Source organism: Artemia sp. Qi Xiang Cuo, chromosome 2 (assembly GCF_049724085.1).
Source record: "Artemia sp. Qi Xiang Cuo chromosome 2, ASM4972408v1, whole genome shotgun sequence".
NCBI lineage: Eukaryota > Metazoa > Arthropoda > Branchiopoda > Anostraca > Artemiidae > Artemia > Artemia sp. Qi Xiang Cuo.
Genome location: NC_142795.1, coordinates 55,406,801 through 55,478,889, shown reverse-complemented (window position 1 = coordinate 55,478,889; position 72,089 = coordinate 55,406,801). Strand labels below are relative to the sequence as shown.

General features: G+C 35.0%; 2 protein-coding genes and 1 long non-coding RNA gene across 3 annotated transcripts; 1 reads left to right on the top strand and 2 right to left on the bottom strand.

The window, feature by feature from the left end:
• Positions 1-22,534: 22,534 nt before the first annotated feature.
• Positions 22,535-26,176, bottom strand: LOC148955392 (uncharacterized). Its single transcript, XM_089108178.1, has 2 exons — positions 24,695-26,176; positions 22,535-23,408 (listed from the first exon to the last, which is right to left on the bottom strand). The coding sequence occupies exons 1-2, from the start codon at positions 24,754-24,756 to the stop codon at positions 22,715-22,717; spliced, it is 756 nt and encodes a 251-aa protein (XP_088964304.1). The 5' UTR covers positions 24,757-26,176; the 3' UTR covers positions 22,535-22,714.
• Positions 26,177-33,649: 7,473 nt separating this feature from the next.
• On the top strand, positions 33,650-36,245 carry LOC148955391 (uncharacterized). The gene is made up of 2 exons (XM_089108177.1): positions 33,650-33,913; positions 35,887-36,245. The coding sequence occupies exons 1-2, from the start codon at positions 33,659-33,661 to the stop codon at positions 35,968-35,970; spliced, it is 339 nt and encodes a 112-aa protein (XP_088964303.1). The 5' UTR covers positions 33,650-33,658; the 3' UTR covers positions 35,971-36,245.
• A 3,027-nt stretch (positions 36,246-39,272) lies between these two features.
• LOC148955390 (uncharacterized) lies at positions 39,273-70,604 on the bottom strand. Its single transcript, XR_016143022.1, has 3 exons — positions 70,569-70,604; positions 43,855-44,117; positions 39,273-39,870 (listed from the first exon to the last, which is right to left on the bottom strand). It is a non-coding gene; the product is annotated as an uncharacterized LOC148955390 (long non-coding RNA).
• Between the last annotated feature and the right edge of the window lie 1,485 nt (positions 70,605-72,089).

Genomic DNA, 72,089 nt, shown 5'->3' with positions numbered 1-72,089 from the left:
TAAAACCATTTAGAAATTGAAGTACCCATCCATTTTACACACAACTTTACTTTACAGCTTTTTGAATGCTCCGACACCAAGCAATACTTTTCAAAAGACATTTCAGAACAAGTTCTTTTCATAATGTCCATCCTAAACCCATTTTACAAGTCGAAGTTCCCATCCTTTTCACCCACAACCTTACTATACAGCTTTTTGAATGTCCAACATCAAGCAATACTTTTCAAAAGGCATTTCAGAACAAGTTCTTTTCTTAATGTCCCTTCTAAACCCACTTTACAAATTGAAGTACCCATCCTTTTCACCCACACCTTAGTTATAGGTAGGATTTTTAAGTTTTACCTTAAAGACTTAGCTTAGAGTTTTAGTTTGGTTTAGTTTTAGTTAAAAGTTTAGAGTTTTTCAACTTAGAGTCTTAGCTTAGAGTTTTTTTTTAGAGTTCTAGTTTAGTTTAGTTTTAGTTAAGAATTTAGAGTTTTTAGATTATAGTCTTAGCTTAGAGCTTTATTCAGAGTTCTAGTTTAGTTTAGTTTAGATACAGTTCAGAATTTAGAGTTTTAGCTGAGAGTCTTAGCTTAGAGTTTTTGTTGAAGTTCTAGTTTAGTTTAGTTTTAGTTAAGAGTTTCGAGTTTTAGCTTAGAGTATTAGCTTAGAGTTTTTGTTAGAGTTCTAGTTTAGTTTAGTTTTAGTTAAGAGTTTATTTTTTTAGCTTAGAGTCTTAAATTAGAGTTTTTGTTAGAGTTCTAGTTTAGTTTAGTTTTAGTTAAGAGTTTAGTGTTTTACCTTAGAGTCTTAGCATAGAGTTTTAGATAGAGTTCTAATTTAGTTTATTTTTACTTTTGACTTTGACATTTTATGTTTGTTTTTCAGTTAGGGTTATTGTTTCTTTTAGTTTTAGTTAAGGGTTTAAATTTTTAGTTTAGTATTAGCTTAGAGTTTTTTTTAGAGTTCTAGTTTATTTTAGATAAAGTTAATAGTTTGGAGTTTTACCTTAGAGACTTAGCTTACAGTTTTATATTAGTTTAGTTTTAGTTAAGAGTTAGAGTTTTTTACCTTAGAATCTCAGTTTAAAGTTTTTGTTAAGAGTTCTAGTTTAGTTTAATTTTAGTTAAGAGTTTGATTTTTCACCTTTGAGTTTCAGTTAGAGTTCTAGTTTAGTTTAGTTTTAGTTAAGAGTTTGGTGTTTTACCTTAGAGTCTTAGCTTAGAGTTTTAGTTAGAGTTCTAGTTTAGTTTAGTTTTAGTTAAGAGTCTGGAATTTTACCTTAGAGTCTTAGCTTAAAGCTTTTCTTACAGCCCTAGTTTTTTTTATTTTTAGTTAAGAGTTTAGAGATTTTAGCTTAGAGTTTTAGCTTAGAGTTTTTGTTGAAGTTCTAGTTTAGTTCAGTTTTAGTTAATAGTTTAGAGTTTTAGCGTAGAGTCTTAGCTTAAAGTTTTTGTTAGAGTTGAAGTTTAGTTTAGTAATAGTTGAGAGATTGGTGTTTTAGCTTAGAGTTTTTGTTAGAGTTCTACTTTAGTTTAGATATAGTTAAGAGTTTGGATTTTTACCTTAGAGACTTAGCTTAGAGTTTTAGTTTAGTTTAGATTTAGTTAAGAGTATAGAGTTTTTTAGCTTAGAGTCTTAGCTTAGAGTTTTTTTTAGAGTTCTAGTCTGGTTTAGTTTTAGTTAAGAGTATGGTGTTTTACCTTAGAGTCATAGCTTAGAGTTTTAGTTAGAGTTCTAGTTTAGTTTAGGTTTAGTTAAGAGTTTACATTTTTAGCTTAGAGTCTCAGCCAAGAGTGTTTGTTAGAGTTCTATGTTCGTGTATATACATTTAACAGATCGTATCTCTACCTTAGAAAATTAGCTTACCGGTTCATATTAGTTTCATTTAAGAGTTTAGAGTTTTTTAGATTAGAATTTTAGATTAGAGTTTTTGCTAGAGTTTTAGTTTTGTTTAATTCTATTTTATAGTTTGGTTTTTAACCTTTGGTTTTCAGTTAGAGTTCTAGTTTAGTTTAGTTTTAGTTAAGAGTTTGGTATTTTACCTTAAAGTCTTAGCTTAGAGTTTTAGTTAGAGTTCTAGTTTAGTTTAGTTTTAGTTAAGAGTTGAGAATTTTAGCTTAGAGTCTTAGCTTAAGAGTTTTTGTTAGACCTCTAGTTTATTTTAGTTTTAGTTAAGAGTTTAGAGTTTTTAGCTTAGAGTCTTAGCTTAGAGTTTTTGTCAAAGATCTAGTTTAGTTTAGTTTTAGTTAATAGTTTAGAGTTTTAGCGTAGAGTCTTAGCTTAAATTTTTTGTTAGAGTTGAAGTTTAGTTTAGTAATAGTTGAGAGTTTGATGTTTTAGCTTAGAGTTTTTGTTAGAGTTCTACTTTAGTTTAGATATAGTTAAGAGTTTGGAGTTTTACCTTAGAGACTTAGCTTAGAGTTGTAGTTTAGTTTAGTTTTAATTCAGAGTTGAGAGTGTTTTATCCTAGAGTCTTAGCTTAGGGTTTTTTTTTAGAGTTATAGTTAGGTATAGTTTTAGTTAAGAGCTTGGTTTTTTACCTTAGAGTCATAGCTTAGAGTTTTAGTTAGAGTTCTAGCTTAGCTTAGTTTTAATTAAGAGTTTAGAATTTTAGCTTAGAGTCTTGGCTTAGAGTTTTTGTTGAAGTTCTAGTTTAGTTTAGATATAGTTAAGAGTTTGGAGTTTTAACTTAGAGACTTAGATTAGAGTTTTAGCTTAGTTTTAGGTAAGAGTCTTAGCTTAGAGTTTTTGTTGAAGTTTTAGTTTAGTTTAGTTTTAGTTAAGAGTTTCGAGTTTTAGCTTAGAGTATTAGCTTAGAGGTTTTGTTAGAGTTCTAGTTTAGTTTAGTTTTAGTTAAGAGTTTTTTTTTTAGCTTAGAGTCTTAGATTAGAGTTTTTGTTAGAGTTCTAGTTTAGTTTAGTTTTAGTTAAGAATTTGGTGTTTTACCTTAGAGTCTTAGCTTAGAAATTTAGTTAGAGTTCTAGTTTAGTTTAATTTTAGTTAAGAGTTTGACGTTTTATCTTTGAGTTTCTGTTAGAGTTCTAGTTTATTTTAGTTTTAGTTAATAGTTTAGAGTTTTAGCTTAGAGTCTCAGCTTAGAGTTTTTGTTAGAGTTCTAGTTTAGTTTAGATAAAGTTAAGAGTTTGGAGTTTTACCTTAGAGACTTAGCTTAGAGTTTTAGTTTAGTTTTAGTTAAGAGTTAGAGTTTTTTACCTTAGAATCTTAGCTTAGAGTTTTTGTTAGAGTTCTAGATTAGTTTAATTTTAGTTAAGATTTTGATTTTTCACCTTTGAGTTTCAGTTAGAGTTCTAGTTTCGTTAAGTTTTAGTTAAGAGTTTGGTGTTTTACCTTAGAGTCTTAGCTTAGAGTTTTAGTTAGAGTTCTATTTTATTTTAGTTTTAGTCAAGAGTTTAGAGTTTTTAGCTTAGAGTCTTAGCTTAGAGTTTTTGTTGAAGTTCTAGTTTAGTTTAGTTTTAGTTAAGAGTTTAGAGTTTTAGCTTAGAGTCTTATCTTAAAGTTTTTTTTAGAGTTGAACTTTAGTTTAGTAATAGTTGAGAGTTTGGTGTTTTAGCTTAGAGTTTTTGTTAGAGTTCTACTTTAGTTTAGATATAGTTAAGAGTTTGGAGTTTTACCTTAGAGACTTAACTTAGAGTTTAAGTTTAGTTTAGATTTAGTTAAGGGTTTAGAGTTTTTTAGCTTAGAGTCTTAGCTTAGACTTTTTGTTAGAGTTCTAGTTTAGTTTAGTTTTAGTTAAGAGTTTGGTGTTTTATCTTAGAGTCATAGCTTAGAGTTTTAGTTAGAGTTCTAGTCTAGCTTAGAGTTTTTGTTAGAGTTCTAGTTTAGTTTAGTTTTAGTTAAGAGTTTAGAGTTTTACCTTAAAGTCTTAGCCACGTTTAAGTTTCTCCACGTTTAAGTTAGGTTAGATTAGGTTAGCTTATCATGAGCTCTCATGATAAGCTAACCTAATCTAACCTAACTTAAACCTGGAGAAAACTAACCTATGACCTAACCTAGTCGAGCCTATGGTAATGGTATTTCTATGCAATTTTGTAGAATTTGTAGTTATGCTAGTTCATACTAAACTTCAACTCTAAATCTCTAAGCTAAGATTCTAAGCTATAACTCTTAACTAAAACTAAACTAAACAATAACTCTAACTAAAACTCTAAGCTAAGACTCTAAACTAAAACTATAAACTCTTAACTATAATTAAACTATACGAAACTTCAACCCTAACTAAAACTCTAATCTAAAACTTTATGGTAAAATTCAAAAATCTTAACTAAAACTAAACTAGAACTCTAACTAAACTCTAAGCTATGACTTTAAGGTAAAACTCTAAACTCTTAACTAAAACTAAACCAAGCTAGAACTCTAACTAAAACTCTAAGCTAAGACTCCAAGCTAAAACTCTAAACCCTTAACTATAACTAAACTAAACTTAAACTCTAAGTAAAACTGTAAGCTAAGACTCTATTGTAGAACTCTAAACTCTTAACTAAACTAAATTAGAACTTCAACAAAAACTCTAAGCTAAGACTCTAACATAAAACTCTAAACTCTTAACTAAAACTAGACTATACTAGAACTCTAATTAAAACTCTAAGCTAAGACTCTGAGCTAAAAACTCTAAATTCTTAACTATGACTAAACTAAACTTCAACTTCAACAAAAACTATAATCTAAGACTCTATGATAAACCTGTAAACTCTTAACTAAACTAAACTAAAACACTAACAAAAACTCTAAACTACGACTCTAAGCTAAAAACTCTAAATTCTTAACTATAACTAAACTAAACTTCAACTCTACCTATAACTCTAAGCTAAGACTCTAAGCTAAAACTCTAAACTCTTAACTAAAACGAAACTAGACTAAAACTCTAACAAAAACTCTAAGCTAAGACTCTATGCTAAAGCTAAAAACTCTTAACTAAAACTAAACTAGACTAGAGCTTCAACAAAAGATCTAAGCTAAGACTCTAAGCTAAAAACTCTAAACTCTTAACTAAAACTTAACTAAACTAGAACTCTAACAAAAACTCTAAGCTAAGACTCTAAGCTAAAATTCTAAACTCTTAACTAAAACTAAACTAAACTAAAACTCTATGCCATGACTCTAAGGTAAAACACCAACCTCTTAACTAAACTAAACTAAACTAGAACTCTAACAAAAACTCTAATCTAGAGCTTTAATCTAGAAAACTCTAAACTCTAAACTAAAACTTAACTGAACTAAACCTCTAAGATAAGTTTCTAGTTTAAGACTCCAAACGCTTATCTATCTAAACTAAACTAGAAATCTAATTAAAACTCTAAGCTAAAACTCTAAAATAAAACTCTAAACTATGAACTATTAATTAACTAAGGTTCAACTCTAACAAAAACTCTAAGCTAAGACTCTAAGCTAAAACTCTAAACTATTAACTAAAACTAAACTAAACTAGAACTTCAACAAAAACTCTAAGCTAAGACTCTAAGCTAAAAACTCTAAACTCTTAACTAAAACTAAAATAAACTAGAACTCTAACAAAAACTCTAGGCTAAGAGTCTAAGCTAAATTTCTAAACTCTTAACTAAAACTAAACTAAACTAGAACTCTAACTAAAACTCTAAGCTAAGACTCTATGGTAAAACACCAAACTCTTAACTAAAAGTAAACTAAACTAGAACTCTAACTGAAACTCAAATGTAAAACATCAAACTCTTAACTAAAATTAAACTAAACTAGAATTCTAACAAAAACTCTAAGCTATGCCTCTAAGGTAAAACTTTAAACTTTTAACTAAAACTAAACTAAACTAGGACTCTAACAAAAACTCTAAGCTAAGACTCAGCTAAAACTCGAAACTCTTAAATAAACCTTAACCAAACTATAACTTTAAGTAAAACTCTAAGCTATGACTCTAAGCTAAAACTCTAAATTCTTAACTTTAACTAAAATATACTTTAACTCTAAATAAACCTCTAAGCTAAGAATGTGCGGTAGAACTATAAACTCTTAACTAAAACTAAATTAAACTAGAACTCTAAATAAAAATAAACTGTGACTCTAAGCTAAAAACTCTAAACTCTTAACTAAAACTAAACTAAACTAGAACTCTAATTAAAACTCTAAGTCTAAGCTAAATTTCTAAACTAAAACTAAACTAAACTAGAACTTCAACAAAAACTCTAAACTAAGACTCTAAGCTAAAAACTCTAAACTCTTAACTAAAACTAAACAAAACTAGAACTCGAACAAAAGCTCTAAGATAAGACTATAAGATAAAACTCTAAACTCTTAACTAAAACTAAAGAAAAACTCTGAGCTAACTCTCTAAGGTAAAACACCAAACTCTTAACTGTAACTAAACTAAACCAGAACTCTAACAAAAACTGTAAGCTAAGACTCTAAAGCTAAAACTCCAAACTCCTAACTATTACTAAACTAAACTAGAACTCTAGGACAAACTATAAGCTAAGAATCTAAGCTAAAACTCTAAACTCTTAACTAGAAGTTAACTAAACTAGAACTCTAGCAGAAACTCTAAGCTAAGACTCTAAGCTAAAACTCAAAACTCTTAACTAAAACTAAACTAAACTAGAACTCTAACACAAACTATAAGCTAGGACTCCTAGCTAAAACTCTAAACTCTTAACTAAAACTAAACTGAACCAGAACTCTAACTAAAACTCTAAGCTATGACTCTAAGGTAAAACTCTAAACTCTTTACTATAACTTTACTAAACTATAACTTTAACTAAAACTCTAAGCTGCGATTATAATATAAAACTCTAAATTCTTAACTATAACTAAACTAAACTAGAACTCTTACTAAAACTTTAGCTAAGACTTTAAGGTAAAACTCTAAACTCTTAACTAAAACTAAACTAAACTAGAACTCTAACAAAAACTCTAAGCTAGACTAGAACTCTAACTAAAACTCTAAGCTATGACTCTAAGATAAAACACCAAACTCTTAAATAAAACTAAACTAAACTATAACTCTAACAAAAAGTCTAAGCTAAGACTCTAATCTAAAAACTCTAAACTCTTAAATAAAACTAAACAAACACTCTAATCTAAGTCTCTAATTTAAAACTCCAAACTCTTAACTATATCTAAACTAAACTCGAACTTCAACAAAAACTCTAAGCCAAGACTCTAAGCTAAAATTATAAACTCTTAATTAAAACTAAGCTAAGCTAGAACTCTAACTAAAACTCTAAGCTATGACTCTAAGGTAAAACACCATACTATTTACTAAAACTAAACCAAACTAGAACCATAAAAAAACTCTTATCTAAGACTCTATGCTTAAAAACTCCCAACTCTGAACCAAATAAAAACAAAACTAAAACTGTAAGCTAATTCTCTCATGTAAAATTCCAAACTCTTATATATGTCTAAACTAAAATATAACTCGAACAAAATCTCTAAGCTAAAACATCAAACTCTCAACTATTACTAAACTAAACTTCAACTCTAACAAAAAATTTAAGCTAAGACTCTACGCTAAGACTCTAAACTATTAACTAAAACTAAACTAAACTAGAACTTCGACAAAAACTCTAAGCTAAGACTATAATCTAAAAACTCTAAACTCTTAACTAAAACTAAAATAAACTAGAGGTCTAACAAAAACTCTTAAACTAAGACTCTAACCTAAAATTCTAAACTCTTAACTGAAAATAAACTAAACTAAAACTCTATCTAAAACTCTAAGCTAAGACTCTAAGGTAAAACACCAAACTCTTAACTAAAACTAAACTAAACTAGAACTCTAACTGAAACTCAAAGGTGAAAAATCAAACTCTTAACTAAAATTAAACTAAACTAGAACTCTAGCAAAAACTCTAAGCTAAGATTCTAAGGTAAAAACCTCTAACTCTTAACTAAAATTAAACTAAAACTCTAAGCTAAGTCTCTAAGGTAAAACTCCAAACTCTTAACTATATCTAAACTAAACTAGAACTCTAACAAAATCTCTAAGCTAAGACTCTAAGCTAAAACTCTAAACTCTTAACTAACACTAAACTAAACTAGAACTCTAACTAAAACTCTAAGCTATGACTCTAAGGTAAAACACCATACTCTTGACTATAACTAAACCAAACTAGAACCATAAAAAAACTCTAAGCTAAGACTCTAAGCTAAAAAACTCTAAACTCTTAACCAAATCTAAACTAAACTAAAAATTCTAAGCCAAGTCTCTAATGTAAAACTCCAAACTCTTAACTATATCTAAACTAAAGTAGAACTCTAACAAAAACTCTAAGCTAAAACACAAAACTCTCAACTATTACTAAACTAAACTTCAACTCTAACAAAAACTTTAAGCTAAGACTCTACGCTAAAACTCTAAACTATTAACTAAAACTATACTAAACTAGAACTTCAACAAAAACTCTAAGCTAAGACTCTAAGCTAAAAACTCTAAACTCTTAACTAAAAGTAAACTAAAGTAGAACTCTAACAAAAACTCTAAGCTAAGACTCTACGCTAAAATTCTAAACTCTTAACTAAAACTAAACTAAACTAGAACTCTAACTAAAACTCTAAGCTAAGACTCTAAGGTAAAACACCAAACTCTTAGTTAAAAATAAACTAAACTAAAACTCTAACTAAAACTCAAAGGTTAAAAATCAAACTCTTAACTAAAATTAAACTAAACTAGAACTCTAACAAAAACTCTAAGCTAAGATTCTAAGGTAAAAAAACTCTAACTCTTAACTAAAACTAAACTAAAACTCTAAGCTAAGTCTCTAAGGTAAAACTCCAAACTCTTAACTTTATCTAAACTAAACTAGAACTCTAACAAAAACTCAAAGCTGAGACTCTAAGCTAAAACTCTAAAATATTAACTGAAACTAAAATAAACAAGAACCCTAACAAAAACTCAAAGATAAAACGTCAAACTATTAACTAAAACTAAACTAAATTAGAACTCTAACTAAAACTCTAAGCTAAGACTCTAAGGTAAAACACAAAACTCTTAACTAAAACTAAACTAAACTAGAACTCTAACAAAAACTCTAATTTAAGACTCTAAGCTAAAAAAATATACTCTTAACTAAAACTAAACTAAACTAAAACTCTAACAAAACCTCTAAGCTAATACTCTAAGCTAAAACTCGAAACTCTTAACTAAAACTAAACTAAACTAATACTTCAACAAAAACTCTAAGCTAAGACTCTCAGCCAAAACTCTAAATTCTGAACTGTATCTAAACTAAACTAAACTAGAACTCTGAATAAAACTCTAAGCTAAGACTCTAAGCTAAAAAATCTAAACACTTAACTAAAACTAAACTAAACTAGAACTCTAAAAAAACTCTAAGCTAAGACTCTAAGCTAAAAAACTCTAAACTTTTAACTAAAACTAAACCAAACTAAAACTCTAAGCTAAGTCTTTAAGGTAAAACTTAAAACTCCTACCTATAACTAAGGTGTGGGTGAAAAGGATGGGTACTTCAATTTGTAAAGTGGGTTTAGAAGGGACATTAAGAAAAGAACTGTTCTGAAATGCCTTTTTAAAAGTATTGCTTGATGTTGGACATTCAAAAAGCTGTATAGTAAGGTTGTGGGTGAAAAGGATGGGAACTTCGACTTGTAAAATGGGTTTAGGATGGACATTATGAAAAGAACTTGTTCTGAAATGTCTTTTGAAAAGTATTGCTTGCTGTTGGAGCATTCAAAAAGCTGTAATGTAAAGTAGTGTGTAAAATGAATGGGTACTTCAATTTCTAAAATGGGTTTAGGAGGGACATTAAGAAAAAAAACTTGTTCTGAAATGTCTTTGAAAAGTATTGCTTGGTAATGGAGCATTCAAAAAAGCAGTATAGTAAAGTTGCGGGTGAAAAGGGTGGGTACTTCAACTTGTAAAATGGGTTTAGGATGGACATTAAGAAAATAACTTGTTCTGAAAAGATAAAATAAAGCCATAAAAAATTATTAAAAAAATGGAGGCTCAGGGGCCTTTGGGGCACCGGAGAGGGCCTTTGGGGGTCTGGGGGGGCCCTTGAGGGCTGGGTGGTCCTTTGGGAGCCCGGGGGACCTTTGGGGATCGGAGGAGGGCCTTTGGGAGGCCGGGGAGGGCCTTTGGGGGTCTGGGGGGCCCTTGAGGGCCGATTGGTCCTTTGGGAGCCCGGTAGACCTTTGGGGACGGGGGGCGGGCCTTTGGGGGTCCGGGGGCCCTTTGGGAGCCTGGGGGACCTTTGAGGACCGGGGGAGGGCCTTTGGGGGCCCGGGGAGGGCCTTTGGGGGCGGGCCTTTGGGGGTCTGGGGGCCCTTGAGCGCCGATTGGTCCTTTTGGAGCCCGGTGGACCTTTGGGGACCGGGGGAGGGCCTTTGGGGGTCCGGGGGCCCTTTGGGTGCTTGGGGGACCTTTGAGGAGCGGGGGCTTCCTTCGGGGTTGGGGTAGAAGGATTGGAACCCTTTGGGGTTGGGGTAGGGGGTTCGGAACCCTTAGGGGTTGGGGTATGGGACCTCACGACACTGTTAAAATACAACTTGTGTATTATAACGATCACAGAGTTTTACCCTCAAATTCTCTTCTAAAACCTTTTCTAAAATCATCTTTTAAAATGTCTCTAACTGTTTCGCCGAAATACTACCCTAAAATGGCTTAAACACTATCACCCAAATGCTCCCTAAACGCGATTTCAGCCAGTTCCTATTGTTTTTGGCATCTCTCTGCTGTCACAATTTAAATTACAAAAAAAACCTTTCGCGCACGAATCACTTCATCGCTAAGATCAAAACATTCGCTCGGAAACAATTCTCTTTAGAAACAACAAATTAATTCCCCTTTCGTGAATCAATAATTTCCCTTAGAAACAACAAATTAATTCCCCTTTCATGACAATCAATCAATCATGACATCATCTGTCATGTGTGATCTAAACTTTGCCTCGGAAACAATTCTGGTCGAACTCCAAAGACATTAATTAACTTGACGTCATCTGTCAGACATTATTAAACTTTGCCCGGAAACAATTTGATTAATGACTGACAGCACAGGTGTTAGGTCATTGACCCCATTAACCACGTGGTTCGTACAGGATCAATAGGGGCATCTCTACTCACCTCTTGAGCAGCCACGGGTGCATCTTAAAACTTTATTCCTGCGTTTCTTAGGACCTGATGTAGACTATCAGACCATGTAATTCTCAGACGACTACGTGGTCGTTTCCACCCAGCGGCCACGGGACTGAAATCGTAGGCGATGTGTCACCTTTTCTTTGCATGATTTTTATCATCTAAGCGTTCGCTGCGCTAATCATAGACAGCGCAGCAGTGCTGCCTAAGTAAAGAACGATGTTGGCACAATGTATTATTTCTTTCTTTCTTTTTTTGTTTTAGACCAGTGCACTTTGTATCGAAGGAGTTGTCGTAGAAACTTCGAAAAGGGCTCATTCGATTGGAAATTGGATGGGATTGTGTCCTTCTTAATAGCCGAAAAATATTGGAAAGCAACTAACACCCCTTCCAAGCCCACCGTTTCCCCAAACACATCCAATCAAAATTTTGAAATAGCCATTTTGTTCAACGTAATTGAAAGATTTGGAAATTCTGTCTTTGAGGTGGACACACCCCCCATAGCCCTCAGTGCAAGGGTTGTAAGCTATGCCCTGGGGGTATATAAGGTTTTTATAGAAAGCGTTGTCGTAGAATCATCAAAAAAGGCTCATTCGATTTGAAATTCAAAGGGCTAGTGCCCTTTTTAATAGACGAAAGTGATTAGAGGGCATCTAACCCTACTTTCACGCCCACCATTTCACAAAACACATACAATCAAAATTTTGAGATAGAAATTTTGTTCAACGTAGTTGAAAGTTCGGGAAATTAGGTCTTTGAGTTGAACCCCCCCTCCTCCTACAGACCTCAGAGCAAGGGTTGTAAGTTATGCCCTGGGGCATATAAGTTTTTTTTTATAAAAAGTGTTATCGTAAAAACTTCAAAAAGGGCTCATTCGATTAGAAATTGGAAGGGCTAGTGCCCTTTTTAATAGTAGAAAGTGATTGGAGGGCAACTAACCCTCCTATCACGCCCACCATTTCCCCAAACACAAACAATCAACATTTTGAGATATCCATTTTGTTCAACGTAGTTGAAATTTCTGGAAATCAGGCATTTGAAGACGATAACCCTCTCAGAGCCCTCAGGGCAAGGGTTGTAAGTTATGCCCTGGGGGCATATAAAATTATTTTAGAAAGCGTTGTCGTAGAAAATTCAAAAAGGGCTCATTTGATTGGAAATTGAAAGGGCTAGTGTCCTTTTAAATAGTCGAAAGTGATTGGAGAGCAACTAACCCCCCTGTCACGCCCACCATTTCCTCAAATACATCCAATCAAAATTTTCAGATAGCCATTTTGTTCGAAGTAGTTCAACATTCTGGAAATGATGTCTTTGAGGACGACAAACCCCCCACACCCCTCAGGGCAAACGTTGTAAGTTATGGCCTTTAGGCATAGAAGGTTTTTATAGATAGCGTTTTCGTAGAAACTTTAAAAAGGTCTCATTCAATTAGAAATTGAAGCGCTAGTGCCCTTTTTAATATTCGAAAGTGATTGGAGGGCAACTAACCCCCTTCTCGCCAACCATTTCCCCAAACACATCCAATCAAAATTCTGAGATAGCCATTTTGTTCAACGTATTTTAAAGTCTTGGAAATTAGGTCTTGAGGATGACACCCTCACATCCCTCGGCGCAAGGGTTGTAAGTTATGCCCTGGAGGCATATCAAATTTTTGTAGAAAGTGTTGTCGTAAAAACTTCAAAAAGGGTTCATTCGATTGGAAATTGAAAGGGCTAGTGCCCTTTTTAATAGTTGAAAGTGATTGGAGGGTAATTAACCCCGCTCTCACGCCCAGCATTTCCCCAAACACATGCAATCAAATTTTGAAATAACCGTTTTTTTTTCAACGTCGTTTAAAGTTCTAGAAATTCGGTCTTTGATGATGACAACCCCCCCCCCAACCCCCTGGGCAAAGGTTTTAAGTTATGCCCTATGGTTATGGTTTTTATAGAAAGCATTGTCGTAGAAACTTCAAAAAAGGGCTCACTTAACTGGGAATTGAGTGGGATAGTGCCTTTATTAATATTCAAAAGCGATCGGTGGGCGAATGCCCCCCCCCCCACGCTCATCATTTTGCCAAACACTTCTGATCAACATTTTGATATAGCCTTTTTTTGAACGTAGTTGAAGGGTCAGGAAATTATGTCTTTGAGGATAACGAATCCCCCCAGCCCTCAGGGCAAGGTTTTAAGTTATGCCCTGGGGGCATATAAGGTTTTTATAGAAAGCATGGTCATATAAACTTCGGAAGGGGCTCATTGGATTGGTAATCAGACGCTCTAGTGCTCTTTTTAAGAGTCAAGTGATCGGAGGGCAGCTAAACTGCCCCCCCCCCGCACACACCTCACAGTCTTGATCTAGAGCTTGTGGTATAAAGAACTCTTTTTTGGATAAAACCCTGTTTTTTATTGTGAGTGATTTCCCAGTGGACACTTATTTGAAGATTTTTATTTATAATCAGCTTATCTTTTGTTTGGTTATTTTGACCACTGTCATTTCCCCTGGGAACAATTATTTTAATTCATTGTTGCCGATTGGAGGTTGCCAATAGACGATTTTTTCCGCCGAATCTTGTATTAAAAAAATAGCCAAATTACTAGAATTCAGTCAATTTAAACCAAATTTCAACCGCGACAGTACCGCATGGATCGCTTGGGACCAAACAGAAGAGGGGAGAGAACCTGCCGGAAGCGCCATATAGGCACCTGCCGGTTTTACTTAGCCTTAAATTGCAGGGGATAGGTGAGCAGGTTTCGAAGCTTCCCCTACTCCCGGTGATATCTGTGCGGCTATTAAACCTTGTTTCTGACTAAGTGAGATACCTGCTGTATGTTTGTTTGCAACATACAATGCGGAGCCAGCAGCTTGTATGGTCTCCAATCTTGAACTTCTTATACCGTGCCTGGGCTGTGGGGAATGTTCACGCCGATATTGCGAAAACTGGTGCGGACTTTTTTAGCACTGATTCGTTCAGCCACAAAGAAAATATTGTGGAATTGTGGGATTTTGCAATCTGCACGAATCGCCCAAGTGATCGACAGAAAGCTGCAGATAACTGTCTGGACATGCTAAAAAATTTTGAAAAGTGTGATGAAAAGCAGATACCCCTACCCCGTTTCGTGCTGTACGAGCCTGACGAAGTACCAGTTATCGCAGGGGAATCAAGTGCTACACTTACTCGTAAAGTTAACGAACTGTGTGTCAAATTCGATAATTACGTCCGGTCGAAGCGCAACCCGCTGCCTTCTTTGTCTCAAGCCCCCAAACAATCATCCAAACCCTCTTTTGCCCTTATATTAAAGAATTCACCCAAAATGCTGAATGAACCCAAGGACCGCAAAATTTTTATTGATTCCTTGTGTGGTGACTCGAAGTCGGCGATAACAGAGCTGAGACCCGGGAAAATATACATGGCGCCTCGTTGTAAGTGATGAAAATGAAGCTACTGCTGTAGCTGATGCTATTAAATCTAAGGAACAATCGCTAAGCTTACAACTAAAAATTCCATTGTATTGTGGAATTTCCCGTGTCGTTCCTGACACCGTTACTGGCGGTCAGTTGCAGAACTTGATAACTCACTGTACCGAAGTCTCCCGTATCGGCAAAATTAGGTCCTACAAGCTTCAGTTCTATCGCGAAGAAGACTTATTAGCAGCCATTTCCTCGTCAGTGATAATCGAGTACGAGCGAATCCGCATTGATAAGTTTCTCCCTCTCCCTCCTGGCCGCTACAACTGCCAAGCTGACAGACATATTGCCCAGCACTGTAAAGCTCTTACTCGCTGTTCGCGCTGTGCACAGACAGGACATTCAAACAAGCTGGAAACCCCCTGTCAAAATAAAATGCAGTGTGCTCTGTGCAACCAAGCTGACCATCCTTGTTACTGCTACAAATGTCCTGTCGCACAGAAACTCATGAATCCCCTAAAATGAGCACTGATCTACGCGTTACGTCATAGAATATTAATGGCGGCGTCCCAGTGAAATTACCCATAATCCAAACTTTATGCGACACGAATGACGTTCTCTGTCTACAAGAGCACCTTCTCACTGCCGACAGTCTATGTTTGTTGAGCAAGACTGCTTCTACTGTCGTAATAAGTCGTGCCGATAGACACTCCGGGGCTGGTAGGCCGAGTGGAGGTACTGCTATTCTTGCTAGAAACGTCCTCATGCCCGAACACTTTCGCGACAGTGACTATTTTACGGCAGCCAAAATTCAGAATTATGTGGTGGTCTCAGTGTATTTACCCACCGATTACCGTAATGCTACATCAGACAGACAATTTGATCAAGCATGCGGCCAAGTCAGTTTCTTCGTGTCTGATTGTGAACTGTAAAACCTAGTAGTAATCCTTGCTGGTGATATGAACTGTAACCTTTTTGACGATAGTAGCAGTCGTGCTAATATCTGAATAGTATGTGCCTTCAGCTCTTGGCGGTCGAGAATACCCAATGTTTCACATATATCCATAACTCTGGTAGTACCTCTTCTCTGGACTTCTTCATCTGCTCGCCAAATGTAAAACTAGACTCAGGATCCTCACTTATTGCACCGAGTGGTCCAAGTCCAGACAATGATAGTAAATGGCATGAAACCACTGACTGGGCTTGTGTAGATATGTTTATGTTCCGGGCTGTTAGTGATTCTATTTTGAAAAAGATCAAAGTGCCATTTCATCTACTTTCCCAAAAAAAAAGCTATTAACCTTTGCAGAGAAGCTAATATTGCTGAATATTTACTGTGCAGAGATCGTTCACGCTCTAAGCACTACCAAGTAAGCTAGTGTATCCATACAAAGAGTACGTCTTGGAACGGAGAAGCATGGTTTGTCAAGTAATCTTGACCTTATTAATTTTTATGCTAAATCAAAATTCTATTTTCAGTTCTAGAAGGAGGGCGGAGCGCCATAACTAATTTTGGTAAATCATATTCATCTGAAAACAAAGTGATATTTTGCGAGAGCACTTAGGCAACGCCAGGCTAAATCAGTAGCAGAAGTATCAAGTAAAACCACATATAAACCTAATTTGGTATGGAAACTGCTCAAAAGAGATAATTCCAAAGCCTATAATGCTTTCAAAATTAACAGTGACCAGTAGTGTGGTTTCTTTAAAAGTGAATTTTCCGAGCCTGATCAATGCTTAGGCCAATGAACTAATCAAATAAATTTTATTGTTATTGGATCTGCGGTAACTGGATGCATTGCAAAGATATAAAAGACAACCTCGTGTGGTGTTGATGGCCTCTTTGGACAGCATTTAAGATGTCGGTCCTCTCTCCTAATTCAGCATCTGACCTTACTCTTTCATATGATATTCTGTTGTGGTATAGTTCCTGATTTGCTTATTACTGGTGTAAAAAACACGGTATTAAAGAGGGGAAATCCCAAAGACCCATCTTCTTCTTTGAAACCAATTATTGTGTCGCCGGTTTTATGAAATTTTTTTGAGTTACTAATTATTGACGAGACATCTGATAAGTGTTATACACCGGATAACCAATTCGGCTTCAAGAAAGAAGTAGGCCGTGACCATGCTCACCATTTGATTGCTAATTTACTTCTGCATACTCATGAAAATAATGAGGTATTATATTTTGCCTGGCTAGACGTATCTAGAGCTTTCGACACGGGCATACATCCACATATCTTATTGAGTGCTTATAAGCATGGAGTTAGTATTTCTATCATCAAATCGATACGTGATATGCATAAAAACCTAAATGCAAAAGTTAAGGTTACCATCTCACCTAGTACGGTGGAACTCACTCCTTCAATTCCAGTAAAAAAGGGCATTAGACAGGGCACTGTTATTTCTCCATCCCTGTTTAATAATACTGTCATTCTGCCACAACAGAAAGTTCTAACCACATGTATATTTAATGGTATTGATGTTTCGCTAGCTAACTATGCTGATGACATCCTTGATATTAGTAGAACAGCCTTTAAGAATTGAGGAAAATTTTTGAATTCTCGATAGGGAGTATAAACGTATTGGTCTTCGATTTAATGAGAGTAAGACTGAATTCCTGGGGTTCAATCACCGTTCAGATTGCCCGACAAATGTTCAGTTAGGTGAACATGTTATTAAAGCACAAGATACACTGACGTATCTTGGTGTACCGATTGGGTCAAATCTTTGCGCCACACGTCAACTTTTTAAAGATTTTTTTGCCAGAAAAGCTAGGAATGCGCACATAAGAGGATGTTTACTAGTTGCGTTAAAGTTTAAATTTAACCGCCGTATCTTAGCTAGCGTTTATAATGCATTTGCTGTTCCGCATCTACTTGCCCTTGCACCATTTTGGTCTCTTCTTACTGCTTCATATATTAGGGATATACGGAAGTCTTTCTACAAGTATGCGAAATATTTGCTAAGGCTGCCTCTCTGGACTAATAACAGCTCACTATCCTTGCGGTATGGAGTTGCAAGTTCAGTGTCCGCGGTACAGAAAAGAAATGAGAGATATCGGAGGCAGATTATTGGTGAAAGCACCTCTGAAATTGTCCGTCTTTGATAATATGTTTGTTCTTACATATAATTACCCCTATTTGTAATTTTTTTTTTCTTTTTGTCTGTTCTTCTCTGTTTTGGTTCTGTTTGTATTTGTCAGAATTTATTTGTTTTTTTTCCATTTTCTTTCTTTATACTCCATCAGTGCTGTATTTTACATTTATGATGGGCAATAAGTTTATACATACATACACACACCTGTTATTGTCTCGAAATGCATCTAATAGAAATTTTGAGACAGCCATTCTATTCAAAGTAGTCTAAATATCATATAATAAGGCTATTGGGGTTTATACAAACCCCAGAGATTAGGACACCCCCCACACACCTCTTATTGCCTGGAAATGCATCTAATAGAAATTTTGAGATACCCATTCTATTCAAAATAGTCTAAATACCATATAATAAGGCTTTTGGGAATTAAAGAAACCCCAGGGATTAGGAGCAAGGGTTGTAAGTTATGCCCAGGGGGTACTTAAAGGTTTTATGGAAGGGATGGTTGTTTAACTTTAGAAGAGGCTCAGTCTTTTTCCCTGAAAAAGACTATATCAATATAAAACGAACAGAAATTATAAAAAAAAATTATTTCCACAAAATAAGTTTTTCAAAAAAAAGTAAAGAACTCCATTAAACCAAAAATGAAAAAAAAAAAAAATAGAATCAAATAATCTACCAAGCATACAACTACCACAAATCAGTATCAATAAATAAGTGAAACCCAAAACAAACAGGAATTAAAATAAATAACAGAGTCATACTCAAAACGAGGAGAATTTAATATGAGAAGGGTTCTAAACCCCTATGCTTTCTAAAAGCCAGAATATAATTTGTACTTTACTGAAAAAATTCTTTTTTTATATGTGTATTAAACTGACAATGCAGGTTTTTTTTTCAGAAAATTCATTTGATTTTTTTTCAATAAAGTACAAATTATATTCTGGCTTTTAGAAAGTATTGGGGTTTAGAACCCTACTCATATTAATTTCTGCTCGTTTTGAGTTTGATTCTGTTATTTATTTTAATTTTTGTTTGTTTTTGGTTTCACTTATTTATTGATATTGATCTGTGGCAGTTGAATACTTGGTAGATTATTTGATTCTATTTTTGTTAATTTTTGGTTTAATGGAGTTCGTTCCTTTTTTTTTTGAAAAACTTATTTCGTGGAAATTATTTTGTGGTAAAGCTTTTTTTAACTGTTAAGATGTCGACATTGCTGATAAAATCAAACCAGCGGTGTCCCTATATTTTTCAGCGTATTTTGGCTTGAATCCTATCCAGCTTCTTCCAAGTCGTGGTGATAGTTGACCAGGCATCAACTTAAAAAAAAAAAACTTTTCCCGAGGGAAGTAAAGAGCGAAGTTGAAACTTAAAACGAACAAAAATTATTACTTCACTGCCTATCTAACACATATCAATCGTTTTGAGTTTCTTTTATTTATTGATGGTGACTTGGTGTTTTACGCTTAGAAGCCTATTTGACTTTATTTCTGCTGATTTTTTGCTTATTTGATCTCTTTACTTCTTTCAAAAACTTGTTTTGTGGAAAAAGTTTTTTAAACTGATTTTAATTTTCATCTTAATGCTCTAAGTCTTACAAGTAGCTGCAACAGATGTAGCAACAGTAGTAGTAGAAGCAAGTATACCAGCGGTAGTAGCATGCACATATTGCCTTTTGGTCAATTGATCTTCCCCTTTAAGCATTTTCTGAAAGTTTCGACTTAATACTCAAACCCATTCTTAAGATACACTATTTTGACAATGGGCATGCACATCGTGTCTGTGTCCAAGTTAACGGGAAGCGTAGCCAGACATTCAAGTCTGTACAGAAGTTTGGTAGGGATGCTACCAAATTATTTAATTGCACCATTTACTATGTGATGACGAGGACGACTACCCGACTGAACATTTAATTGAAGTTCAATGAAAGTTTTTTGAGTGACCCTGACGACTTAGCACTCACGATAAACACACTTGAAGAACTTGTTGCAGCACTGACAGTGATAAGAGAAGAAGCTAGCGAAGTTGAGCTCAACATCAGCTAGAGCAAAACGGGAATCATCTTTACTGATGCATAACCATCTCAACCACCCCTCCAGCAGTCAAAGCTTGTCAAAATCAAATAGCAGTCGTGAAAGACATCATCTACCTTGGCCCCATTCTGTCAAGTGATGGTTCACCAGAGAGCAAATTCAACGCACGAATCGCCAAGGCATCTTACGTCTTAGGTAGACTCAAAAAAAATTGGCGCAACCCTTTGTCAGCAAAAAGATGAACTGTCTGCCTCGTTCCAAAGTATCACGGGGAATCTCCTTTCTTTTGTCATGCGTGTTCTTCTTTTGAATTTTGTAAAAAAAAAAGGTTATAAGAACAATTAAAAGCTTAAAAGTATCGCCACACAAATAACCCATGTACAATTTTCAGAAAATTTCAGGTGGGATCAAAATAAACTTAGACCTTTCATCGAGACCCAAATTTTGTTAAATAAACACTATGTTTTTCGGGTTTTTCTAATTCTGCTGGCTCACACTGCACTGGCAGTGGCCATCCTTACAGACCCTAGTTCCACCAGTGCCTTCAGAAGCAAACAAGGCATCAGTGAGTAGCCTCCAAACTTCCCTCAGGTGGCCAGTTGCATAGATACTAACTTCAGGATGAGAGTCGTCTGAAGGGCTCTTCTCTCTCGTTCGTACGTCCTACAGAGCGTGTTCTTCGGTCTTCCTTGGTTACGGGTGCATTTTGGTTGCCAATGGAGCAGCATTTTTGGAAGTCTATAGTCCGGCATGCGGAGGCTATGTCTCAGGTATCGCCATCTTCGTTGTCTCACCACGGAGGCAATGTGTGATTTGCCTATGCGGGTACGAATCTTGCCGTTGCTGACATGATCACTCCAGCTGTGTTTAAGCTCCAAAGGTATGTTACAGCTCCAAATTTCCTATCTTATCACTCTTCCTTAGTTGTTGACTCTAGGCAATGATACACACTCACAAGCCAAGATTTGGAGTCAAATCTCTTAGTTAACGTTTATGGCACATTCAGAATTCATTCGATATGACCAGCGCGTTTTAGTAGGCCAAGGTTCTTTTTTCCACCTCAAAGAAGAATTTATTGGTCAGAGTAAAATCTTAGCTATATAAACAGTTAAAGAATTTAGGCCACAAAATAACTATCCTCAACTTAATTTCTTCAAATGAAAAAAATGATTTCTTCTTCATCTTCAACCGTCTTCTTCATGCTTGAAAAGCGTATTCCACTGAAATAAGTATTTTTATTTACTTTTTGGTTTACCACAGGCATTTACACAGAAATTAATTTCGGAAAGAAGTAGCGAGGAAGTTTTGGAATAAGGATAAGATATTAAAAAAGGAAAAATTAGGCGGATAAAAAATATTTAACTGGTGAATTTCATTTTTTACGACCAGAATACAAACTTGAGAAGAACTGTCCATACAGCACCTGTGGTTATCATTAAGTACCAAATCCTTTCACTTTTTTCATTTATCTACATAACTTTATTTTTAATAGTTGTATAATAAAATGTTTTTTAAGTCTTCCGAAGCTTTGGTTGCTCAAATATTAATTTATGAAGACGTAAAGAGTTTAACGAGTCTGTGCAGTGACCAGTTCAAGGACACGGGCCTGCACAGATGATAAAGTGAGAAGGTGCCATTCAGAATAAGGGCATTAAAAAATATTCAAAAAGAAAATCAGTCTATTTGAGTTATTGTTCAAAAACACCTGCAAGTTGTAAAATATATTGGCACTTTCCATACCAATTACCTCGTCCTAGCCCATCTCTAATAGACGTCAACATAATTTACTTAAAAAAGAATGCAGCTTCTATGACAGCTGCGCGCAGGGGCAAATTTCTGCTCTATGATATCAAAATATTTGAAGTAGACAGGACGATAGATTACTTTTAGTCTTTGGCTGGGCACAGTTCTTACCAGCCCCGAGATTTAAACAAGCTGTCTCAAGTTTTCAGAGGTATTAGTAGAAAGAACGGCTTCTAAAAGGCACTTTAATACTTCCTAAAAGTGAGATTTAGTAGTATAATAGAAAAACAGTCTCGTTTCTGTATGAACAAAACAAGCGAAAGAAAATGTAGCAATTACGCATAAGTAACATGAGATCCAGGATAAAACCAAAGAAATTCATCAACTAGGTATTTTTTCGTAATAAGTTAAGTGACTTAAAAAAAAGGAAATAAAAAAAGTCTAAAATTTGGAGATCTAAAATTTGGAGATTTAAATCCTTTCTCGAATCGAGTAAATGCAAGATTTAATAGGTCAATATTTAAACTTGATCATATCGATCCACAAATGTATTCAGTTTAATTCTTCCAATTTTACAGAAGAAAAAACGAAATCATGAATAATTGTACAAGTGAGAAAATAAGTACTACGCATGTCCTAAAAATGGTTTCTGGATAATCAGACTAAAACGTTAACATAAATTAAAGAGAAGCAGCTGATGATTTTATTGAATGAATTTTGAATGAAACAAGAAAAAACCAACACGGGCAAAATTCCTTTATAATTTAGATAGATACATTCGTAGCTCTGTAACTAATGGTTTAGAATGATTTGTCGCATAAAATAAAAAATTCGGGATGGCACTTATGCTATTTACCCCAAAATCTGAATAGAGTATGATAAGAAAACGTTAAGAATTAGGTCAAGAACTTTGATCCACACTTTAAGGTTTTAAAGATGTCGTCAAAATGTGAATTGTATTTGAAAAAAAAAATTGGCTTATAGCCTCACTCAAATCATTGGAGCTATGCTTTCAACATTTAGAGACCAATGAAGGTATTGAAACTAAAATTCCCGATTTTTTGTTTTAGATACAGAAGGACTGTATATAGGAGTTTGAATAAAAAAAGTTAGCAGAGCATAAGTCTGACCCTGAATCAATTCCTGAAAATTCTAGTTGCCTAAATCCAAGGCCGTACCCAGGGAGGGGGAGTACAGGGTTTGGCCCCCCCCCCCGCAATGTTTGTCTTACACGTAGAAACATAACAAAAATGTACATAAACAAATTTTTTATGCGTTTTTGCCTTCCTCCGGAGTGCTGTGACCCCCTAATGTGAAAATATAAAGCCCAAGTACACATAATAAAATTATGTGTACACATCAACATAAACGAATTACACTTATTTTCCAATAAAGCGTTCAAAACGCTCATGAACAGCATCACAAATAACTCCCAAAAAATGTTCCCTTAAATTAGAGTTCAACATAGTTTTCATCAAGTCTAGATCATTATTGTCCACTATTTTTCTCAGAAAGATCACTTTTTCAGATTCAAAATCACTGATATCACAAGAAAAAATATTTTCATACAGCTCAGCAACATTTTCAGATGTAACTTCTGATGAAATCAAACCGAACATAATATCACTAACAAGATCATCAACAAAATAAGATATGCCCAGGTGAAGAAGCTTACCCTTATCTGTTTGCTTCGAGCCCTTCAGAGCACAGCATTTGTGAATACTTTTACGACACCCAGAGACATAGTGTACAAGATATTTCACTAGCCTGGCGTCTGTGTCTTTCCAAGGGATCTCAGGTGTAGCGTGAAACTTCAACATAGCCTCAAATTTAGAACTTATTTGCTCCCGTTTCGCTCCAATTTTTTTCCCCGAATCCGTAACAAAGAAAACATTCGTCTCGTCAACACAACATGACAGATGGGTTTTCTTTTTTGCCTTGACGATCGAATCATGAACTGGGAAAAATCGTCGTCCATACTCTCGGATAGCACTCAAAACACTTGTGTTATCCTTGATATTTATCATTTTTGGAAAGGTCTGGTCGAACAAGTACAACATCTCTCGGTCATCTCTAGAATATACAATGTGAAGATTATACCCTTTATATAAAACACAAAAAAAGAAAATTATTAAATCGAAAAAAAGAAAATAAAACGACGAAACTCTAAGAAACCTAAAAAAAGAAAAAAAAGACTGCTCAATAAAATGGTGCAAACCAATAGTAGCCAACATTTTACGGATATAAAAAATTATAGTGAAACGGATTGTTTTCAACTAGAGCGTATGACTGAACAAATCATAATTCACTGTTGGCTATTACAAGTGCTAAAAATTTCTGCTAAATCTAGATACCTAAATTGAAGTCTGAGCTTTGAAATCATATCTTTTTGTTTGTTTTTTTGCTACAAAATATAAAAAAATGGAGAAAGAGCTAACAAACAGATTGAAACGTTTCCCAAATATGCCGAGGCTTATATTGAGCTATCAAAGATATGAGAAACGTCATATCGTAGTAGGACAAAAACTGGTTATCGATAAAGCGAGTTTCTATGCTAAAATGCTTGTTCGAGAAACCTGGAAACTTGGCAACAGCAATCAGGGCTTGTGAAAAAATTTTCAGCTTCTCAGAAACTTGTTTCAAAACATGTTGGAAGGCACTGAAATCATATGTGTTGATATTATTTAGTTCTCTAGAATACTAGCTAATTTGCATAACAGATTACTTTACAGACTAAACTTTTTTGGGCTCTCATTAAAGAAAATGGGAATAACGTACAGCGCTATCGTGGTTGCCTTTCTACATCATTTTCTTCAAGACATTTGGAGAAATTGTGAGCTAGTATTGTTATACAAAACTTGGCGCCCATGTCTTACTTTTTGAGAAACTCAGCTATCAGAAAAAGGTTCAATTATTCAAAAATGTTACCCAACAATTGACAAGTGCCGTCATATTTTCTTTTACTCTCTATGTATAATTGCAATCCTGGATTAGAAACTTCAGGTGCGAAAGTAAGTCACTTTCTTAGAAATTTCTACTTTTAGCGAGGCTTAGCTAACGTATAACCTCAAGTACTCAAAAACATTACTGAACACTCGGCTGGTGTCATCAGATTCTCTTTTACTCCCTATATATAATTGCAATCCAAATTAGAAATTTCATGCACAAAATTTCGATCAACAGTTATTTGTTAGCCAAAATATTGCTCTTCTAATAAAATAAGAAAAACATAAATAAATAATATAAAATAATAAAATAAGAAAAGGCAAGCAATTTTTGGTTAAAAATTTTGGTGAATTACAAAGCCAGAGAAATAAGGTAATAAGAAAATAGGAAATAAGGAAATAAAATAAGCTTACATTTTAATGTAAGGCAGAGAAAGAGCTATATTCAAAAAATCTGATTCCAGCAAGGATTCCATTTGACGTAAACCATAGGAAGTGGCTGCTACTTCTGAGATTGATTTGAGAGCTTCCTCAGCAATTTGATTTCTATTACTATGTCTGTCATACAATTGAATTTCAATTTACCAAAATGTGTAACAAAGCCTTCAGAAATGATTTGAGAAAGACGGCTTGTTTTACTTGTGATTCTTTTAAGTACACTACAGCATCTAAGCGATGGTTGTTTCACAGCGTTGATATAAGCACTAAGTACTTCAAGAGTTTTTAAATCACTTTTAATATCTGTTTTTCCCACTCTCCAGTGAATATTATTTAGAAGACTCAAGCTCCAATCTAAAGGAGCTGAAATACTATCATCGACAGTAATTTTGGAGCTTTTTAATGATTCTTTGCTTTGACGAATCAACTCGTTTAAATTCAAAATACTTTCATCTCTTTTTATTCTTTTCTTCTCAACTTCTGCATCCACCACACTTGATTAATCTTCACTTTCAGGTTCACTTGCATAGTCATAGCTCTGAAAAACATCAGACGATCGACTGAGAGGGCGACTAGAACAGGAGCTTGATGATGGGGAGTAATAGGAGCATCCAGGACTAGGAGAAACTGGTATACCAAAAATATTATAGTCCCCAGGACTTTTCTCTCTTCTTGAACGAACTTCTTCCTCGATTGCAAGAAAGCTTGGGCTTGATATACTGAACCGTTTCTTCTTTTTGGAAAAATCTCTATCATATTCTTCATCACTTTCACTTTCTTCTACTACAGTTACAGTTACTTCAGATTTTGGTTTTACAGTAAAGCAGCCATCAAACTCATTTTCTATCGCATAGTTTTCGATTATTTGCAACAAGCTATTATGTAGTCCTAGTTTGTAGAGGGTATTTAAGGAGTCTTCAGAGAGCTGTGGCTGCAAGAACGCGTTCAGAATAAAATTCCGGAATTCATCTGACAAAGTCAAGTCTGTCATAGCGTTATATAGCACAATTAACATATTCTGGTCGGTTTGACTTATCACATTCTTCCTTGTATAAAACGCAATAGCATGCACCATGTTCTTCCAAACTAAAACAAAATGAAGAAACAGAACATTAACATTAAACGTAAATTCAAGATCAAATACACTAAAGAGGATGCATATACAGCATTTTGACACTAGTAAGATGTCATTCTGAAAAATGGCTCTTGTTAAAACTTCTACAGATTCTTTATTAGCATTAAATTCCTTTGCATTAATATTAGCACTAAATCTATTACTTGAAAGAAATAATAAATTAATTTTAACCAAAAAATTCTAATTCAAAACAAATTTACGAAAAGAAACGTTCAACTTTTCTGATAAAAATAACATAAAAGAGAACACAAAAATATATCACAAACCAGCCGAGCAAAGAACCATTCCATGAGAAAATGGAAATGTATGAGAGTTTCGAAAGTTTTAAAGGAATTTAATAAAATATAGGCTAAACAAATAGAATGTCCACAAACTAGTAAAAGTAATTTTACACACTGACTACTGAATGGTAGAAAGCAACAGAGAAAATAAAGATCTAGGGGGGAGGCATTCTCTCGCAATATTTCACCTATGTAGAGGAAAGAAGATAACTTCACCTATGATTCACTAATTGGACATTCGGCAAGTCTGTGATTGAATAAGCTATTTTTCTTTCAGTCTTAATAATTAATTATTTTTTCTGCATTTGTGGACATATGCATAGTGCATAGTCCTTAATAATTTTACGCCTTTGTGGACTTTTCTATGTCATAAAAAGTGCTGCCTATCAAACAGTTTCTCGTAAACTGTAAGAAAAGAAACGCTGTGCTAACAGTAACCGAAAATTTTCCAGGGAATTTTATTTCCCCAGGGGTCGTAACTAGTTACATCGATGGACATAGAAGATTAGGAAAGGACTCATATGACCTAAAATTGAAAGCTCTAGTCCTGCTTTTAAGCAGCCTACTAAAAGAGATTCTGCAACACAGAAATATGGATCTCTGCCATTTGTCCCCTAAAACATAATTTTGGCCCGACTGGGGCCAATGTTCTATTGAGCGAAAATTTTAATACATCGAATTTAGAACCATCAAAAAGTTATATTCAATACCGAGATAGGTTCATTATTAAATTTAGCCAAAATTCTTTGTATTCGGGTTCCATAGAAGATGTCCCCGATGGGGGTTAGTTCCGTGTTAAATATTTCCAAACCAGGATATTTTTTAAAAATTTACCAATGAAAAATTCTTAAAACTTCGTGTAATTTTCGTAAAAGAGCGGAAAACACTGAAAACCTGCGTGTTGAAGTTGTTGAAGTTCAACATGTGCCGGAATGGACGTTTCAAGTTCCTAAAATTTTTTTTTAATTCCCGTGAAAAGTCCTTCGGATCGACATGAAAGGGATATTGACTCCTCCTCCCTAGCCTTAGACATAGATCCAGGGGGAGAGAGCAGATAGGGTTAACCCAACTCCTCTAGACTCCCAAAGAATAAACATCACTATATTCATTGTGTTTCAATTAACAATCCCGAAATAGATTAACTAGCCCACGGTACACATTGCACCCATGATTTCACTATATGCATCTATTTTGAATTAATTTGTCAGTAACATAAAACGTATCATTCTCAGTTCAAAAATAGCTCATTACGTTCACAAGTTTGAACAAGCTCCCCCTCCCAACAAAAAAAAAATACCCTTGATTCGTGCCTGTCGGACACCCCTTCACACGGAAAAATATGTTTAAAATAAACATGAAATATGGGTTCTGATGGCTGGGGGGTGACACCCTTCCTGCTGTGGAAATGTTGCTTCAATGGGAAACATTAGTTTTGGAGATACCAAAGTAATGTAAAGTTGAATTCAAGAGTAAGGAAAGGTGGCCTTCATCACACTTAGAAAGCTTCTATTTTATTGTTTAAAGTAAACATACCTAAATGAGCCCTTGTTTTCAAAGTCTTTCTATACAAAAGTTAAGCTTTATCATAAAAACAGGGGAAAATGAGGGCAACAGTCTCCTCAATATTCTAATGATGGATATTATATAAAAACATACAGTAATTAAATAAAAAGGCTAACTAATAAGAACTAAGAGTTGTTTAATTTCCTTTTAAAGATGAATGCGCTGAACAATTGTTCAGAAAAATTTTACAGTGAGCGAGTATTGCAGAAAAATGACAGGAAAAAAAAGATCAACCAGTTTTTCCTATGTTTCAACAGCTTTTCAAAATTAGGCAATATAAATAAAACTACTACTACTAACATCTCACTGCAGCACCAAGCTCCCTGAGTTCAACACAATTGTGCACGCTCCTCCTACGTCCCATACTATATCCAAAATTTAATTTCCCAGTACCCACTTGAATTTATTGTTTTTTTCTAAGAAAAGAAACAAAGAGCAGGTATTAATTTTCAGACCTTTCTTAAATAAATCTAGTCACACATTTAGTTTTTGCAACTCAGCACTAGGTTATTTTAGAGCATTAAATATCCAAAAAACAAAGCTGATTGAATTAATGTCCTATGCTTTTGAATATGCACAGAACCCACATGGGTGTAGAATAGCAAATCTTACTTCTGCTGTTCCTTGGGTATATATCAATTTTATTCATCAGGATAGATACCCCTCCCGCTCTGAACTTGCATCGGAAGAAATCCTTTCCACTCAATTTACACAAAAGAAGTGTCGCTGTATCCCGTACTTTCAGATCTTCATTCTCACACAGCTCGAGAATTCTACTTGCTCCGTAGTCCCCACACTGCAAAACTGACAAATAGGAAATGACAGCTGGTCTTGACAGTCTTGACAAAAAAATATAGACTTTTTTTGGATGATATTCATTGTTATTTTTCAGGTCAACTTGAGGAGGTTCAAATCTAAATTAAAAAATACTATTTGTGTCAAGATTTTCAAAAGGTTGTATGTTATTAAAAATTGTTAAAAAAGTTTCTCCAGCATACAAATAGCATTCCAAACAATTGATTCTTATAGAAAAAAACAAAAAAATTTAAAACATTAAAACATTTTTTCCTATGAAACAGATTATGTCAATAAATACCACCCAGAAATTAATTTGACACTTTCCCACAAAATAAGTTTATCAAAGACAAGTAAAAGTGCTCCATTAAACCAAAAATGAGTAGAAATAAAGCCAAATAATCTTCCAAGTGTAAAACTACCCCAAATCACTATCAATAAATAAATAAAACTCGAAACAAACAAAATAACTATTAATAGCCGAGTCAAACTCAAAACGAGTAAAAATTAATATGGGCAGGGATGACGACCCTCATGCCTTCCTAAGACCAGAAGATAATTTGCACTTTGCTGAAAAAAAAATGAACTTGGATTGTCAGTTTAATATACATATATTGATATTTATTCCTTGAAGTCCTAATAATTTTTGACTTATTAAAGTTAAAAGTGAAAACATTTAAAATGTGTTTTGTTTTCAGTAAAGTGCAAATTATGTCCGTTTTTGAGAAGGCATGGTGGTTGTCAGCTCTACTGATGTTAGTTTCTGCTCGTTATGAGTTTGACTAGGTTATTTATTTTAATTTCTATTTATTTTGGGTTTCATTTGTTTATTGATGGTGATTTGTGGTAGATGTTTTTTCAACTGAAAGTAAGGAGCAGCATTTAAACTTAAGACTAACAGAAATCATTCCATATATAACAGTCATTCCGTCGACCCCCTCCTCAACCAACATTCTTTACGCTATAGTCTTAGTGTTCTTTAAAAATAATTCTCATACCAATTCAATGTCCCTTGTGTTTGAGCAGTCTCTCTTAAAGAATTGTGACAGAAGTTATACTTTAGCGTAAAGAGCAAGGGCTTAGGAAGGGTAAGTCCTCTTATATGCTGAATAATTTCTGTTTGTTTTAATGTTGCTCCTTACTTTCCGTTGAAATTTTTTTTTAATTTGGTTCTTGACCGCTTTCAAATCATGCAAGGAAATTCCCTTCCCCCCACCCCCGTATAAATCCCCCCGGAAAAATCTCTTCGTGTCCCCCCTCAGAAAGAAATTCTCCCCAATCAAAAAGAATTCCGTGTTTTTCCCAATAGAAGATAATATATGTAGCCAATCGGCAAATTGTGTAACTTACAGCCCTTTCCCCACGGGTTGTGGGGGGGGGGGGTCATGTCATTCTCAAAGGCATATTTGTTGGACCTTTCATCCATGCTGGATCAAAGGCCTATCTAATATTTTGATTGGATGTCTTTGGGGGAAAATGGGTGCAGGATGGGGACCAATTTGCCTTCCAGTCTTTTTGGTCACTTGAAAAGGGGAACAAAACTTTTTATTTCCGTTTGAATTAGCTCTCTCCCGATTTTTCAGGACTATAGTTCGGTAAAATCACCCTTGTGGAAAATAATTAATATGCATCCGTGATCTTTCTTCTGGCAAAAATAAAAAAATCCACATTTTACTAGGTAAAAGCTTGAAACTTCTACAGTAGGGTCTCTGAAATGCTGGATCTGACGATGTGGTTTTCATTAAGAACGCTTGACTTTTTATGGGTGTTTCCCTCCTTCCTCGAAAATCATGCAGATTTTATCACGCTTGTAGCCTTTGATGGGTAACATTAAGCTTAATGAATTTTACATATTTGGAATCAACGTAAATATTTAATTCTTTTGATGTACCAATTGTTATCCAAATTTCGTTTTTTAGAGTTTTGGCTACTGTTGGGCTCAGTCGCTCCTTGCTCACAATTTGTTACCATGCACCTGTTTACCATTTGTTTATAAGCTTTTCAGATTTTCTCACGCTTGTAGCCTTTGATGGGTAACATTAAGCTTAATGAATTTTACATATTTGGAATCAACGTAAATATTTAATTCTTTTGATGTACCAATTGTTATCCAAATTTCGTTTTTTAGAGTTTTGGCTACTGTTGGGCTCAGTCGCTCCTTGCTCACAATTTGTTACCAAGCACCTGTTTACCATTTGTTTATAAGCTTTTCAGATTTTCTCACGCTTGTAGCCTTTGATGGGTAACATTAAGCTTAATGAATTTTACATATTTGGAATCAACGTAAATATTTAATTCTTTTGATGTACCAATTGTTATCCAAGTTTCGTTTTTTAGAGTTTTGGCTACTGTTGGGCTCAGTCGCTCCTTGATCACAATTTGTTACCATGCACCTGTTTACCCTTTGCTTATAAGCTTTTCAGATTTTCTCACGCTTGTAGCCTTTGATGGGTAACATTAAGCTTAATGAATTTTACATATTTGGAATCAAGGTAAATATTTAATTCTTTTGATATACAAATTGTTATCCAAATTTCGTTTTTTAGAGTTTTGGCTACTGTTGTGCTCAGTCGCTCCTTGCTCACAATTTGTTACCATGCACCTGTTTACCATTTGTTTATAAGCTTTTCAGATTTTCTCACGCTTGTAGCCTTTGATGGGTAACATTAAGCTTTATGAATTTTACATATTTGGAATCAACGTAAATATTTAATTCTTTTGATGTACCAATTGTTATCCAAATTTCGTTTTTTAGAGTTTTGGCTACTGTTGGGCTCAGTCGCTCCTTGATCACAATTTTTTACCATGCACCTGTTTACCATTTGTTTATAAGCTTTTCAGATTTTCTCACGCTTGTAGCCTTTGATGCGTAACATTAAGCTTAATGAATTTTACATATTTGGAATCAACGTAAATATTTAATTCTTTTGATGTACCAATTGTTATCCAAGTTTCGTTTTTTAGAGTTTTGGCTACTGTTGGGCTCAGTCGCTCCTTGATCACAATTTTTTACCATGCACCTGTTTACCATCTGTTTATAAGCTTTTCATATTATCTCACGCTTGTAGCCTTGATTGGTAACATTAAGCTTAATGAATTTTACATATTTGGAATCAACGTAAATATTTAATTCTTTTGATGTACCAATTGTTATCCAAATTTCGTTTTTTAGAGTTTTTGCTACAGTTTGGCTCAGTCGCTCCTTGCTCACAATTTGTTACCATGCACCTGTTTACCATTTGTTTATAAGCTTTTCAGATTTTCTCACGCTTGTAGCCTTGATGGGTAACATTAAGCTTAATGAATTTTACATATTTGGAATCAACGTAAATATTTAATTCTTTTGATGTACCAATTGTTATCCAAATTTCGTTCTTTAGAGTTTTGGCTACTGTTGGGCTCAGTCGCTCCTTGCTCACAATTTGTTACCATGCACCTGTTTACCATTTGTTTATAAGCTTTTCAGATTTTCTCACGATTGTAGCCTTTGATGGGTAACATTAAGCTTTATGAATTTTACATATTTGGAATCAACGTAAATATTTAATTCTTTTGATGTACCAATTGTTATCCAAGTTTCGGTTTTTAGAGTTTTGGCTACTGTTGGGCTCAGTTGCTCCTTGCTCACAATTTGTTACCAAGCACCTGTTTACCATTTGTTTATAAGCTTTTCAGATTTTCTCACGCTTGTAGCCTTTGATGGGTAACATTAAGCTTAATGAATTTTACATATTTGGAATCAACGTAAATATTTAATTCTTTTGATGTACCAATTGTTATCCAAATTTCGTTTTTTAGAGTTTTGGCTACTGTTGGGCTCAGTCACTCCTTGCTCACAATTTGTTACCATGCACCTGTTTACCATTTGTTTATAAGCTTTTCAGATTTTCTCACGCTTGTAGCCTTGATGGGTAACATTAAGCTTAATGAATTTTACATATTTGGAATCAACGTAAATATTTAATTCTTTTGATGTACCAATCGTTATCAAAATTTCGTTTTTTAGAGTTTTGGCTACTGTTGGGCTCAGTCGCTCCTTGCTCACAATTTGTTACCATGCACCTGTTTACCATTTGTTTATAAGCTTTTCAGATTTTCTCACGCTTGTAGCCTTTGATGGGTAACATTAAGCTTTATGAATTTTACATATTTGGAATCAAGGTAAATATTTAATTCTTTTGATGTACCAATTGTTATCCAAATTTCGTTTTTTAGAGTTTTGGCTACAGTTGGGCTCAGTCACTCCGTGATCACAATTTTTTACCAAGCACCTGTTTACCATTTGCTTCTAAGCTTTTCAGATTTTCTCACGCTTGTAGCCTTTGATTGGTAACATTAAGCTTTATGAATTTTACATATTTGGAATCAAGGTAAATATTTAATTCTTTTTATGTACCAATTGTTATCCAAATTTCGTTTTTTAGAGTTTTGGCTACTGCTGGGCTCAGTCGCTCCTTGCTCACAATTTGTTACCATGCACCTGTTTACCATCTGTTTATAAGCTTTTCAAACTCCGTCAATTTTAATCGGCGTACTTCCAAAGTGCACGCTGTCGCTGGAAAAAATATTTTGGGGTGCATCCGCCGCCGTCTGTTTAAGATGCAATAGAGGATTGGCGCTGATTTTTTTTTTTTTACTGGCGTTGTACCGGGGTCTTAATTAATCCCTTGTTTACGCTTTGTATCATTTTGAGCGCCTCAAAATATAGGAGAATTTGCTCTAATTCATGTCGTGCGTATTCAACATCTCATCTTTAATTCCCCTTCTTCTTTTTAAAATAGACTATAAATAGCATTAGTAATTATCATATTATAACTTAAAAACTAGGTTTCATATAGGTACTTACACAGGAAATATTCTGGAGAAAATATACTACAAATAGGCAAATTGTGTAGAGAACACACATAATTACAAGAAAAACCTTAAGAATGCCATGATTTCAGAGGGGTTACTGGGCCTGGAGATCCGCCTATGGGCAGATGCCTGATGTCATGTAACGCGAAATTAGTCCAGATATGAAGACTAACGGATAATCACATCAGTTAACTTGACAGAGAAATTTGAATTGTCTTATGAAAGGCAGAACTCTTCCTAAAGTTAGAAAAGCGTCTAGTTTATCGTTTTTACTGTTTTATTTTTTTAATTCCTCTTTTTATAGTCAGCAAGATGGATACAAAAGAAGATGAAAGAATAGTGTATGTGATTTCGAAGCTCAGCAGCTCAAATCCAGAAAAAGTGCTCAGTGGGCTGATTGAAATCCGCACTCGAATAATAAAAAGCAGAGAAGGAATTGAGAAATTTCTAGAATGTGGAGGGATAGAACCAGTAATTAAGCAGCTAACGAAAACAAATCGCAAGATCATGGATGTCTCACTTAGTATCTTAGGAAATTTGGCTTTGGAACCACAAGTCCGTTCAATGGTAAACCTTTGGTGTCAACCTTAATTAATTAAATATGCTATAATTTTTTAGTATAATCACATTACCACATTTTAGTTTCATGACCGTTTTCTCACATCTTGGCCAGTGATTTAAAAGGTGGTCTGTGATTTTTTTTTTTTTTTATTTATTTATTTTTTTTTTGTAAATTAACTATTTCTTCCCACATACCTGATCTAAATATCCGTTCTAACTGTAAAGTACATAATTCTGCCCACATACCTAAACTAAGTATCTGTGCTAAACTATTCAAGCTATACTAGATTATTTGGTTCAGTTTATTTCCATAATCTTTGTGGGTTAGCATGATATCTGGGGTTTGTGATTTTTTAAAATATAATGCTGTTTGTTTTCTGGAGATCTGACCTTTTGATGCTAAAATTGGTTTCAATATATATCCAAAAGGATTAAAAAAAAATATTTTTCTCCACAAACAGCTGATAGTTAATAACAGTCAAAACCATAGAAATTATTTTCTTTTTAATTTTTCTTCTCTTCTGTAAAACTTATACACCGTGGCATAATGAAAGCCTTTTGAAATTTTGCAGCCAATGCCTGACTCAATTAGTTGAGTTTCTCTTCCTTTTTTTATACAAGGTCATGAGGCCTTTTAAATTTTCAGTAAAACTCCTCTCTTAGATTCCATTGAGCAGAAATCTAGTGCTCTTGTGCATAACCTTATCTGCTTTCAGCAGCTGTATATCTCTTTTTAGCTTTAAGGATTGAAAGCAGGGGCGTAACTTACTATGGGGCAGGGGGCTAACTGCCTCTCCCAGACCTTGATTTGCTTCCCCTCCCTCGACCCATGTTTGCCCCTCCAGCTGAAATTTGGTTTCTTCAAAAATTTTGTCAAAACTAAGATAAGCCTGCATAATTCAAGAATCAACAGAAACTTTCTTTAGTATATATTTATCTTCATATTACTATTAAGTATCTTTAAAGTGCTTTTGTAGTACTATACCTTTATGGTACTAAATGGCAGATTTTTAATTTTTTACTTCCATTTTTCGCTTGATTTGGGAAAATTGGCTCCCACTTTGGGGCCCGCCTCCCGGCGGTTGACGACATTACGCCACGGTCGAAAGGCTTACGAAAATATACTATGGCTATTCAGAAAAAAAGTAGTTTTCTGTTTGGAGCAAGAATAATTGAAAAAAGTACTACTCCTTTAAATATTCCCTGTCCAATTCGGAATACTTGTCTAATTGGTGTATCAGCTTATTAATGCCCCCTTTATTATATTCTGCTGCTTTTTTCATGTATGCATATGTTCGTTTCTTAACTTTTGTAATGCTGTTGAATCACATTCAAAAATATATTGTTAATATACCCAAAGCATGTGCTCTCTTCCATAATCAATGCAATAACATCGAAAATGTAATGTATCTTCTATTATCATTTTTTATGGCCTTATCTTGTTTTTCAGGAGTCGTTCTTAAAGAATTGGGACAAAAAGTCAATCTTGTCCATAAAGGGACACCCGTACAGGGACTTCAATTTTTATCCTGGAGAAAAGGGCAATATATGTTTCCCTAGTCCGTACAAAAGAGCAGGGCTATATGCTCCTTTTTTTTATTCTTGTCACCCGACAGGCCCAGCTGTGAGTCAGTATGTACAAAAAATTCAAGGTGAGAACTAAAACATATCTCAGATACATTTATCCATCATTTGCCAAGATACATTACATTTCTAAAGAAAAAAAGTATGACAGATACAAGTAGAATCGCTTCAGAGACTGGGAAAATAACTTTAAGTCTGATTGCAATACTTTCAAAAAATCCCCCGAATCTCCCGATTTCATTTCCTTGTCGCATCGCTACTCTAAGTATCATAGTGGCCGGAAAAACTATAATATTGTCTATAATTTTTGGCTATGTCCTTCTATCTGTGTAATTATCACGTCTGTGCTTCTTCAATTTTCGTCTCAAAAGGTGAATGAATTTAAATATTTCCAGGTTAAAAACACGTCCCTAGTTAGTCACCTCGCTCAGATTGCAAAATCCATTCGAAATGAATCGATACTATGTCGTGCTTATTGAACTATTGGCAATTTAGCTGAGGATAAGGACCTTTGCTCTGCTTTTTTTGAATACAAGACGTCCAAAATTATTATGGAGGCCATTATCGGCGGTGTACTAATAAATGAAGATCTGCCATTTTCCTCTACACGCAGGAGAACTGAAGAATACTGTTTAAAACTTGCTTGTCGTGTAGATTCCACCCATATTCAAAGTCTGAAAAATAATGGAGATGATAATAAAGAACAGACAGGAAAATTGAAAACTGAAGAAACCATTCAAATGGCAGTGTGAGCTCTCAGGTACTACCTTTTCTTTCTTTCTTTTTTGTGTTCAAAATCTATATTCAAAAAATCTGATTCCAGCAAGGATTTCATTTGACGGAGACCATAGGGAGTGGCTGCTGCTTCTGAGATTGATTTGAGAGCTTCCTCAGCAATTTGATTTCTATTACTATGTCTGTCACACTTACATTTGAATTTCAATTTACCCAAATGTGTAACAAAGCCTTCAGAAATGATTTGAGAAAGACGGCTTGTTTTACTTGTGATTCTTTTAAGTACACTACAACATCTAGGCAATGGTTGTTTCACAGCGTTGATATAAGTACTAAGTGCTTCAAGAGTTTTTAAATCACTTTTAATATCTGTTTTTCCCACTCTCCAGTGAATATTATTTAGAAGACTCAAGCTCCAATCTAAAGGAGCTGAAATACTATCATCGACAGTAATTTTGGAGCTTTTTAATGATTCTTGGCTTTGACGAATCAACTCGTCCAAATTCAAAATACTTTCATCTCTTTTTATTCTTTTCTTCTCAACTTCTGCATCCACCACACTTGATTCATCTTCACTTTCAGGTTCACTTGCATAGTCATATCTCTGAAAAACATCAGACGATGGACTGAGAGGGGGACTAGAACAGGGGCTTGATGGAGGGGAGTAATAGGAGCATCCAGGACTAGGAGAAACTGGTATACCAAAAATATTATAGACCCCAGGACTTTTCTCTCTTCTTGAACGAACTTCTTCCTCGATTGCAAGAAAGCTTGGGCTTGATATACTGAACTGTTTCTTCTTTTTGGAAAAATCTCTATCATATTCTTCATCACTTTCACTTTCTTCTACTACAGTTTCAGTTACTTCAGATTTTGGTTTTACAGTAAAGCAGCCATCAAACTCATTTTCTATCGCATAGTTTTCGATTATTTGCAACAAGCTATTATGCACACTGACTATAATATTATATATTATACACACTGACTACTGACTGGTAGAAAGCAACAGAGAAAATAAAGAATTAGGGGGGGAGGCATTCACTCGCAAGATTTCACCTATGTAGAGGAAAGAAGATAGCTTCACCTATCATTCACTAATTGGACATTCGGCAAGTCTGTGATTGAATAAGCTATTTTTCTTTCAGTCTTAATAATTAATTTTTTTTTTCTGCATTTGTAGACATAAGCATAGTGCATAGTCCTTAATAATTTTACACCTTTGTGGACTTTTCTATGTCATAAAAAGTGCTGCCTATCAAACAGTTTCTCGTAAACTGTAAGAAAAGAAACGCTGTGCTAACAGTAACCGAAAATTTTCCAGGGAATTTTATTTCCCCAGGGGTCGTAACCAGTTACATCGATGGACATAGAAGATTAGGAAAAGGCTCATATGACCTAAAATTGAAAGCTCTAGTCCTGCTTTTAAGCAGCCTACTAAAAGAGATTCTGCAACACAGAAATGTGGATCTCTGCCATTTGTCCCTTAAAATATAATTTTGGCCCAACTGGGGCCAATGTTCTACTGAGCGAAAATTCTAATACATCGAATTTAGAACAATCAAAAAGTTATATCCAATACCGAGATAGGTTCATTATTAAATTGAGCCAAAATTCTTTGTATTCAGGTTCCATAGAAGATGTTCCCGATGGGGGTTAGTTCCGTGTTAAGTATTTCTAACATGTTATGGTAACACGGTAACGCTTCTAGGAGATTAAAATAAATAGAGGATACAATTTGTGATTGAGAATCTCGGGTTGAGAGGGTTCATGTCAGTAGAAATCAAAATTCTAAAAAAGAGAATCAATGACAATTTATACATACAAGATTTTTTTTTCACTGACTCCAAACCAGGATATTTTTTAAAAATTTACCTATGAAAAATTCTTAAAACTTCGTGTAATTTTTGTAAAAGAGCGGAAAACACTGAAAACCTGCGTGTTGAAGTTGTTAAAGTTCAACATGTGCCGGAATGGAGGTTTCAAGTTCCTACAAAATTTTTTAAATTCCCGTGAAAAGTCCTTCGAATCGACATGAAAGGGATATTGACTCCTCCTCCCTAGCCTTAGACATAGATCCAGGGGGGGAGAGCAGATAGGGTTAACCCAACTCCTCTAGACTCCCAAAGAATAAACATCACTATATTCATTGTGTTTCAATTAACAATCCCGAAATAGATTAACTAGCCCACGGTACACATTGCACCCATGATTTCACTATATGCATCTATTTTGAATTAATTTGTCAGTAACATAAAACGTATCATTCTCAGTTCAAAAATAGCTCATTACGTTCACAAGTTTGAACAAGCTCCCCCTCCCAACAAAAAAAAATACCCTTGATTCGTGCCTGTCGGACACCCCTTTACACGGAAAAATATGTTTAAAATAAACATGTAATATGGGTTCTGATGGCTGGGGGGTGACACCCTTCCTGCTGTGGAAATGTTGCTTCAATGGGAAACATTAGTTTTAGAGATATCAAAGTATTGTAAAGTTGAATTCAAGAGTAAGGAAAGGTGGTCTTCATCACACTTAGAAAGCTTCTATTTTATTGTTTAAAGTAAACATACCTAAATGAGCCCTTGTTTTCAAAGTCTTTCTATACAAAAGTTAAGCTTTATCATAAAAACAGGGGAAAATGAGGGCAACAGTCTCCTCAATATTCTAATGATGGATATTATATAAAAACATACAGTAATTAAATAAAAAGGCTAACTAATAAAAAACAAGTTGTTCCTTTAATTTCCTTTTAAAGATAAATGCGCTGAACAATTTTTCAGAAAAATTTTACAGTGAGCGAGTATTGCAGAAAAATGACAGGAAAAAAAAAAGATCAACCAGTTTTTCCTATATTTCAACAGCTTTTCAAAATTAGGCAATATAACTAAAACTACTACTACTAACATCTCACTGCAGCATCAAGCTCCCTGAGTTCAACACAATTGTGCACGCTCCTCCTACGTCCCAAACTATATCCAAAATTTAATTTCCCAGTACCCACTTGAATTTATTCTTTTTTTCTAAGAAAAGAAACAAAGAGCAGGTATTAATTTTCAGACCTTTCTTAAATAAATCTAGTCACTCATTTAGTTTTTGCAACTCAGCACTAGGTTATTTTAGAGCATTAAATATCCAAAAAACAAAGCTGATTGAATTAATGTCCTATGCTTTTAAATATGCACAGAACCCACATGGGTGTAGAATAGCAAATCTTACTTCTGCTGTTCCTTGGGTATATATCAATTTTCTTCATCAGGATAGATACCCCTCCCGCTCTGAACTTGCATCGGAAGAAATCCTTTCCACTCAATTTACACAAAAGAAGTGTCGCTGTATCCCGTACTTTCAGATCTTCATTCTCACACAGCTCGAGAATTCTACTTGCTCCGTAGTCCCCACACTGCAAAACTGACAAATAGGAAATGGACAGCTGGTCTTGACAGTCATGCCTCGAGGAAAAAAGTTTGTCTTTTGCTGTTTAAACCCACTCTTCAATGTTATTATTTTCTGAAAAGTAGTGACTATACGTTTCTAAAGCGATTTTCAGAATTGCAGTACTCTCCGACTTCAATGCCTCGGTGAGAACAAGCAAAAGTCCTTCATGGAAAGTCGTCCGACTCTGGCTTTTCGTATGACCAAGTTCTCTAAAAAAAAGTAAATTTGATCTTTTATACAGTAGATAATTAATATCCTCACTATTTTCATACAATTTTTTTTTATTCTTACCACATCCTCTCAACCTTCTTGCCTTTTCTAATTAAGTTATAAAAAAAACTGTTGCTAGGAAAATAAATACAAAGTTTAGAACCTGAAACGAGCAGAAATAGTCTTATAATAAGTTAACCTTAAAACAAATAGAAACTACCGCAAATAAAAATTTGATTCGTCCCCATCAATCCCCTAATGGCTAGAGTATCATTTACCCTTCCCTGAAAACTTTCGAAAACAACCAATCACCTCTGCGGAAAAAAAAACTAAACTTCTTTAAAACAGAAATCATTCCATCGTTGTCACGCCTAAAGTCACACTTCTGAGATGAGTGCCAAAAACTGTTTACTCAGCTACACTCAAAGGGAGGATCAGCAAAGCAATGTAGATAAGGAGGATAAAGTATTACTGTACAACCGTATAAAGGCGTGCTGATCCTCTCTTTGAGAGTAGCTTAGTGATAGCCTTCTTTACCCATCCCCAGTAATGGAAGTGATAACCAATAATCAGCAAATATATTAAAAGCAAAGAGAGAAAAAGAATCTTAGTTTTGGATTTTATTTAATTTTAGGTTTTATTGATTATTTTGGATTTTATCTTTGTTTTTAGCGTTGAAGACACCTTGTTTTATACAGGTGATATATCCGCGTCGTGTTATTTTCTATTTTACTTCTACTGGTCAAAGTACCATTTGTTTTATTTATATTAATATTATTTTTCTCTATGTGGTTTTTGCAATAGCTGGCCCATTTAGGCTTTAGATCTTTCATAAGTTAATATATTCCTCAGTACAAACACACAGATATCTAAATAAATCATTTTACTTACATAGGAGATAATAAAACATTTAGGTTTTCTGGAAAGTTGGCTAGTTTTTCTTTTCTTTTTGTTTAATTAGAAAAATATTGATCTCTGCTTGATTTTAGCTGAACTTCTTGTATGAGTTAATTTATGGTCGTCTTGAGTCTTGTGTTCTCTTCTTTTAATCTATGTTCCTTTCTAGCTACGAAAGTTTTACTATAAGTTAGTAGTAGTAATATTTGCAGTGGTGTCTTAGTAGCAGCATTAACTATAGTACCAACACTAATCCTACAAAAAACAATTCCCCTAGGCTCTACTAGTTCCACCATCTCCACTACCTTCTGATCTACCGATATCTCCATATCCACGGGCATTATCTACGCTATCATACAGTTATATATAACAACTTTTACCAATAGAGTCAACACCTCTGTCCACCATAGGTACCAGACCGTCCCCAAAACTTCCTACCTCCCATCCAGCCCCTTAACTGATTTACCCATTGATCAAATGTAATCTATTACTTTCCGTTAAATCACTAACATTAATAGCCCATAAATGATCCAGATTCGAAAGGGATGTAAAATGTCTACATAAATGAGGTTAGAGGAATCAGAGCTATTGAACCTATGTGGTCCGTCTTTATGAAGTTAGCCAATCTAAACACAATTTTGGTTCAAACAAGGTGTAGCTGAATAAGGCTGAGGAAAAAACCATAAATCATTAATCAAACTCAACAACTGCTTCAAATGATGATCCAAATTAAATTACTGTACATTGAATCAGAGATGTAATCACTGTCAATTTACACTGATTACAATTATTGTTTAATTAATGTTAAATCATTAATAATACAAATTCCCAAAAGAATGCTGGTTAGAAAAGGACCAAAATATCTTTATAAAGGAGGTTGGAGAAGTAAAGACAGAGGAGCTCAATCGAATTCCACCTGAGGCCTCCAGCCACATGAAAATTATCAATCGTTGAATAATATGTATTTTATAAAGGCCTAACATGAGAAGCCAGGAGAAAAAGTAGCTCGATGGTTTTTTCAAGAATCTAATTTAATCATTGGTCAAGTTGCCAAATGGTACACAATCTTTTCACAATTGATATAATCATAATGTTTCGGTACTTAATCGCTAAATAGTAGTCGTGGTAGGAGAGGTAGAGCAGTCGTCGAAGGAGTTGTAGCACTAATCATAGTTGCAGTTTTCATTATAAGAACAATAATACATGCAGTAGGATTAGTCATGGTAGGAATAGTCATAGCGGGAATAGTGACATGGTTGATGGTAGTAGAAGCAGTGGTATTAGTCGCAATGAGATCAGTAGTGATGCTAATAGCATTCTTAGTCACTATGGCCCATACCGACATAAAAAAAAAAACTTTCAAATGCTGACCAATTGTCTGCGCTGCGCAGGTACCGATCTCCTGATTCAATGCCTTCGGCCGAGAGTACAATGCGTGCTTGGTGGCAAATCATCCGACGCTTCCCTTGCTTCCCCCCCAGATTTCTCCAAGTACCCGGAGCATATAGGCCTGCTCTTTTGTACGGACTAGGGAAACATATATTGCCCTTTTCTCCAGGATAAAAATTGAAGTCCCTGTACGGGTGTCCCTTTATGAACAAGTTTGACTTTTTGTCTCAATTCTTTAAGAACGACTCCTGAAAAACATGATAAGGCCATAAAAAATGATAATAGAAGACACATTACATTTTCGATGTTATTGCATTGATTATGGAAGAGAGCACATGCTTTGGGTATATTAACAATATATCTTAGAATGTGATTCAACAGCATTACAAAAGTTAAGAAACGAACATATGCATACATAAAAAAAGCAGCAGAATATAATAAAAGGGGCATTAATAAGCTGATACACCAATTAGACAAGTATTCCGAATTGGACAGGGAATATTTAAAGGAGTAGTACTTTTTTCAATTATTCTTGCTCCAAACAGAAAACTACTTTTTTTCTGAATAGCCATAGTATATTTTCGTAAGCCTTTCGACCGTGGCGTAATTTCGTCAAAATCCTGGAGGCGGGGGGCAAAGTTGGAGCCAATTTTCCCAAGTCAAGCGAAAAATGGAAGTAAAAAATTAAAAATCTGCCATTTAGTACCATAAAGGTATAGTACTACAAAAGCACTATAAAGATACTTAATAGTAATATGAAGATAAATATATACTAAAGAAAACTAATCCGTTTCTGTTGATTCTTGAATTATGCCGGCTTATCTTAGTTTTGACAAGATTTTTGAAGAAACTAAATTTCAGCTGGGGGGGAAACTTGGGTCGAGGGGGGCAAATCAAGGTCTGGGAGAGGCAGTTGGCCCCCTGCCCCATAGTAAGTTACACCCCTGCTTTCAATCCTTAAAGCTAAAAAGAGATATACAGCTGCTGAAAGCAGATAAGGTTATGCACAAGAGCACTAGATTTCTGCTCAATGGAATCTAAGAGAGTAGTTTTACTGAAAATTTAAAAGGCCTCATGACCTTGTATAAAAAAAGGAAGAGAAACACAACTAATTGAGTCAGGCATTGGCTGCAAAATTTCAAAAGGCTTTCATTATGCCACGGTGTATAAGTTTTACAGAAGAGAAGAAAAATTAAAAAGAAAATAATTTCTATGGTTTTGACTGTTATTAACTATCAGCTGTTTGTGGAGAAAAATATTTTTTTTTAATCCTTTTGGATATATATTGAAACCAATTTTAGCATCAAAAGGTCAGATCTCCAGAAAACAAACAGCATTATATTTTCAAAAATCACAAACCCCAGATATCATGCTAACCCACAAAGATTATGGAAATAAACTGAACCAAATAATCTAGTATAGCTTGAATAGTTTACCACAGATACTTAGCTTAGGTACGTGGGCAGAATTATGTAATTTACAGTTAGAAGGGATATTTAGATCAGGTATGTGGGAAGAAATAGGTACTTTACAAAAAAAAAAAAAAAAAAAAAAAAAAAAAAAAAAATCACAGACCACCTTTTAAATCACTCTGGCCAAGATGTGAGAAAACGGTCATGAAACTAAAATTTGGTAATCTGATTATACTAAAAAATTATAGCATATTTAATCAATTAAGGTTGACACCAAAGGTTTACCATTGAACAGACTTGTGGTTCCAAAGCCAAATTTCCTAAGATACTAAGTGAGACATCCATGATTTTGCGATTTGTTTTCGTTAGCTGCTTAATTACTGGTTCTATCCCTCCACATTCTAGAAATTTCTCAATTCCTTCTCTGCTTTTTATTATTCGAGTGCGGATTTCAATCAGCCCACTGAGCACTTTTTCTGGATTTGAGCTGCTGAGCTTCGAAATCACATACACTATTCTTTCATCTTCTTTTGTATCCATCTTGCTGACTATAAAAAGAGGAATTAAAAAAATAAAACAGTAAAAACGATAAACTAGACGCTTTTCTAACTTTAGAAGAGTTCTGCCTTTCATAAGACAATCCAAATTTCTCTGTAAAGTTAACTGATGTGATTATCCGTTAGTCTTCATATCTGGACTAATTTCGCGTTACATGACATCAGGCATCTGCCCATAGGCGGATCTCCAGGCCCAGTAACCCCTCTGAAATCATGGCATTCTTAAGGTTTTTCTTGTAATTATGTGTGTTCTCTACACAATTTGCCTATTTGTAGTATATTTTCTCCAGAATATTTCCTGTGTAAGTACCTATATGAAACCTAGTTTTTAAGTTATAATATGATAATTACTAATGCTATCTATTTTTAAAAGAAGAAGGGGAATTAAAGATGAGATATTGAATACGCACGACATGAATTAGAGCAAATTCTTCTATATTTTGAGTCGCTCAAAATGATACAAAGCGTAAACAAGGGATAATTAAGACCCCGGCACAACGCCAGTTAAAAAAAAATCAGCACCAATTCTCTATTGTATCTTAAACAGATGGCGGCGGATGCAGCCTATTGGGGTGTATGTGCGGGGTCACCACTTTTAAAGGCAAAAATAGCGCAAAAAAGGTTGCTATGCCACTTACTCGAAGGGGAGAACCCCTTGTCGGCCCAAATGTTAGTGAGATTCCCACTCTTACCCCAACGGTTCTGCAAATATCGGGTTTGGTACTACCCTATTTACAGCATATACTGTCCCAGGGTATGATTACATGATCGAGTGGTCAAATGGCCACTTTCTAAAGCCAGATGTACCCGCCTTGGGTTACGGCTAGAAAATCTCTACTCTCTCCTTGGAGGTAACAACCCTCCCTTTCAATATAATAATGACGGTACCTTGTAGCTCTATTCCTACTCTGCCTGGGTTACGGAACATAGTACACAGTTTGTAGAAAATACTTTTCTTGTATTCTTCCAAAAGGGTCACAAATACCTCAATAATATAGATTTCCCCGACTGGGGTCCAAACGCAGACTCTCTCCCCAAGTGGGGTCAAAACATAGACTAAAAGATAATAATAATTTGTACAGCACTGTTTGTATGGGTGGGACCGTCACTTGGCCCAGCCAATCAGCAATCACGCTACATTCAAACCCAATTTTACCTCTTAGATTTATCTTTCAATGACTCCCAACCAGGAAGTATATAAATAACCTTGCTTCACAGCTTACCTATTGCAAAACCACTATCGCTTAGTAACGGGAATTTAACCTCTCTTTTGAAATTACACTATAAGCAAATGTAATTAAAGAAACGAAAATAGGTCATTTATCTGAAAGGAAAAGAAACAGGGGTGGAACCCCAACACTTCCCCCCATAAGATAAATGACCGCCCATGCGCTACCGTGGTCCACCCTTAGAAACATAAACACTTAACTTCAACTTTACAAAATCCATTTGCCTTCACTCTTCCACCAGTGTCTGTGCTGCTACTTCCACCGCTTGGCACTGGAACGGTCGTCCTCGCCACGTCTCTACTGTAGGACCACCATGGTCTAAATCGCAGAGCATCCGCACTAAATTTTGAAAGTTGAAATCTTCAAGGTTCGTAGGTATTGATTGTGTTCAGCACCACTCCAAACAACAAATTTTATCGCTTTCACAAATTTACATTTGAGAGGAGCAGAGAATCAGTTTCTGGCACATGTGATGATGCCAGCCATCGTGAAAAATTGGCTGTACTAGCCTCTTAATTTCCATTTGTGGAAACAACCCCATATCTCAATCAAAAGTAATTTGCCCCTTGGCAAAATTTCAAATAATCTAATGCCGAAAATACAAAGGCCTGTGAAAACGATAAGGGTACTGGAAATGAAGTAAAATTTTTCGCGAACCATGAATCGCCTTTTTTCTGGGTTCCCTCCCCTGGGAAAATTAATATGCGTTCATGCGTTGAAGCTAATTGAAGATGGAACTTGGATACATCTCCCACTGAATACAATTTGCCGGAAATAATTGTCGATTCCCATGAAGAATAACAGCTAAAAATAGGGTTACTGAACAAAGGTTTGGGTGAAGTATGAAGTGACTGAGAGATAGTATCCCCCAAGGACTCCAGATCAGAAAGGCAAAATCTCAGTAAAGGGATTACAACTTGTCCATCAGTTGTGCATTGAGGAAAAGGGGTATATTTCGTGACGTCCCGCAGGGGATCTTCCCCAAGGGCTTCCTCCCCCTCATAAAGGATTTACATATCTTTTGAATTGATAATACTAATTTCAGATTCATTTTCAACCTTTTCCAATCGGACTCGACATTCAATATCTCCCAACTTTCCCCCAACCCGTTGTAGGTCATTCATCTCTCCTTTGTAACCATCTCCTTTTATTCCCCATGGGTCTTGACCTCTTTCCCCCCTACTGTCTATGTCTTCAAGGCACAGCCCATCCGACATTTTATTTTTTTCCCTATTATTTATGTTAGCTAGGCACAGCCCAGATAATTTTTTATTTTTCACCATTGCAGGCGGAATCTCCCAATTTTGTCTCTTTTGCATTTCTCTTTTCGTCTCTACTTTCCTCAATTTTGTCATTCGCGCAAAATAATAAATCATAGTTAAATCGGATTTGGGACTCCAGTGTCCACTATCTTTGTCTGTATTACTTCATTGTAGCTCCGTTTAATATCTCTTTTCTCTCTTTTAGTCTCCTTTATTTTTACCGCAGAAACAAATATTTCGTTATCAAATGGGAATTGAACTCCGACATTTGGTTTTCCATATTCTACCAAAATTTCTCGAACTTTCCGAGGTAAAGCGTGTACAAAAAATTTCGTCTCATTATTCTCTGGTACAATCAACGTCTCATTTTGGCCTGTACTAGTTATCGTTTCATATTCATTAAGTGTTCCCAAGTTTTCTATTATTTGTAAGTTTTCCTGAAAAATCAATTTCGCGCGTCTTTTTTTCAATATTTTGTGGTCTTTTTACTTCCGCATCTCCTTTTTGTGGATTATCAACATTTTGAACCCGAGTATCCAGTATTTCGTTTTTCCGACAGGGTGGCACAGCCCCCCAATTTGTTTTATGGGCCGGTCAACCTCCCCGCCTTGTCATTGAAGTAGCATATTCTTCCGTCGTAATGTAGTTTTGTAATTTGTCCTCTGTTAAAGAAGTCGCTTCTAACGATAGGAGATTTCTGATATCTCCAAAGTCTCCTCCTACTAAAACATCCACTGCTAGCGTAGGTACTACTTTTATCGTTTTTCTCTGGACCGTACCGTCCTTCTTTGCCTTTTCTATTCTTACCCAAGCAGACGGGCATTGGTGCTTATCTCCACAATAACGTAATGTTGTAATATTATTTTTTTGGTTTATTTCTGTTTTTTTAATTAGGTCCATTCGCACAAAAGTTTGCTCACTCCCTGGGTCAATTACCATTTCGGTCAATTTTCCGTTTAATTTTCCTTCTATTTTATTGGATTTCAAAAACTAGTCAACATTTTCTTGGTTATGTGCTATAGTCCAATTCGATTTCTTAAAGGCTAATTTCTTTTCTTTAACTCGGCAATTCGCGGAAAAACGCTCTGAGAAATCAATTTTTACAAGAATGTCATCATTTTGACTATCGAGGATTTCTTTTTTCCGGTAGGGCGGCACAGCCTTCCAATTTGTTTTATGGGCCGGTTCACCTTCCCCCGCAGTCAACAACGTATCATGTTTTCCTGTAAAAGTGTTTAATGTCTGGTAATTTTCTTTTTCTCGCGATTGATTCTTAGACAAATTATTATGGCTATCTGACAGTCTATAGGTAACTTGTGATAAAATGTCACTTTGCGAATTTCCCCAACGAGTTTTCATTAGTCTGTCAATTGTTTTTGCAACATCCTGGTAATATTTTTTATCGGCTTCCCTACGGGACTGTCTTTCTTCCTCTTTTTCTTTTCTCTTTCTTTCTTTGTTTCCTATCTTCCTCCTCTTTTTGCTCTCTGGCTTTTCTTTCAGCCTCTTCCTTTCGTTCCCTGGCTATTCTATCAGCCTCTTCTTTTCGTTCTCTATCTATCCTCTCTTTCTCTTTTTCTTGTCTATCTTTCTCTTCTTCTCGTCTATCTTTTTCAATTTTGTCCATAAAATTTTTTCCAATTTTCAATTTGTGAAGAAGTATTTCATAGGTTTGACTATCTTTTTCAAATTGATCTCTCTCATCCTGTAATTTTTTCATATATTCTCGGTGCTCTCTCTCAAAGGCCTCCATATTAGCATTTCTTTCTATTTTCCTACTTTTTCTATGGGCTTCACTCGCCCTTTTCGGTCTAGAGTTAATCTCATCTCTGTCCGACATAATATCAAAATTCCATCAAAATTGCAATTTATCTTTTCGTGAAAAATTATTTCCTTTTAATTTGTCGATTCTATGTGGGTCCTACGTGGGGGGCGCAGCCTCCCTTGTCTCACAAGTTAATTATTCGCGTGATTTATTGATTATTAAATTTTATTACTTATTATTATCCGTCTAAGCACAGCTCAGATAAAAATTTCTCTTTGCGATTTTTTTTATATATATATAGCCTCTGTAACCACAATAGGTTACTTTTGTAGGCTAAATTACTTGTCTCTTCGAAAGCGCAGAAGTCTTTTATTATCAACTCTTTTAATAATTCCTATTCTTGCTGCCACCACTTATTGGGGTGTACTTGCGGGGTCACCACTTTAAAGGCAAAAATGGCGCAAAAAAGGTTGCTGTGCCACTTACTCGAAGGGGAGAACCCCTTGTCGGCCCAAATGTTAGTGAGATTCCCGCTCTTACCCCAACGGTTCTGCAAATATCGGGTTTGGTACTACCCTATTTACAGCATACCCTGTCCCAGGGTATGATAACGCGATCGAGTGGTCAAATGGCCACTTTCTAAAGCCAGATGTACCCGCCTTGGGTTACGGCTAGAAAATCTCTACTCTCTCCTTGGAGGTAACAACCCTCCCTTTCAATATAATAATGACGGTACCTTGTAGCTATATTTCTTCCCTGCCTGGGCTACGGAAAATAGTACACAGTTTGTAGAAAATACCTTACTTGTATTCTTCCAAAAGGGTCACAAATACCACACAAATATATATATCCCCGACTGGGGTCAAAACGCAGACTCTCTCCCCAAACGGGGTCAAAACACAGACTAAAACATAATAATAATTTGTACAGCACTGTTTGTATGGTGACCGTCAATTGGCCCAGCCAATCAGCTACCTCCTCATTCAAACCCAATTTTACCTCTTAGATTTATCTTTCAATGACTCCCAACCAGGAAGTATATAAATAACCTTGCTTCACAGCTTACCTATTACAAAACCGCTATCGCTTAGTAACGGGAATTTAACCTGTCTTTTGAAATTATACTATAAGCGAATGTAATTAAAGAAACGAAAATGGGTCATTTATCTGAAAGGAAAAGAAACAGGGGTGGAACCCCAACACAGCCCAAAACATTTTTTTCTAGCGACAGCGTGCACTTTGGAAGTACGCCGATTAAAATTGACGGAGTTTGAAAAGCTTATAAACAGATGGTAAACAGGTGCATGGTAACAAATTGTGAGCAAGGAGCGACTGAGCCCAACAGTAGCCAAAACTCTAAAAAACGAAATTTGGATAACAATTGGTACATCAAAAGAATTAAATATTTACGTTGATTCCAAATATGTAAAATTCATTAAGCTTAATGTTACCCATCAAAGGCTAAAAGCGTGATAAAATATGCATGATTTTCGAGGAAGGAGGGAAACACCCATAAAAAGTCAAGCCTTCTTAATGAAAACCAAATCGTCAGATCCAGCATTTCAGAGACCCTACTGTAGAAGTTTCAAGCTTTTACCTAGTAAAATGTGGATTTTTTTATTTTTGCCAGAAGAAAGATCACGGATGCATGTTAATTATTTTCCACAGGGGTGATTTTACCGAACTATAGTCCTGGAAAATCGGGAGAGAGCTAATTCAAACGGAAATAAAAAGTTTTGTTCCCCTTTTCAAGTGACCAAAAAGACTGGAAGGCAAATTGGTCCCCATCCTGCACCCATTTTCCCCCAAAGACATCCAATCAAAATATTAGATAGGCCTTTGATCCAGCATAGATGGAAGGTCCAACAACTATGCCTTTGAGAATGACATGACCCCCCCCACAACCCGGGGGGAAAGGGCTGTAAGTTACACAATTTGCCGATTGGCTACATATATTATTTTCCAAGTGGGAAAAACACGGAATTCTTTTTGATTTGGGGAGAATTTCTTTCTGAGGGGGGGGGGGGCACGAAGAGATTTTTCCGGGGGGGATTTATACGAGGGTGGGGGGAAGGGAATTTCCTTGCATGATTTGAAAGCGGTCAAGAATCAAATTTAAAAAAAATTTCAACGGAAAGTAAGGAGCAACATTAAAACAAACAGAAATTATTCAGCATATAAGAGGACTTACCCTTCCTACGTACGCGCGCGTACGTAGGCTAACCCTAACCTAACTTAACCTAACTTAATCTAGCCTAACCTAACCTAATTTAATCTTTTTACCATGTTTAAGTTAGGTTAGGTTAGCTTATCATGAGGGCTCGTGATAAGTTTACCTAACCTAACCTAACTTAAACATTGAGAAATGTTTCTAAATATTTATTAATACTTATTTATACCTAACCTAACCTAACCTAATGTTTTTGGTGGTTAGATGAATGAACTGAATTTAAGAAAAATTAGAAATAAAGTGAAACTTTTTATCTTCATGGTAAATAGTCACAATCATAGTATAGCCATTCCTATCTTCTAGGGAAAAATTTAGACTTGAACTTTAAATTTTTTATGTCTTTGAGAAATTAGGAACTGAAATGGAAGCTTTTTCATTTTCAATGGTAAATTTCAGAATTGAGCTAACTTTTTTCTCTTCTCTAAGAAAATTCAGAAGAGAACTTGTACATTTTGCACTTCTTCGAGAAAACTCAGAATTAAAGTGGAGCTCCATATCTTCATGAAGAATATTCACAATCAAAGTATAACTTTTCCTATCCTCTATGAAAAATTTGGAACAAAGTTTAAAATTTTTTCATCTCATTGAGAAAAATCTGAATTGAAGTGGAAAATTTTATATTATTTTAGGATAATAGAATTGATCAATAACTTATTTCATTTTCATTGAGAAAATTCAGAATCGAAATTGAACTTTTCTTCTTCAGGACATATATTTGTAACAGAAATTTAAATTTTTTCATCTCTTTGAGAAAGGTCGGAATTGAATTTAAGAAAATTTAGAATTAAAGTGAAACTTTTTATCTTCATGAAAATAATCAAAATCATAGTATAACTTTTCTTATCTTCTATGGAAAAAATTAGTACTGAACTTTAAATGTTGTATGTCTTGTTGAACTTAAAACTAACGTGGAAGCTTTTTATTTTCTCTGGAGAAATTAGAATTGAATTATATTCTTTTGTAAAATTCAGAAGAGAACTTTGAATTTCTTATGTCTTTGAGGAAATAACAACTGAAGTGGAAGCTTTTTTCATTTTCATTGGTAAAATTCAGAATTGAGATAACTTTATTTACTTCTTTAAGAAAATTCATAAGAGAACTTGAACATCTTGCAATTCTTCGAGAAAACTCAGCATTAAATTTATGGTCCTTATCTTCATGTCTAATATTCAAATCAATGTATAACTTTTTCTATCTTCTATGAAAAATTTGGAACAGAAATTTAAATTTTTTATCTTTTTACAAAAAATCGGACAGTGAAATTAAGAAAATTAGAATTAAAGTGAAACTTTTTATCTTCACTGAAAAATAATCACACTCGTAGTATAACTTTTCCTATCTTCTAGAGAAAAATTTAGAAATGAACTTTAAATTTTTCATCTCTTTGAGAAAAATCAGAACTGAATTTAAGAAAAATTATAAATGAAGTGAAACTTTTGATCTTCATGGAAAACAATCACTGTCATAGTATTACTATTTCTATCTTCCATCTAAAAATTTAGAATAGAACTTTAAATTTCTTTATTTCATTGGTGAACTTAAAACTGAAGTGGAAGATTTTTATTTTTTCTGGAGAAATTAGAATTGAAGTGTGTTCTTTTGTAAAGTTCAGAGGAGAAATTGAACTTTTCTTCACTTCGTTGAGAAAATTTTAAATTGAACTAGAACTTTTTATCTTCAGTGAAAATATTCACAAGTATGTTATTACTTTTTCTATCTTCCAACGAAAAATTTAGAATTGAACTTTAAATTTCTTTATGTCTTTTGTGAAATAAAGAACTGAAGTGGAAGATATTTATTTTCTCTGGTGAAATTAGAAATGAATTGTGTTCCTTAGTAAAATTCAGAAGAGAACTTGAACTTTTCTTCACTTCGTCGAGAAAATTTTAAGTTGAACTAGAACTTTTTATCTTCCGGGAAAATATTCACAAGTATGGTATTACTTTTTCTATTTTCCACCGAAAAATTTAGAATTGAACTTTAAATTTCATTATGTCTTTGTGAAATAAATAACTTAAGTGGGAGATTTTTATTTTCTCTTCATAAATTATAATTGAATTGTGTTCTTTTGTAAAATTCAGTAAAGAACTTGAACTTTTCTTCACTTCATTTATAAAATTTAAAATTGAACTAGAAATTTTTATCTTCCGTGAAAATAATCACAAGTATGGTATTAATTTTTCTATCTCCCACCGAAAAATTTAGAATTGAACTTTAAATTTCTGTATGTCTTTGTGAAATAAAGAACTGAAGTGGAAGATTTTTGTTTTCTCTGGAGAAATTAGAATTGAAGTGTGTTCTTTGGTAAAGTTCAGAAGAGAACTTGAACTTTACTTAAAACTTCGTTGAGAAAATTTTAAATTGAACTTGAACTTTTTATCTTCCGTGAAAATATTCACAAGTATGGTATTACTTTTTCTATCTACCACCGAAAAATTAGAATTGAACTTTAAATTTCTTTATGTCTTTGTGAAATAAAGAACTGAAGTGGAAGATTTTTGTTTTCTCTGGAGAAATTAGAATTGAATTGTGTTCTTTGGACAAGTTCAGAAGAGAACTTGAACTTTTCTTCACTTCGTTGAGAAAATTTTAAATTGAACTAAAACTTTTTATCTTCCAGGAAAATATTCACAAGTATGAGATTACTTTTTCTATCTTCCACCAAAAAATTAGAATTGAACTTTAAATTTCTTTGTGTCTTTGTAAAATGAACTGAAGTGAAAGATTTTTATTTTCTCTGGAGACATTAGAATTGAAGTGTTCTTTGCTAAAATTCCGAAGAGAACTTGAACTTTTTTATCTTCTGTGAAAAATTTGGAACAGTATTTAAATTGTTCATCTCTTCGAGACAGATCTGAAATAAAGTGGAAAAATTTTATATTATTTGGAAAAAAATAGAAATGATCAATGACTAATTTATTTTTCATTGAGAAAATTCAGAAGAGAACTTGAACTTTCCTTTACTTCATTGAGAAAACTTTAAATTGAACTAGAACTTTTTATCTTCCGTGAAAATATTCACAAGTATGGTATTACTTTTTCCATCTTCCCCCGAAAAATTAGAATTGAACTTTAAATTTCTTTATTTCTTTGTGAAATAATGAATTGATATGGAAGATTTTTGTTTTCTCTGGAGAAATTAGAATTGAAGTGTGTTCTTTGGTAAAATTCAGAAGAGAACTTGAATATTCATGATCAAAGTATAACTTTTCCAATATTCTATGAAAAATTTGGAACAGAACTTTAAGTTTTTTCATCTCTATGTGAAAAGTCTGAACTGAATTTAAGAAAATTTAGAATTAAAGTGAAACTTTTATCTTCATGGAAAATAGTCACTAACATAGTATATTACTTTTCCTATTTTCTACAGAAAAATTTATAACAGAACTTTAAATTTTTTATGTCTTGGTGAACTTAAAACTGAAGTGGAATCTTTTTATCTTCTCTGTAGAAATTAGAATTGAATTGTTTTTGTTGGTAAAATTCAGAAGAGAACTTTAACTTTTATATCTTCTATGAAAAATTTGGAATAGTATTTTAAATTTTTCATCTATTTGAGAAAAATCCGAAGTGAAATGGAAAATTTTTATATTATTTTGTGGAAATAGAATTGATCAATAACTTATTTCATTTTCAATGAGAAAATTCAGAATCGAAGTTGAAATTTTCTTCTTCCTAAAAAACATATTGAACAGAACTTTAAATTTTTTCATCTCTTTGAGAAAGGTCGGAACTGAATTTAAGAAAATTTAGAATTAAAGTGAAACTTTTTATCTTCATAGAAAATAATCACAAACAAAGTATAACTATTCATATCTTCTATGTAAAAATTTAGAACTGAAATTTAAAATTTTTAATGTCTTGGTAAACTTAAAACTGAAGTAGAAGCTTTTTATTTCCTCTGTAGAAATTAGAATTGAATTGTGTTCTTTGGTAAAATTCAGATTAGAACTTGATCTTTTCTATCTTCTAAGAAAAATTTGGAACAATATTTTAAATTTTTTCATCTCTTTGAGAAAAATCTGAATTGAAGTGGTAAATTTTATAATATTTTGGGAAAATAGAATTGATCAATAACTTATTTCATTTTCATTGAGAAAATTCAGAATCGAAGTTGAACTTTTCTTCTTCCGGGGAAATATATGGAATAGAACTTTAAATTTTTTCATCTCTTTGAGAATGGTCAGAACTCAATTTAAGAAAATTTAGAATTAAAGTGAAACTTTTTATCTTCATAGAAAATAATCACAAACAAAGTATAACTACTCCTATCTTCTAAGGAAAAATTTAGAACTGAACTTTAAATTTTTTAATGTCTTGGTAAACTTAAAACTGAAGTGGAAGCTTTTTATTTCCTCTGTAGAAATTGGAATTGAATTGTGTTTTTTGGTAAAATTCAGATTAGAACTTGATATTTTCTATCTTCTAAGAAAAATTTGGAACAATATTTAAAATTTTTTCATCTCTTTGAGAAAAATCTGAATTGAAGAGGTCAATTTTATAATATTTTGGGAAAATAGAATTGATCAATTACTTATTTCATTTTCATTGAGAAAATTCAGAATGGAAGTGGAACTTTTCTTCTTCCGTTTAAATACAAGGTCTAGAACTTAAAATTTTTTTATCTCTTTGAGACTGGTCAGAACTGAATTTAAGAAAATTTAAAATTAAAGTGAATCTTTTTATCTTCATATAAAATAATCACAATCATAGAATAACTTTTCATATCTTCTACGGAAAAATTTAGAAGTGAACTTTAAATTTTTTATGTCTTGGGACTTTTCTTGTCCCGGGGAAAATATTTGGAATAGAACTTTAAATTTGACTCTTTGAGAAAAGTCGTAATTGAATTTAAGAAAATTTAGAATTAAAGTAAAAATTTTTATCTCCATCGAAAATAATCACTATCATATTATAACTTTTCCTATCTTCTACGGAAAAATTTAGAAGTGAACTTTAAATTCTGTATGTCTTTGTGAAATAAATAACTTAAGTGGAAGATTTTTATTTTCTCTGGTGAAATTAGAATTGAATTGTGTTCTTTGGTAAAACTCAGAAGAGATCTTGAACTTTTCTATCTTCTATGAAACATTGAACCTGCTAGTAGTATCATTATCTCTAAAATTCTTTTTCTTACATCTCTGACCTTTTTAATAGATATTCTGAACGTTTGACGTTCTAGCATACCCTAAAAATAGTGAACACTTAACAAAATAATGTATATGATATTTTTAATGAAATATGGACATGTAGAATATTGACATAAAAATATGTTAAATACATTATTATACATTATTAGTACACTTGCGCTTCACTTTCCGTCAATTCATCTTTATATTCATTGATGATATTGTCTGCTAATGTCCTTTTTATTCTGCCTGCGATTTCACAGTCTATTCTCACATTATTTTTGCATAGATAGCAGTTCTGGCAGGTAGAAAGGATATGATTTATTACACTAGTGCAGCAGTAGACCTTTCTTTTCTTCTTTGCTTTCATTTGAATAGTAATAGCAGAACGATGGGAATAGGATCTATCAATAGGTATCGTGCTACCAGAACCATTAGCTAGAAGTTATCCCCGATCATCGAAAATTATTTTTAAGTTGGCATTCTCCTTTAGCACTATCATCTCTGGTGCTCTCACTCTCGCATATCCACCTTGAGCAATTTTGAATGATTTCGATAGTCCAAAGAAATCTAACTTCTCGCTGTCATGACAACGCATGCATACATTTCCAATAGTGTTACCGCTTGCACTGGTTTCATAGTTCAGGTATTTCTCCTTGTCAGCGTTCAACACGACGATGATTGTTTCATGTGCACATGCTTTCGTCAAATAATTCATCTTCACTTTTTACAGATATGAATTGTGTGTTGATCCTTCCACTGCGTAAAAAATACTGATTTAATGCATGCAATAAACTCGGTAGTGTCGATAACCTGCCATAGAGTACCAGTGGAAAAGCCGCGTCGTGTCAATGAACAAGCACAGAGTACGATTGGTAGAGCCGTAAGCATATTTCATGTTATTTTAAGATACATAAAAAAGTTAGAAAAATACCATGTTAAAAAATTCAAGAAAGTATTTATGAATTGAGGAGGGGACTCTTTGAGGTTGGAAAAAGGGTTTAGGAATGACATTATGAATGGAACTTGTTCAGAAAAGATATAATAAAGCCATAAAAAAGTATTAAAAAAAAATGGAGAGGGGACTCTTTGGGGGGCCCAGGGAGGGTGTTTGGGGGACCCTTGGGAGGCCGGTTGGCCCTTTGGGAGCCCGAGGGACCTTTGATGACCAGGGGAGGGCGTTTGGGGGTCTGAGGAGGAAGTTTGGGGGATAACATTTCGAAATTTTTACTTTTTAGTTTACTTTTTTTTTGCGGCGCATCCCTGCGGCGCATCCTGCGGCGCTTTCCTGCGGTGCCTCCCTGTGGCGCATCCCCCGCGGCGCTTTCCTGACCCGCGGCGCATCCCTGCGGCACATCCTGCGGCGCTTTCCTGGCTCACGGCGCATCCCGGCGGCGCTTCTCTGGCCCGGGGGACCTTTGGGGACCGGAGGAGGGCCTTTGGGGCACAGGGGGCCTTGGGGCACAGGGGGGCCTTTGGGAGTCTGGGGGACACTTGAGGACCGATTGGTCCTTTGGGAGCCGGTTGGCCCTTTGGGGGCCGGGGGAGGGCCTTTGGGGGTCCGGGGGGACAGTTGGGGGCCTGGGGGACATTTGGGGACCGGTGTAGGGCCTTTGGGACCCCGTTGGTCCGTTGGGAGCTCGTTGGGCCTTTGGAGGGCCCGGGGATGGCCTTTGGAGGTCTGGGTGGGCCTTTGGGGGCGCCAGTGGATCTTTGGGAGCCCGGGGGACCTTTGCGGCCCGGGGGGAGGGCCTTTGGGGTCCGGGGTGCCCTTTGGGGGTCCGGGGGCCCTTTGTGGACCAGAGGAGGGCCTTTGAGGGTCTGAGGAGGGCGTTTGGGGGGCTGGGGCTCTATGGGAGCTTGGGGGACCTTTGAGTACCGGGGGCTTCCTTCGGGGTTGGGGTGGGGGATCGGAACCCTTTGGGGTTGGGGTAGAGGACCTCACAACACTGTTCAAATGGAACTTGTGTATTATAACGACCACAGAGTTTCACCCTCAAATTCTCTTCTAAAACCTTTCCTAAAATCTTCTTTCAAAATGTCTCTAACTGTTTCGCCGAAATAATCCCATAAAATGGATAAAACGGTTTCGCCCAAATAATCCCTAAACGTAATTTCAGCGTGTTCCTTTTGCTTGGCATCTCTGCGCTAACGCATTTCAAATTTCTAGGAAACCCTTTCCTACGTTAATCTCTTGATCTCATAAATTTTCCTAGCTAAACTATTAAGGTTTCGTTAGAATATCAATTTATCTCTCCGACTTAAAGCTCCGTGAAGCCGTATTTAAAAACAGAATTTCTATCTCTTTAGACTCCCGCATAATTCCAAGATAACAAGTGATGTCAATTATAATTCCTGACACTAAAGATCAATGAAGCCCTATTTAAAAATAGAATGTTAATTTTTCTCTCTGTCCTAAGGAACGTTTATCCCTCAGACCTAATATTAAAGAAGCATTAATGCTTCCTAATTCTCCCCTTCGTGAATCAATAATTTCCCCTAGCGATTATGTAAATCAAGTTCTCAGGCCAGGCTAGCCAAACAATCTCATAACATTCGCGTCAAGCATGTCCATTCTCACTGACAACGAATTCGGCTCGAGAGCAACAACAACAAATACTATTTCTGGACACCATGACATTCACGATCGATTACGTAATCAAGTTCTCGGAAATTCACTTCCCCCTCGAGTCCTAGATCAATAACATTGTTCCCGTTAGAATTCTATGCCCATATATGGTGTTAAAAAAAAGTTGTAGGTGGCAGCAGGGTGTTCTCGTGGGGCTCAATAAGGCAATTCTACTGATGTCTACAGTTCAATGCCTTAAAATGTAAAGTTCTACATCTTGGACGCAATAATCCAAAAGTTGCATATCACATAGGAGACGCCCAGCTTGAGGCCGTCAGTGAGGAAAAGGACCTGGGGGTTATTGTTGACAATGAGCTGAAGTTTCACTGCCACACACGAGCTCAAGTTGCTAAATCAAACCAAGCCCTTGGCCTCATAAAGCGAACATTTACCACCAGGAAGTCGGGAGTGATTACGAAACTGTACAAGCCATGGTCCGTCCTCACCTGGAATTTGGCATGACCCTAGCCTCTCCGTACTATAAGATGGATGTGAAAGCACTTGAGAGTGTCCAAATAAGAGCAACTAAGCTTATCTCTGCATTCCAAGACAAATCTTACGAGGAACGTCTCACCTTACTCAAACTCCCTACCTTAGTATACCGTAGGAAAAGAGGAGACGTAATAGCAACTTGTAAGTTGCTACAAAATGACCTATTAAGTCATGTCTTTTCCCCGTCCTTCTCAAGTACCACAAGAGGACACACCAAGAAGCTGAAGGCCCCCCGTTGCATCAAGCGAGAGCGCCAACAGTTCTTCTCAGTCCGTTCTCTCCTACTCTGGAACAGCCTATCCAAAGCCACCGTCCAATCTAAAACTCTAGATGCCTTCAAGAAAGGAGTTGATCAAGACTGGGCCAACGCCGAATGGAGGCTGAACTGGGATGTCAAATCATAACCTTGAAACACCCCCAGTAAGATTCCCACAGGAGGCTCAAGACCACCATATCTCGCTGGACATGCCATTTGAGGTAATTAAAGGTAATTTTCTTTCTTTCCTCTCACGTGACCTTTCAGTTTCAATGCTTAGCTTACACTGGAATTATAGCAGCGTCTGAAACTTTGAATGAACTATCGCCTCTTAGTCCAATTCATTATCGCAATTCATTCATTGCAGAGAAGATAGCGCTTATAGCTGCGGGGGTTAAATAGTTAGAAAAATTTCTTGACATCTTGTTTGATTACAGGAGGCGATTGCACGTTTGATGATAAAATAATGATATAAGCTTGCTGGAGAAATGGATAGCCATTTAACAAGAAATGAAAAAAAGAACGGGTGTTGCAAATAACTTAAAAGCGTGAATATTTCGGAACTTACTATATTGGCACTTAAAAAAAAGAAGAAAAGAATTTTTTTTTGGAGGGGGGGGGGGGCGGGCCATCCCCTCCCTCGGATACGCTACTGTCCGCCTCCTACCCTATTGACTCCAAAGGCAAAGGGGGTCACTCTTTTTCGTGACTAGTCTGTCTACACTGTCCAAAAAATAACGCTGTAGCCTCTGTAACAACAAGTTTGTCTTTCTTAGACAAACCAAAACAGGTTCCAAGAATCTCAATTATAATAAAAATGCTGAGAACCGTATACTCACAGGTATTGGTAGCGTTCAGGATACGGAAGCAAGAAAAGGGACTTTAGAGACCTTTATCAATTTAAGGGACCAATAGGGACCTTCACTTGATTTTAGGGACTTTTGGGGAGCCCTGGCCTTTGCAATTTTAGTAGGCAAACTGAAATAGAAGTGTGAACAGTAATTTAGAGGGAATCGAATTATTATTGGCGAAGTTAGAAAGTGTGGAAGAAAAGTTAAAATCTCTTAATCCCATGTCTCTCAAAGTTGATGATTTATTGCAAAATTTCCAAAGCCTAGCTACAAGTCTTTTAGGTCAAATTAGTGAAGTACGCTCTGCAATAGACGTTAATGCAAAACGAATTGAGAGCACTAGCAGAGAACTAGCATCTAGAATAGCAAGAATGGAAAGAATAGAAAAAGAGCAGAAAAGATGCAATGTAATCTTATATAATTTTTCTCCGACTGTAAGAGGAAGATATCTAAACGAAGATCTTATTACGTGTTTTACCCCTGTGGTGCTCTATTTAAGCATATCCAAACACGATATCATTGACTCATTTTGTTTACCATCACAAAAAAGAGTCTGTCCTATTGTGATCAGACTCTCATCTATAGATCTCAAAGTCGCAATCCTGAAATCCTTTCAGAAGTTTCAAAGATATGACCTTACTGTAGCTCCCGATTATTCAGGTAGTGAACAGCTCACCAGAGGGAAGCTTATACCAGTTATGATACAAGCGAAAGAAGGTCAGTCAAACTCTAAGTTGAGGGGTGTGCAACTTTTTCTTGGAAATCGTTTGTTTGTGTATGTTACGATAAACGACAAAGTAAAATAAATAAATAGATTTAGGAAGCCATAGTCCGTGAGTCGGGGAATTCGGAGGAGAGTAGAAATGATGTTAGCATAGTGGACAGGGAAAGAAATGAACCAATATCATCTCAGGAATCAGATTCTACTATCACACCTAAAACCGCAATGAAAAGAAGTACTGAGACGGTGGTGAGCCCAAATGACCAGGATAGCAAACCTAGTGGGCCATATATTCAACAAAATAGTGGAGGAGATAAAAGGAGAGTTGGCATTTGTGGGGGTTATGATGACAGGGGACCAACAGGCAGCTGTCGTGCATTGCAGTTTGAAGACCGGGACCCTGGTCTCAGATAGCATTCTGTTGATCAAAGATTCTCTGGTGAACATTTTGAGGGTAAATTCAGTGCTAGTAATAGTAATAGTGGGAGCTGGCCATGGGAAAAGTAGTATGTGCATTAAGTTGTTGCAGTGGAATATCCGAGGTCATAATGATGATAAAATGAAGGATGTTTAGGCTAGACGATTATGATGTTACAGCTTAGTTGAGACATGGCAGGAGGTACCACTAACTAGAAAAGGTGTTTTAAGTTTCTATGTTTCAAGAACGAGAAGAAAGAACAATCGAATTTATGGTGGTATTAAACTGTTGATTAGGAAAAATATATTTATTACATGTGATAGGTTAAAATCACAATCAGAGAATTTGATTTGGTTGAACATTACTGTAGGAATTTTTTAGTTTATGATTTGTGCAGTGTATATCCCTCCAGAATCAATTAGTTATAGTTGGTAGGAGGATACGTGGGACATTTTGTGTTAAAAGGCGTTTAAGTATAAGATGCTGCATTATATTTTAGTTGATTTCAGCCTTTGGGTAATATGTGGGGCCTTTGGAGTGTTGGGAGTTGTGGGGTCTGGTCATCAGCCTATTGTAGCAGATATATGGGTTGATAGGGCTATATAAAGCAATGACAGGAATATCTATGATAGTAATAGATCTAATTACATTAAGAATAAAATTGAGGTAGATGAAATTGGGAGGATAAGGTGGTTAAATGTCTAGAGGAGAGTGTAGTTGAGAGGAATTCGGAGGAAACTAAAAGAATCATAGAGAATGGCCAAGTAGATAAAAATTTAGGACAACAATACCAGATAATAGGTAGTTTAGAGACTAATAATTTAGCAAATAGAGGAATAGCAAAAAAATTAAAAGAAGTGGTGGGAGCGCTAAGAAAGCTGAAAAAGAATAACGAGGAATCTGTTCTTCTGATGTATTGGCAGAAGCACAGGGAATACAAATAGACACTTCAAAGTAAGAAGAGGGAACAAGATAAAGTCAAGATCTTAGAAATTGAGAAATGTTTTGTAACAAAGAAAAAAAAAATTCTGGCAACTAGTAAGGGGATTTATTAACCCTCCTACTACAGAGCAAATACTGGGAGCTGATACCTGGCCCAAATACCTTGAATCATTGGATAGCATAGAGGATGGTGGACTGGAGGATTTATCACAGAGTTTAAGCTAACAGGTGTGCTACCCACCAAGAGAGGAGGATTACAAACTTATCTCACCATTCACACATTAGTAGATTGGTAAAGCCCTGAAGTCTATGAAGGGAGGATTGGCAGTGGGACAGATGGCATCCCAAGGAAAATTTGGAAGTGGAGAAAAACATATTTTGCTGCAATTTTAATTAGTTCATTTTCAGCTTTGGTAACTTTGTGTAAGTGGCATGAAGAGTGGGGTTTGTCAGTTATGACATCAATATTTAAGAAGGGGGAAAGGTCTCATCATAATAATTATCAAGGAATTCATTTAGGAAATAGTTTACCCCCCCCTGGCTGAATGATGTTGCCTTATTTTATATTGTTTTTTCTGATATTTCTATTATATAGCATTAAAAAGCCAATTAGACAAGGTTTGTCCTCCCCTGGAATTATGCTTATGGGCACCCATGCTCAGGTAGGAGGTGGCCATACCAAAAGAGTGTATTAGATCCATGTGGACTAAGCCATATATATGGGGGGAAGGGGGGGGGGGTTGTCTAGGGCTTTAAGATATTCTCAAATCATTTCTGAAGGCTTTGTTACACATCTTGGTAAATTGAAATTCAATTATGAGTGTGACAGACATAGTAATAGAAATCAAATTGCTGAGGAAGCTCTCAAATCAATCTCAGAAGCAGCCACTCCCTATGGTTTACGTCAAATGGAATCCTTGCTGGAATCAGATTTTTTGAATATAGCCCTTTCTCTGCCTTACCTTAAAATGTAAGCTTATTTTATTACCTTATTTTCTTATTACCTTATTTCTCTGGCTTTGTAATTCACCAAAATTTTTAACCAAAAATTGCTTGCCTTTTCTTATTTTATTATTTTATATTATTTATTTATGTTTTTCTTATTTTATTAGAAGAGTAATATTTTGGCTAACAAATAACTGTTGATCGAAATTTTGCGCATGAAATTTCTAATTTGGATTGCAATTATATATAGGGAGTAAAAGAGAATCTGATGACACCAGCCGAGTGTTCAGTAATATTTTTGAGTAGTTGAGGTTATACGTTAGCTAAGCCTCGCTAAAAGTAGAAATTTCTAAGAAAGTGACTTACTTTCGCACCTGAAGTTTCTAATCCAGGATTGCAATTATACATAGAGAGTAAAAGAAAATATGACGGCACTTGTCAATTGTTGGGTAACATTTTTGAATAATTGAATCTTTTTCTGATAGCTGAGTTTTTCAAAAAGTAAGACATGGGCGCCAAGTTTTGTATAACAATACTAGCTCACAATTTCTCCAAATGTCTTGAAGAAAATGATGTAGATTGGCAACCACGGTAGCGCTGTACGTTATTCCCATTTTCTTTAATGAGAGCCCAAAAAAGTTTAGCCTCTAAAGTAATCTGTTATACAAATTAGCTAGTATTCTAGAGAAGTAAATAATATCAACACATATGATTTCAGTGCCTTTCAACATGTTTTGAAACAAGTTTCTGAGAAGCTGAAAATTTTTTCACAAGCCCTGATTGCTGTTGCCAAGTTTCCAGGTTTCTCGAACAAGTCTTTTAGCATAGAAACTCGCTTTATCGATAACCAGTTTTTGTCCTACTACGATATGACGTTTCTCATATCTTTGATAGCTCAATATAAGCCTTGGCATATTTGGGAAACGTTTCAATCTATTTGTTAGCTCTTTCTCCATTTTTTTATATTTTGTAGCAAAAAAACAAACAAAAAGATATGATTTCAAAGCTCAGACTTCAATTTAGGTATCTAGATTTAGCAGAAATTTTTAGCACTTGTAATAGCCAACATTGAATTATGATTTGTTCAGTCATACGCTCTAGTTGAAAACAATCCTTTTCACTATAATTTTTTATATCCGTAAAATGTTGGCTACTATTGGTTTGCACCATTTTATTGAGCAGTCTTTTTTTTTTTAGGCTTCTTAGAGTTTCGTCGTTTTATTTTCTTTTTTTCGATTTAATAATGTTCTTTTTTTGTGTTTTATATAAAGGGTATAATATTCACATTGTATATTCTAGAGATGACCGAGACATGTTAAACTTGTTCGACCAGACCTTTCTAAAAATGATAAATATCAAGGATAACACAAGTGTTTTGAGCGCTATCCGAGAGTATGGACGACGATTTTTCCCTGTTCATGATTCGATCGTCAAGGCAAAAAAGAAAGCCCATCTGTCATGTTGTGTTGACGAGACGAATGTTTTCTTTGTTACGGATTCGGGGGAAAAAATTGGAGCTAAACGGGAGCAAATAAGTTTTGAATTTGAGGCTATGTTGAAGTTTCATGCTACACCTGAGATCCCTTGGAAAGACACAGACGCCAGGCTAGTGAAATATCTTGTACACTATGTCTCTGGGTGTCGTAAAAGTATTCATAAATGCTGTGCTCTGAAGGGCTTGAAGCAAACAGATAAGGGTAAGCTTCTTCACCTGGGCATATCTTATTTTGTTGATGATCTTGTTAGTGATATTATGTTCGATTTGATTTCATCAGAAGTTACATCTGAAAATGTTGCCGAGCTGTATGAAAATCTCCTTTCTTGTGACATCAAAGACTTTGAATCTGAAAAAGTGATCTTTCTGAGAAAAATAGTGAACAACAATGATCTAGACTTGATGAAAACTATGTTGAACTCTAATTTATGGGTAAGGGAATATTTTTTGGGAGTTATTCGTGATGTTGTTCATGAGCGTTTTGAACCCTTTATTAGAAAATAAGTGTAATTTGTCTATGTTGATGTGTACATATCACTTTATGATGTGTACACATCATAAAATGATGTGTACTTGGGCTTAATATTTTCACATTAGGGGGTCACAGCACTCCGGAGGGGGGATAAAACACATAAAAAATTTGTTTATGTACATTTTTGTTACGTTTCTACGTGTAAGACAAACATTGCGGGGGGGGGGGGGGTCAAACCCTGTACTCACCCGGGGTACGGCCTTGGATTTAGGCAACAAGAATTTTCGGGAATTGATTCAGGGTCAGACTTATGCTCTGCTAACTTTTTTTGTTTAAACTCCTATATACAGTCCTTCTGTATCAAAAACAAAAAATCGGGAATTTTAGTTTCAATACCTTCATTGGTCTCTAAATGTTGAAAGCATAGCTCCAATGATTTGAGTGAGGCTATAAGCCAATTTTTTTTTTAAATACAATTCACATTTTGACGAAATCTTTAAAACCTTAAAGTGTGGATCAAAGTTCTTGACCTAATTCTTAACGTTGTCTTATCATACTCTATTCAGATTTTGCGGTAAATATCATAAGTGCCATCCCACGGAGCTGAAATACTATCATCGACAGAAAATTTTGGAGCTTTTTAATGATTCTTGGCTTTGACGAATCAACTCGTCCACATTGAAAATATTTTCATCTCTTTTTATTCTTTTCTTCTCAACTTCTGCATCCACCACACTTGATTCATCTTCATTTTCAGGTTCACTTGCATAGTCATAGCTCTGAAAAACATCAGACGATGCACTGAGAGGGCGACTAGAACAGGAGCTTGATGGAGGGGAGTAATAGGAGCATCCAGGACTAGGAGAAACTGTTTGTTTTGTACTGAACTGTTTCTTCTTTTTGGAACAATCTCTATCATATTCTTCATCACTTACACTTTCTTCTACTACAGTTTCAGTTACTTCAAATTTTGGTTTTACAGTAAAGCAGCCATCAAATTCATTTTCTATCGTATAGTTTTCGATTATTTGCAACAAGCTATTATGTAGTCCTAGTTTGTAGAGGGTATTTAAGGAGTCTTCAGAGAACTGTAGCTGCAAGAACGCGTTCAAAATAAAATTTCGGAATTCATCTGACAAAGTTAAGTCTGTCATAGCGTTATATAACACAATTAACATATTCTGGTCGATTTGACTTATCACATTGTTCCTAGTGTAAAACGCAAGAGCATGCACCAAGTTCTAGCAAACTAAAACAAAATGAAGAAACAGAACATTAACATTAAACGTAAATTCAAGATCAAATACACTAGAGGATGCACATACAGCATTTTGACACTAGTAAGATTTCATTCTGAAAAATGGCTCTTGTTAAAACTTCTACAGATTCTTTATTAGCATTAAATTCCTTTGCATTAATATTAGCACTAAAACTATTACTTAAAAGAAATAATAAATTAATTTTAACCAAAAAACTCTTATTCAAAACAAATTTACGAAAAGAAACGTTCAACTTTTCTGATAAAAATAACATAAAAGAGAACACAAAAATATATCACAAACCAGCCCAGCAAAGAACCATTCCATGAGAAAATGGATATGTATGAGAGTTTCAAAAGTTTTAAAGGAATTTAATAAAATACAGGCTAAACAAATAGAATGTGCACAAACTAGTAAAAGTAATTTTACACACTGACTACTGACTGGTAGAAAGCAACAGAGAAAATAAAGAATTAGGGGGGGGGGGAGTAAATATCATAAGTTCCATCCCCAATTTTTTATTTTATGTGACAAATCATTCTAAACCATTAGTTACAGAGCTACGAATGTATCTATCTAAATTATAAAGGAATTTTGCCCGTGTTGGTTTTTTCTTGTTTCATTCAATAAAATCATCAGCTGCTTCTCTTTAATTTATGTTAACGTTTTAGTCTGATTATCCACAAACCATTTTTAGGACATGTGTAGTACTTATTTTCTCACTTGTACAATTATTCATGATTTCGTTTTTTCTTCTCTAAAATTGGAAGAATTAAACTGAATACATTTGTGGATTTGTGGATCGATATGATCAAGTTTAAATATTGACCTATTAAATCTTGCATTTACTCGATTCTTTCGATAGCATTGAAAACCAGAGTTTCGCTCGACTACATGCAATAGCGAGATCTGAGTTTGATGATCATACAGAAACGAGTCCTTAACGAGCTCATTGCAAGGGACTCATTGCCTGATTTACAACAAAATAGAGGGCATGGAAAATGTTTGCACAGAACATATATAGACCGATCAGATTTTTTTTTTTTTTTTTTTTTGAGGCAACTTAAGTGAATTCTGAAGGTGATAATAAGGGAAACTGATTTAATTCAGAATTAAAAATACCAACGCCGTAAAAAGGGCCTGATCGACTTTTGCCCAGTCACAACGGTGCCGAGGTACGCGAGGAACAGAATATGTACTTTGATGACCAAAATGCGGCAAAGTGGCTGAGAAATTTATGGGAAGATGATCAGACAACTGATAATCAAACACAACCTATGCTGCATCAGCTTACAAATCTGACGATACTGCTAAGTGGTCCAAGTTGGAAGTTCGTCAGGACGTATGTGCATTCGTAAAATCAAATACTTTATCCAAAACACTCAAGAAGTCAGTGAATGAAATCAACTTAGCTACTGTTGTACGTGGCAAAGCTTGAACATTTAGCTCAGACAAATTACAGTTAAAGTCGCTAACTAAAGTACAAGTGAAATCTAAACGTCGAATGTCATCATAGGCATCACAATAGCGCTGCCTAAGTAAAGAACGATGTTGGCACAATGTTTTTTTTAGACCAGGGCACTTCGTATCGAAGGAGTTGTCGTAGAAACTTGGAAAAGGGCTCACTCTATTGGAAATTGGAACGGCTAGTGCCCTTTTCAATTGTCGGAAGTGATTGGAAGGCAACTATCACCCCTTCCACGCCCACTATTTCCCCAAAAACATCCAATCAAAATTTTGAGATGGTCATTTTGTTCAGCGTAGTTGATTTCCAGATAGAAATTATGTTTTGAGGAGGACACTCCCCCGCAGCTCTCAGGGCAAGGGTTGTAAGTTATGCACTGGGGGCATAAAAGGCTTTTATAGAAAGTCTTGTCGTAGGAACTTCAAAAAGGGTTCATTTGATTAGAAATTGAAATGACTAGTGCTTTTTTAATAGTCGAAAGTGATTGGAAGGCAACTAACATCCCTTCCACGCCTACTATTTATCCAAACACATCCAATCAACATTTTGAGATAGCCATTTTGCTCAAAGTAGTTGAAAGGTCTGGAATATCTTTCAGGAGAACATTCCCCCACATCCCTCAGAGCAAGGGCTGTAAATTATGCCCTAGGGGCATATAAGGTTTTTATGGAAATCTTTGTCGTAGAAACTTGAAAGAGGGCTCAATCCATTGGAAATTCAAAGGGCTAGTGCCCTTTTTAAGATCGAAAGCGATTCGAGGGCAACTAAACCCCCTCTCGCGCCCACCTTTTCCCCAAACACAGCCAATCAAAATTTTTAGATAGTCATTTTGTTCAACGTTGTTAAAAATCTTAAAAATTAGGTTTTTGAGGATGATAACCCCTTCAGAGCCCTCGGGGCAAGGATTGTAAGTTATACCCTGAGGTTTCACAAGGTATTTATATATAGTGATGTTGTAGAAACTTCAAAAAGGGCTCATTCGATTCGAAATTAGAAGAGATTTTGCCCTTTTCAATAGTCGAAAGTGATTGGAGTAGAGCAGAGTAGAAGAGTAGAATATTTTTATTCATAACACGTACATAAATAAATGTCACAAAACAGCGCACATGCCTGGTGGCATACTTTAGCGCTGAAAATATTGCCAACGAAAATACACAGCCATTTTCTAACTAAATTTTACAACAATGAAAAAGAAAACCTTAATGAACAAAATGCTTAGCATGTCATAAGATATTTCTTCACCAGTCTTAGAAAATGTCGCTTGTTGCTGCATTCTCGAACTGATGCAGGAATTGAGTTCCAGATTTTTGGGCCAATGTGACGGATGCTGAATCCCGCTCTCGATGTCGGGCGACTTTCGCATGAAAAGTCTTAACGATGCGTAGTAGGATAATTATGAAATTGAGAATTAGTTGAGAAAATGCCGGAGAAATTTACAGGTAAATTACTATATTGATAATCGTGACAAATACTAGAGATAGAAATTAAATGAAGTTGGTCCAAAGAAAAAATTCCTGAAGTCCCATATAGGTGTCTAACTGAATTTTTGCAATCAACATTAAAAAGAATCCTCATTGCTTTATTCTGAAGTATTTGGAGAGATTTGAAAACAGACGGAAAGGTAGATGCCCAAACCAAAACGCAATAGAGAAAATATGGGTGGACGAAAGAATAATATGTTATGAAGTGGAACCTTAAAAATAGATTTTCTGCTCAAATGAGGCCCAAGAAAAGTTTTTAAAGACCTATACCATTGCTCAATCTCATTTTATAAGCTTTAAAAATATCTAAATCTACACCTTAAATTTAGGAAAAATCTTGGATTTTGCTTAAAATTCTCCTGAAATAACAAGAATTTTATTTTTCAAAAAAGAAAAGTCAATTTGAAAGAGGGTAAATCTTTTGCTGTTCTTAGCTATACATACCAATTCAGTGTATATGTTTGCACATTAAGGGGGGTGGGGGTAAAGTTTATTTCTGATGCAACTGAGAGGTAGGTTTAAACCCCCCCCCCCACTAATGGGCAAATATATACCCTGAATTGGTATATATAGGGGTAGGAGTAAAATTCATTTGCTGTAAAAGATATTATTATATTTGGAAAGAGCATAAAAAAAGGCATAAAAGTTCACTTTATTCTTAAGTCAATAATATAAACACCAAAAAATTTACCAAAAAGAGATTAAAAACTCAGAATTAGAGTAAAATTTAAGAGAGCATCAAAACTTTTTAGTGTTAGAGCACCAATACTGTTTAATAGGCTAAGAGAAAGGACAGTCCAGGCAGCTAGCATAGACTCATTAAAAGCAAGAGTTGACAAAATGGGTCAATGTTGACTGGAACCTCTATTAGGACTAAACATCAACTGAAGTTTTCACACTACCACTAGCAAGAAATCTACAGGAGTTCATTGCCATCTTATTGTGCTGGCAATTATGATTCAAGTTAAAACATTTTCAGTCAGAACTTGTACAGGTCTGCACCTTAGAAATAAGAAAAGTGTTGACAATGTAGCTTGACAATATCTTTCCAGGGTGCATTTTGGTCTGGACTAATTCCTGAGGGTTTTATTGCATAATGCAACTACTTTCCAAGATAGAAAGAAGCCCCTAAACTAGAATTTTACCAAATTCCAAAAACTACTTAAAAAACTCTAGAATGCCTATATCTTCCTAAAAGCACATCACTTTGCTTTACCCTAGCCCCCCTACCCCTACGGTAAAAATATATAGCCTAGTTATATATACTCTCTGAATTTTCCAGCTGCTTGTTGTTATCAATATTTCTTGTTTGTCATTTAGTTCCTTTGAAAAAAGAGTCAATCTGTGAAAATTCATAGTGTACTGGATATGAACACTGGCTTGAAGCATATTAAGACTTACCTGCATTTTCATGTCTTTTAATTGCCTGATTTCGGAAATTTTAGTTTCATGGAAAACATCATTTATCCAACTGTCATAGTTTGAAACACAGTGTTTTTTGTTTAATTTTCATCATGTGTCATAATTAACTAAAACCCTGGGATGTACTTTATTTCCTTTTCTACATGTCCTACTTTATTTATGGCCTAAATGTTTCTGTCCAGAAAAACTTCCTCAAGCAAGTGGTCACAGCATTCAGTTAAGATGGCCATAATTCACTGCATAATTCTTGGGGTGTAGCTGAATAATAATCAGATTAATATTTCAGTTTTTTCCTCAAACATTTGCATGTCATGTCATGGTCTTTGCATGCAGTTGGGTAAAGGCATTTTTTTAGCACTCTTTAGAAGCATGTTGTCTCCAAAAATGAAAATTTAAGACTGGTGGTTCAAGTTTAAGCCACAAATCTGAAAAATACATTGATTTTTTCTTTTAGAATTATTTTATTTACAAAAATCAAATTTCTTGATGCTTACTTTTCAGTTATGAGATTAATAGTCCAGTTTCTGAAGCTAGAAACTAGACCAAAATTTCTAAGTTCAAACCTTGAGTCTCCTTAAATTTGTATATTTTGGGGTAAATTGGCCTAGTCTTTCTTACTTTTATCTGCCAGTTCTTTATGTCTTTTTATGTCTGTGTACAGGATATTATATAGCATTTTTTGAGTTTTTTTTTCAAATTATTATTCCTTGGGCTAGCAATATCTTAACCAAAAGTTGAGCAAAAACAAGTAGACTGACATTTATCTTCTATAAGAAAGGGTAGGCCTGTTTACTATTTTTTTGCATTGTGCCTGCAATTTTTCTTTTTTTCAAATGAAATCAGCCTGGTTCAAATAGCATTTTTTTTTTTTTTAAGTGCAGCATGGTGGTACCTAATAGACAGGCCAAGGTGGAAATTTCCAAATAATAAACACATAAATAAATTCGCATCCCTATATATTAGCCTTTAAACTGTGAGATAAAAACATTTTCTTCTTTTTTGTGGGTGTATTTTAATCAATTTTGTGGTACCCTAAGTATTATGTTATAGGACTAACTGTAGGGGTATGTTCTATATACTTGGAATTTGAAGTCTTTTGACTATTTCTTTGAATTCCCAAAGGAATATTGATATCATATTGAAAGTATCAAGATCATATCAAAGTTATCAATATCATATTGAGGTATTGATATAATATAAAAAATATTGATATCATACTGAATGTATCGACATCATTTCGAAACACTGAATCATACTAAAAATATCAAGACCATATTGAAAGTTGTTGTTGTTGTCTGTTTGATGCACTCCTGGGCAGGCTGCCCATTGTGCATTTCTCCTTGATTTCATCAGAGCCTTTAGGGGTGAAAGGTATTCCATGTCAAAATTCAGCTGTCCAGCTGTCATACTGTCACGACCAAGGGTCAAATAATTTTAAATAGCTATCTGGCTTTTGTCACTGTGGTTAGGGAGGGATTTTGAAGAGGTTCAAGGCCAAAA

What these genes read in the sequence shown, in the direction of transcription:
- LOC148955391 (XM_089108177.1), top strand. Translation starts at nt 33,659, where the DNA reads ATGGATACAAAAGAAGATGAAAGAATAGTGTATGTGATTTCGAAGCTC. An exon ending in AACCACAAGTCCGTTCAATG is followed by an intron (nt 33,914 to 35,886) that starts GTAAACCTTTGG and finishes AAATATTTCCAG; the next exon opens with GTTAAAAACACGTCCCTAGT.
- LOC148955392 (XM_089108178.1), bottom strand. Translation starts at nt 24,756, where the DNA reads ATGGAATCCTTGCTGGAATCAGATTTTTTGAATATAGCTCTTTCTCTG. An exon ending in TCTCTGCCTTACATTAAAAT is followed by an intron (nt 23,409 to 24,694) that starts GTAAGCTTATTT and finishes TGTATATTCTAG; the next exon opens with AGATGACCGAGAGATGTTGT.